Raw genomic sequence first — 72,089 nt, forward strand, 5'->3', positions numbered from 1 at the left:
CCCTGGAAAGAGAAGTTGGAATCCATTTGGCCGTGTACATTTTTTTGTTAATATAGACCTTCAAGCAACCTGATAGAGAGAATGACTCATAAGGTTACAGAAATAAAGGAGAGAATATCTAACTCCATTATGTTTCTCATCATAAATGTTTTTATTATAATCACCAGCTATATTTTGAAGTGAACCTTCAAGGTCACTAGTCAGGTAGGGAAATGGAATTAATCCCTGAACCTGAATTGCTTTGATACTTGTTTGCAAAGCAATGAGCTTGAGTGTCTGCCTCTTCTGGGCCCTCTCTGCCTTTGTCTCCCTTAATGGATGCTCTGCATGTTCTCTCTATGAGATTTGTATAGGGAGACCCTGGGTCCAATTAAAAGAGCAGATGGATCTTATACCCTGCATGTTTTTGTACGAATTGGCCCAGGAAGACAATTTCAAGAGGAGCCAGCTGTTTGAAGACTACTAATTTCAATGTGGACATTACCTGGGAAAGATTTTCTAAGCCTGATATAGGTTTTACACAACAGAACTTCAGATCACACACCATTAGCTGGGTAGGCAGAGTTTGGGCTTCTAGCGTTCTTGTTCTTTTTATTAGAACCAATCAACGCAAGAGGACAACGTGTTGAATAGGAAGAGAAAATAACCACAGAATTGAGGAATAGGGTGCCTCATGCTTAGCCCAGGAATTGGTTCTCAGAATCAGAATTAATTCACAGTTCTGTTACATGAAAATACACTGCTGATTCATCCCCCCCCCATCTCAACACCCTACTTTTGAAAGGGTGGGTTGATGTTGTTGTTGACAACTGGGATTCAGAAACTGACTGACAGAAAATTGCCTCAAGATTCTGTTGGTCCACTCCTACCTGACCAGAAGTTTTGAACCCTTGGACTACAGCTATCAGAATCTCCCAGCCAGCAAGGCCAATGGCCAAATTGTAATTAGGGTGGATGATCTATTGGACCAGGTGTATTGGGCTAAGTTGCCCACTGGCAAAACAGAACTGTCCATGGTGCTGTATTGCTCAAATTGATAGAAACTTTAAGTGAGATATGACATAAATCCTTCCCCCACACTATCTTGCAAAATTATTGGACTTTTTTAAAGATAACGTCAGCCAGTATTGTGGTAACATAATCTAAAATGAAGTCATTCCTACATGACATTTACTCCCTTCCATTTCCTTGCAAGCTTCTTTCTGGTGTTTCTTCTTCTGTGCTATTATTAACTAGCTTTATATGTTAGGATTGTATATATCATGCACAAGGTTTGATTGCTGGTATCACTCTGGATAGCATCTTAACACTCAGTTTATGCTTCTTAGTGAATAGCCATTGCAACAGTGGATGAGCCAAATTGGTCTGGGTATGAAAGGTCGACAATATCCCCAGATTTCACTTAATCATGACTAGGTGATAAGTTCCAGTGTCCAAGATGGCATATAGATTGCTGCACAAACATTTCAGTAGGTTTAGCTGGAAATGGTAGGTGACAGGTGGTGTTCCATTTTTGTGTATCCTGTAGATGTTTGCTTCTATCGTGTTTTCCTGAAAAGAAGACAGGGTCTTATATAAATTTTTGCTCCAAAAATGCTTTATGGCTTATTTTCAGGGAATTTTTATTTTCATGTTCAGCAATCTACATTTATTCAAATACAATCATGTCATCTTCTTCTGGTTGCTGCACAATGGTGGACAGTGGGGTTTCACTTAACTGGGGCTTATTTTGGGGGTATGGATTATATTACAAGCATCCTGAAAAATCATACTGGGGCTTATTTTCATTTTAGGTCTTATTTTCAGGGATCTGATTTTTTTTTTTACTTTGTTAAATGGGTAATATAGTCTGACAAATTCCTAATGTAAACCCTCAAATCTGGAGTGATACCAGAATCTCTGCCTGATTGGTGCATGCCCATGCCATTGTATCATATGTTTTGGATTTAAAAATTGCATTTTTACTATGTCATGTGAGCTGGAATTTCATAAATTAGGGAAATAAATCTTCATTTATGTCAATCACATGCATCTTATCTTATTCTCATGCATAACAATGAGGATTTTTTTTAGTGTCCTTGAGTTTTTTTAAATTTTTTTGTACAAATAATGCAAATTGCACAAACTGTTCAGAACTACAACAGCTGGTGCCTTGTTCCATCGACTTTTAAAAATTAGAAGCACTGGATGGTTTGTTTGCATATTTTTAATTAATAATCTTCTCTGTCAGTTGTGGGCACTGTGCTTCATAAAAGGAAATGGGTTCCTTGTCTTATTCTTGCTATGGAAGCAAGACATCTGGGGGAGGTCTGTAATTTCTCAACAAGCCATTTTTGCATGTTGAGATAATCTCTTTCATCACTAATGAATAATTTTGTGAGAAATCTTCATATCACTAAAGTAAATTTGTGTAGCTCTCTGTAGAGTCCCAGTAAGTTGGTGCTTTATGCCCATTAGATACTCATATGTGTTTTGTCTGTTAGATACTCAAATGAGCCCTATGGCACAGAAGTTTAACTGCAATATTGTAGTCAAGACTCTGCTCATGAATTCATCATGACAGGTTCAGGTAGCTGGCTTAAGGTTGACTCAATCTTCCCTCCTTCCAAGGTCAGTAAAATGAGTACCCAGCTCACTGGGGGACAACAAAAGTTGAAACAATAACAAACAACATAGAGTGAGCCTGTTCTTAAAACGCTCCTGGGTCACATTAATGATAGATGAAACATACAGTATATCACAGAACTGAGTACACCCCCTCATAAATATTTTAGTACGGTATGTCTTTTCACGTGACAACACTGAAGCAATGACACTTGGCTACAATGTAAAGCAGTGAGTATACAGCTTGTATAATAGTGTAAATGTGCTGTCCCCTCAAAATAACACAACACACAGCGATTAACGTCTAAACTGCTGGCGACAAAAGTGGGCACACCCCAAGTGACAATGTCCAAATTGGGCCCAAGTAGCCGTTTTCCCTCCCTGGTGTCATGAGACCCATTAGTATCTCATGCATAACAATGAGGATTTTTTTTAGTGTCCTTGAATTTTAATTTTTTTTTGTACAAATAATGCAAATTGCACAAACTGTTCAAAACTACAACAGCTGGTGCCTTGTCCCATCAACTTTTAAAAATTAGAAGCACTTGATAGTTTGTTTGCATATTTTAATTAATAATCCAGTTCTTGTGGTTGTTCTTGGTTTTTCGGGCTCTTTGGCCATGTTCTGAAGGTTGTTCTTCCTGATGTTTCACCAGTCTCTGTACAGGCTGCTGTCCTCTGAAGATGCCGGCCACAGAGACTGGCGAAACATCAGGAAGAACAACCTTCAGAACACGGCCAAAGACCGAAAAAAACCAGAACAACCATTAGATCCCGGCCGTGAAAGCCTTCGCGAATATAATCCAGTTCTTCTCTGTCAGTTGCGGGCACTGTGCTTCATAAAAGGAAATGGGTTCCTTGTCTCATTCTTGATATGGAAGGTGTAAAGGGGAAGCAGGTATTATTGCTCTCATTCTCTCAGAATGGTCACTGGAAGTTCCACATGGCACCTCATGGTAATGAACAATAGGTATCTGAGGATCTAAAAAATGAATTGTTGCTCTACATAAAGATGGCCTAGGCTATAAGAAGATTTCCCAAACCCTGAAACTGAGCTGCAGTACGGTGGCCAAAACCATACAGTGGTTTAACAGGACAGGTTCCACTCACCATGGTCGACCAGAGAAGTTGAGTGCCCATGCTCAGCGTCATATCCAGAGGTTGGCTTTGGGAAATAGATGTATGAGTGCTGCCAGCATTGCTGCAGAGGATGAAGTGGTGGTGGTGGGTCAGCCTGTCAGTGCTCAGACCATACGCATCAAATTGGTCTCCAGGGCTGTTGTCCCAGAAGGAAGCCTCTTCTAAAGATGGTGCACAAGAAAACCTGCAAACAGTTTGCTGCAGACAAGCAGACTAAGGACATGCATTTCTGGAACCATCTTCTGTGGTCCAATGAGACCACAATAAAGTTATATGGTTCAGATGGTGTCAAGCGTGTGTGGAGGCAACCAGGTGAGGAGTACAAGGACAAGTGTGTTGTGCCTACAGTCAAGCATGGCGGTGGAAGTGTCATGGTCTGGGGCTGCATGAGTACTGCCAGCACTGGGGAGCTACAGTTCATTGAGGGAACCATGATGCCAAAATGTACTGTGACATACTGAAGCAGAGCATGACCCCCTCCTTTTAGAGACTGGGCCGCAGGGCAGTATTCCAACATGATAATAACCCCAAATGCATCTCCAAAACAACCACTGCCTTGCTAAAGAAGCTGAGGGTAAAGGTGATGAACTGGCCAAGCATGTCTCCAGACCTAAACCCTACTGAGCATCTGTGCGGCATCCTGAAATGGAAGGTGGAGGTGCGCAAGATCTCTAACATCCACCAGCTCTGTGAAGTCATCATGGAAGAGGACTCCAGTGGCAACCTGTGAAGCTCTGGTGAACTCTATGCCCAAGAGGGTTAAGGCAGTGCTGGAAAATAATGGTGGCCACACAAAATACAGTATTGACAGTTTGTGCTCAATTTGGACATTGTCACTTAGAGGTGTACTCACTTTTGTTGCCAGTGGTTTAGATATTAATGGCTGTGTGTTGTGTTATTTTGAGGGGACAGCACATTTACACTGTTATCCAAATTGTATACTCACTGCTTTAAATTTTAGCCACGTATCATTTCTTCAGTGTTGTCATATGAAAAGATATACTAAAATATTTATGAAATGTGAGGGGGTGTACTCACTTCTGTGATATACTATATTTATTTATTTTATTATTTATTTTGTTAGATTTACACCCCGTCCATCTAGGCCAAAGGTCTACTCTGTATATGAATCTCATATCTTTTCTTGCCTTTCTCTCTATTTCTGTTTCTAAATTAAAATATGAGCTCTTCAACCTTTTTCCATAATAATAATAATAAAACAATGTTCATATAAAGAAGAACTTAGTATAGAATAGTGAATGCAAAGAACATTAATATATATCAGCATTTTATTCCTCAATAGGCAATTCTGAGAATTCTAGCTTATGTTCAACACATGGAAATATTTTCTCTCAAAAATGTTGATATTGGCCAATCTGCCATCAACAGTGCAAAACTCTTTAATCAGCTCTGAATAGCACTGATAAAAAGTAGGAATGCTTATCTATTTTCCTCACTGTCAGAGGAATTGAGCAATTATCTTGTGAAGACATTGATCTGGAAGTTCCAGTCCCAAACTCATCTGGGAACCATGTTTTTTTCAGCAGAGTGCCTTCAGGGTTCGATGGTATGGTGGGAGTCATTTCAGCAGTGTTCCTTCCTACCAGAGCTCTCTACATTGTGGAGCTATTCCTGCCCTTGGTTTTAAATTCAGCCAATCAGAAATGGGAGCATTTCCTCAGGTGAACTGGATGTGTTGGGGATGTCATATCTGGCCACCAGGGGAATTTAAAATGGTTGCCAGCCACACTGAACTCTCTTTCTTTCCTGTAGCTTCTCCCTCCCACCCAACCTGGGTTGGTTGGTTTGGTTGGTTCGTTGGATGAATGGATGGATGGGTGAATAGCACAATATTGCCTAGATATATGTGGTAGTAATGGAGAGGTGGAGTATGTCCTTCAGGTTCACATCACAGCTTTGTTTGAGTCATTTTGGAAGCATGGGGACAGATCCAGGTGGTGGTGATATAGAACCGCAGGTGTAGGATGCCCTCCACGAATGAACCCTTTTATGGGGTGGGGGTTATGAGGTCATGTGTATGCCCAGCACAGGGGCTGTTGTACATCCCCAGTCTCTGGGGAACAGAAGGGCCATGTAGTGGCTTATGTCCATGTGGTTGACCCTGTGTCTTTTTTCCCCCTCTTCTGCATCAGACATCAGGTGTGGTGGCTAATGAGAATCCATCCCCTGTACTAGAGCCAGGGGCTATGTCAGTTGTCACCAATAAAACTGTTGCCAAATTTTCCCCAAATAGCTTGTTTGTGTGTGGCTATTTGAGGTCTGGCCTCGAGGGCTGTCATCAAGCTAGCTGACAAGGTAGTCTTGTGATCAAGGTAGAGCTTCTTCAATGCTACAAATCCCACTAGTGTTAAAAACAAACTACTAATTATTCCTTTGTAAGGGCAAGGCTGGCATCACTGTGGCTTTTTCCTGCAAATAAGGAGAGCAGCTTTTTGTCTCCAGAGCTGCCAGTCTGGTAGCTTCTTGCTGGGATTAAAGTCAGCTAAAAGAAGGTTTTTAAGCCAAACTATGAGGATGAGACGCACTTGCATAATGAAAGGCTGTCTGTTCCTTTCATCAGTCTTGAGTCACTTTGTATTCTTCCCTGATGAGAGCTATTGTCAGCCCTGCAACTCATTGGCCTCTTTGTGCAGAAGCAGATATAAGCTTGACACTTTTGGCCTTTTCTGGTGGCTGGCAGATATATATGCTGCTAGTAATTTCTTTTCTTGATAAGTCTGCGGTCCTATTTGAGAAGCTTTTCCTCCCATATTTGCTGGGTTAGAGAGCGACTTCTGGTGCAGCAAATTCACAATTCAGCAAGGTGGTAGGTGAGCAAGTTTCCTCCCCCCCCCCGTTAATACGAAAAACAATGAAAAAATGGCCTTCATATTAATGTTTAATAAGTTCAGTTCCCATAGAATAATTTAATTAAGGCCTCCCAGGACCATTATACACTTGAAACAAATATAAACCCAGGTATTTCCCTTTGATTGTATGCCCAAAGCAAGGAATTGCATGCAATCCTAGCACTCTGATACAAATGCCTGTATTAGATTTTGTCTTTTCATAGACCCGGTTCTCAAATTTCTAAGTTCATTGCTAAAATATGATAGTTAAATATGACAATTGGGTGTGGATGTGTGAGAATACAAAATGTAAGTTGCATGTATGTAGGCTTTCATCTGCACCTATATACCTAGACTGACCCAACTGAGGTCTATTGGGAAGAAAACGTCCTGCTGTGGTCATGACCTTGCTTGAGCAAAATTTCATGGCTTTTCCATCATCCTGCCTTGTTGAAAGTGAGATTAGCAGAGGCAGTTGCAACTGAGGAAATTAGTGGAATTCAACCCCCTGAATTACAAGAATGGTTAACAGAGCACAATCCAGTCTTGGAAAGCAATCACATCCAGATCTATTTGTTAGGAGAATAAGAAAGCTAGTGTTTATTATAGAAACACAGTCAGGTAAGAAACTTGACAGAAATGTTTGCTATTGCTCATTAAAGTAGAGAGGCAGGGAGCTGAAGTTGCCCCATCTCATAGCAACACAGCTAATATGTCTTCTCTTCAAGGCAAGAGAAAGAGAGGAGGTGAGTGTGGGGGCGGAATTGCATCACCAACCATAAGAAATATAATTTTGGGTAGAAGGATTCATTCATTCATTCATTCATTCATTCATTCATTCATTTCTATATCACCCATCCAACTGATGGTTACTCTGGGTTGTTTGCAACAGTGGTTAAAAGGTAGGTGATGAAATCTGATGAGAACCACCATTTTGGTATCTATTCTGTTCATGAGAACACATGCATCTTGAGGGAGGTAAAAGATTTGCTCTGTTTCAAATCCCACGAGAAGGAGTAGAGATGATGACGATGACAATGACAATATTTATTTATTTATTTATTTATTTATTTATTTATTTATTTATTTATTTATTTATTTATTTATTTATTTATTTATTTATTTATTGATTTGATTTGATTTGATTTGATTTGATTTGATTTGATTTGATTTGATTTGATTTGATTTGATTTGATTTTTACCCCACCCTCCTAGACAGCGTCTACTTGGGGCAACTTGTATTGATGCACTCACTGGTTGATTGAATGATTAACAAACCGATTGATTTTCATTAAATATTATATTTTGCCTAAAGCTAAAGGTAAATGTTCCCCTTGACAGTTTTTGTCCAGTCGTGTTCGACTCTAGGGGGTGGTGCTCATCCCCGTTTCCAAGCCATAGAGCTAGTGTTTTGTCTGAAGACAATCTTCCGTGGTCACATGGCCAGTGCGACTTAGAGACGGAACGCTGTTACCTTCCCACCAAGGTGGGCCCTATTAATCTACTCGCATTTGCATGCTTTCGAACTGCTAGGTTGGCGGGAGCTGGGACAAGTGACGGGCGCTCACTCCGTCATGTGGATTCGCTCTTACGACTGCTTGGTCTTCTGACCCTGCAGCACAGGCTTCTGCGGTTTAGCTCACAGCGCCACCATGTCCCTTCAATATTTTGCCTACCTAAGTATCAAAGAGGGGAATAAATTTTGGATTACAATTTCCAGAATAGTGGCTGTGCTTTTCCCATTTCTGTTCTGTACATAACCAACACATATCAACTCTTGTTCAGAGGATTGCTTTGAATTCTTGAGCTTTTGAGAAGGCCAGGATATGCTTCAGTTGGAACGTGATGTGAAAGGCATTTACCTTGGAGACCCCATGTTATAAAATTTATACTCTCCTTGGTCTGCAGTCCTAGACAGCCATATGTACAGACACAGGACATACACACATTGGTAGAGTTGTTTTACAAGCTGTTCTGTTTTGTAATTAATCAATCATCAGAGTTGCTTTTCCATGTAACACTTGATTGCCTATTTAGTTGGGGAATGGACTACAGTAAATCTTCCAAAACATCCCTAGTTAAGCTATGGAATTCATGACCACAAGATGTGGCTACTCACACAGATGGCTTTAAAAGGAGATTGGGCAATTTTATGAGGTTTATCTATACCTTCTCATTGTGCTGACTATATGCCATGTGTGTGTTTAGTCGTTTAGTCATGTCCGACTCTTCGTGACCCCATGGACCAGAGCACGCCAGGCCCTCCTGTCTTCTACTGCCTCCCGGAGTTGTGTCAGGTTCATGTTGGTTGCTTCGCAGACACTGTCCAGCCATCTCATCCTTGGTCGTCCCCTTCTCCTCTTGCCATCACACCTTCCTAACATCAAGGTTTTTTCCAAGGACTCTTTTCTTCTCATGAGATGGCCAAAGTACTGGAGCCTCAGCTTCAGGATCTGTCCTTCAAGTGAGCATTCAGGGTTGATTTCCTTTAGAACTGATAGGTTTGTTCTCCTTGCAGTCCAGGGGATTCTCAAGAGCCTCCTCCAGCACCACAATTCAAAGGCATCAATTCTTTGGCGGTCTGCTTTCTTTATGGTCCAGCTCTCACTTCCATACATCACGACAGGAAAAACCATAGCTTTGACTATTCGGACTTTTGTTGGCAAGGTGATGTCTCTGCTTTTCAAGATGCTGTCAAGATTTGTCATCGCTTTCCTCCCAAGAAGAAGGCGCCTTTTAATTTCAGGGCTGCTGTCTCCATCTGAAGTAATCATGGAGCCCAGGAAGATAAAATTTGACACTGCCTCCATATCTTCCCCTTCTATTTCCCAGGAGGTGATGGGACCAGTGGCCATGATCTTAGTTTTTTTGATGTTGAGTTTCAGACCGTTTTTTGCACTCTCCTCTTTCACTCTCATTACAAGGTTCTTTAATTCCTCCTCACTTTCTGCCATCAGAGTGGTATCATCTGCATATCGGAGGTTGTTGATATTTCTTCCGGCAATCTTAATTCCGGCTTGGGTTTCTTCCAGTCCAGCCTTCCGCATGATGTATTCTGCATATAAGTTAAATAAGCTGGGGGACAATATACAGCCTTGCCGTACTCCTTTCCCAATTTTGAACCACTCAGTTGTTCCATGACCAGTTCTAACTGTTGCTTCCTGTCCCACATATAGGTTTCTCAGGAGACAGATAAAGTGGTCAGGCACTCCCATTTCTTTAAGAACTTGCCATAGTTTGCTGTGGTCCACACAGTCAAAGGCTTTCGCATAGTCAATGAAGCAGAAGTAGATATTTTTCTGGAACTCTCTGGCTTTCTCCATAATCCAGCGCAAGTTAGCAATTTGGTCTTGAGTTCCTCTGCCTCTTCGGAATCCAGCTTGTACTTCTGGGAGTTCTCAGTCCACATACTGCTGAAGCCTACCTTGTAGGATTTTGAGCATAACCTTGCTAGCGTGCGAAATGAGTGCAATTGTACGGTAGTTGGAGCATTCTTTGGCACTGCCTTTCTTTGGGATTGGGATGTAGACTGATCTTTTCCAATCCTCTGGCCACTGTTGAGTTTTCCAAACTTGCTGGCATATTGAATGTAGCACCTTAACAGCATCATCTTTCAAGATTTTAAATAGTTCAACTGGAATGCCATCACCTCCACTGGCCTTGTTGTTAGCCAGGCTTTCTAAGGCCCACTTGACTTCGCTCTCCAGGATGTCTGGCTCAAGGTCAGCAACTACATTGTCTGGGTTGTCCAGGATATCCAAATCTTTCTGATATAATTCCTCTGTGTATTCTTGCCACCTCTTCTTGACGTCTTCTGCTTCTGTTAGGTCCCTCCCATTTTTGTCTTTTATCATGTTCATCTTTGCGCAAAATGTTCCTCTACTATGTCCAATTTTCCTGAACAGATCTCTGGTCTTTCCTTTTCTGTTATCTTCCTCTATTTCTTTGCATTGTTCATTTAAGAAGGCCCTCTTGTCTCTCCTTGCTATTCTTTGGAAGTCTGAATTCAAGTTTCTGTAACTTTCCCTATCTCCCTTGCATTTTGCTTCCCTTCTCCTCTCTGCTATTTCTAAGGCCTCAATGGACAGCCACTTTGCTTTCTTGCATTTCCTTTTCTTTGGGATGGTTTTCGTTGCTGCCTCCTGGACAATGTTACGAGCCTCTATCCAAAGTTCTTCAGGCACTCTGTCCACCAAATCTAGTTCCTTAAATCTGTTCTTTACTTCCACTGTGTATTCATAAGGGATTTGGTTTAGATTATACCTGAGTGGCCCAGTGGTTTTTCCTAATCTCTTCAGTCTAAGCTTGAATTTTGCTATGAGAAGCTGATGATCAGAACCGCAGTCAGCTCCAGGTCTTGTTTTTGCTGACTGTATAGAGCTTCTCCATCTTTGGCTGCAGAGAATATAATCAATCTGATTTCGATATTGCCCATCTGGTGATTTCCATGTATAGAGTCGCCTCTTGTGTTGTTGGAAAAGAGTGTTTGTGATGACCAGCTTATTCTCTTGACAAAACTCTATTAGCCTTTGTCCTGCTTCGTTCTGAACTCCAAGGCCAAACTTCCCTGTTGTTCCTTTTATCTCTTGGCTCCCTACTTTAGCATTCCAGTCCCCTAGAATGAGAAGAACATCTTTCTTTGGTGTCAGTTCTAGAAGGTGTTGTAAATCTTCATAGAATTGTTCAATTTCAGTCTCCTCAGCAATGCTGGTTGGTGCATAAACTTGGATTATTGTGATGTTGAATGGTCTGCCTTGGATTCGTATTGACATCATTCTATCATTTTTGAGATTGTATCCCATTACAGCTTTTCCCACTCTTTTGTTGACTATGAGGGCTACTCCATTCCTTCTACGGGATTCTTGCCCACAATAGTAGATATGATAATCATCTGAGCTGAATTCGCCCATTCCTGTCCATTTTAGTTCACTGATGCCCAGGATGTCGATGTTTATTCTTGCCATCTCCTGTTTGACCACCTCCAGCTTCCCAAGGTTCATAGATCTTACATTCCAGGTTCCTATGCAGTATTTTTCTTTGCAGCATTGGATTTTCCTTTCACTTCCAGGCACGTCCACAGCTGAGCGTCCTTTCGGCTTTGGCCCAGCCACTTCATTAGCTCTGGAGCTACTTGTACTTGTCCTCCGCTCTTCCTCAGTAGCATGTTGGACACCTTCTGACCTGAGGGGCCCATCTTCCAGCGTCATATCTTTTAGCCTTTTGTTTCTGATCATGGGGCGTTCTTGGCAAAGATACTGGAGTGGCTTGCCATTTCCTACTCCAGGTGGATTGCGTTTAGTCGGAACTCTCCACTATGTCCTGTCCGTCTTGGGTGTCCCTGCACGGCATAGCCCATAGTTTCTCTGAGTTACTCAAGCCCCTTCGCCACGACAAGGCAGCAATCCATGAAGGCCATGCCATGTAGGCAGCTCATAACCAAAGCTGCTCCACAAAAAAGAAAAAAAAGTTTTATCTATGAGTCAACTTGCCTATGTACATGATTTACTGGTATAAGGAAAAATTAAAAACATAAGTCAGGAATCTCATTTTCACAGGAAGGGAGAAACATCACTGGTGCAGAGAGATGTCTCCATAAGGAGTCCCAGTTAGAGATGGGCATGAAATAAACTATGAAGGAAAAACGCCCACAAATCTGGCTGTTTCATGGTACATTTTGGGGTGGTTCATGGAAATATGCCTAGCCAGAATGAAACAAAATGCTGAACTATTATCAGCATTGGTGATTCATACATCACCAACCTTGGGCTAACTCTTGGGCTGACTCTTCTCCTAAAGCCCTCCAAGTTTGGCAAAGAACAGAATTGGGAATATCGAGTAGTTGCTGTCGGGGTGTGTGTGTAAAAATCCAATAAATAAATAAATAAATAAATAAATAAATAAATAAATAAATAATCCCAAATAATTGCCAAGTTTGGCAAAGAATGGAGCACTTTCAGGAGGGGGGCTGATTTGGGGGGGGCATCATTCAGACATCCCAAATCCAATATTCACCAAATTTGGAGGGTGGAAGAGAGTCAGCTGAAGACCCTCTCTGTGTTTGGCATCTCTAACTAATGCAGGGGCAGTTTTACAGCTCCTGGAAATCCGAAATCACATGGACCACGAAACAGTTCTGTTTGTTGGAAAGTTTGTGAAAGTTCATGTTTCTGATCCCAGTCTGATGACACTTGGAAGACTGCTAATATATACAGGCCACATATATATATATGTTCACAGAAAAATTATAAATGAGAGTCCCCAAAAAATTCATGATAGGTGTTTGTGCCTGGTCTACTTCTTCAAATGCTGGTTGCAAATGGCCTTTTGGAGGTGTGGTTTCAAGCTTCAGTGCCATTTGGTTGGGCTTTTCCACCCAGCTCAAGAACAAGCAATTTTTCTCAGTACTGTTCATACCCATGTTGTAATCCTATTATCAGTTAGGTCAGTGTTATTATCCCAATCTTAATGGTAGGAAGCTGAGTCAGTAGATTGCCTATGGCCACTAGGAAGTTCATAGTAAAAGCAAGATTTGCATCAGGGACTTTAATTCATAGTGAAGTGTGAAACACTATACAATATTACACTTCATTACATTGCATTTTAGCCATTACACTACACCCACCATTTGCACAATAGATTCCTTTCAGTTTTGTGTAAGCTGTCCAAATTTCTTCAAAAAAATAAGCCGTTAATCACAGGGTTTGAAAATTTGCCCTTTTTGTACAGTTAAAAAACAAACAACCTATTTTTGAGATTACTGGCAGTTCCCAGCCCCTGTGTTACATTGCTGTATTCAATTTCTAGTCCTTATCACATGATTCTGAAAACAATAGCCACTAAAACCACCACAGTTAAAATCTCAGTAAGCTTGAAAGGCTTTTGATTACTGTTTCCAGCACTGATTGTTATTGATAAAAAAGGCCGTTGAATACAATATCAAGTATTAAGATGTTGAACGCTGAAATGGTAGATAAGCCTTCACTGTCAAGCTGGAGTGTAGACAACAGAGCCAGGAATATTGATAACTCAGTGGTTGAAGTATCTGGCTGTGGAGCCAGCGGTTGGGAGTTTGATTCCCTACTGTGCATCCTAGAACAGCCAGCCTGTGTGACCTTGGGCAAGCTGTGCAGTCCCAGAACATCTTAGTCTGGTGTCTTAGCTTTGACTTCTGCCTCAGCTGACCCTGCTAGGAGTCCAGGCTCGCAATGAAATCTGGCATCCGGACAGCATTGCTCTCTGTTTCACTGACACCCTCAAACCTCTTCACCTTGTCAAGGGCATCTGAGAAGGGGAGATCAACAGTACCAAAACAAAAACAAGGGAAGTCCAAGAGGCACAATCAAGCAGTCCAAATGTCATACACAGCAAGGAAAGATCAGGCCTCAAAGGAGGCAGGGTATGGAGCAGCAAGCTAAGATTTATCCAGTGAAATCCCAATCCCAGACTCAGGTTTCTGTTAGAGGTGGGCACAAATTAAGTCATACCATTTTGTATGAATATCTCTGCATGCCACCACAGGTGCTGCATGTTCCCTTCCCCCTCCCCAGCTGGCTGGCCTGCTCATACTCAATTGAAAACCACCGGAATCCTCCTTTTGCAGTGGTGGGCCAGTGTGGACAGGAGCTTGGCCTGCCCTTCCCCGCCTCCCCTGGCAGTTAACCACTAAATGGCTGTGCAGGGTGAATTGCTGTCCTACCTCCTCATTGGAGTGATTGGCGCCCCAGCAGCATGCAACAGAGTTTGAGTGGGTCAGTCAGCTGAAGGAGTGTGGGGAGGGAACACGTGGCACCTTTGGTGCCATGTGGAGGTATTCATATGAAATGGCATGATTTAATTCATGCTCATCTCTCTATAGTTGAGCTGCTGAAGTCATGTTGACGGCATAATTTCAGGTACTTGGCCAGCTAGGGAGGGAAATGGCCTGCAGCATTTGGCCCACTGGAAGAGCTTTCTCTTAAGAAGACCCCTTACTATTGAGGAAGACTTTGCTCTCAAGGGCTGTTTCTCCACATCGTCATGGGGGCTTCCAGCTGGGCTTGAGCCTTTATCCAATGGCAACTCACATATGCTGGGAGGCAGCACAGAGCAGTCTTGTTCTGAGGGTTCAGCTTCCTAGACTCCAGAGGATCCAGGACCTGCAGGATCCAACAGCTCCTTCCTTTGGTCAGCTCCTACCCTTTGGAAGACTCATCCAGTAGGACCCTGATGACATATATTAGAGGCTGAGAGCTAGTCTCTGAGCACAGAGGGCCAAAATGCAAAATGCAAGCGGAATTGTGTTTCCCTGCAAAAGTGCTGCATAAAACTGCCATCTATGAACAGTTCCATGTTTTATAGGGCAACACGGAACTGTATTTCCTGTCAGAACAGACATTTCTAAATGCACTTTCTTACAAAAAGGCAGTTTTAAACACATTTTGAAATGGTTATATAGGCATAACTGATGTTGCAAAGTCCAGAGAGGTATAAAAGCCAACAGACTGGATTTCTGCATTCAGATCAGCATATTAGCCCACAAAATACAAATCAGGTCAGTTCATATTGAAATTCTCAAAGATGAAATTTCTCAAGCCTTTCTGTGGGAAATGCTGATGTTCTAGCAGGTTTTTCTGCTATATTTGATATGCTGGTAGTCAGAAACATTTGAGTAGCCACATAAAAAATGTTTGGTCACAAACATACAGCTGTTCTAATTGAGGAATTATTAGAACTTTTTGAAGAAAAGGTATATGCTATTATTATTACATTGTACTTTTTATCTCTCTGCATGGCTGCCTGGTGCATGTAGATGAAGCAAAGGGTCAAGCCTAAACATTAGAAGCGAAGTCCTAAAAATTTGCAGATGGAATGACATGTCTGCAAAATCACTGATTTTTGAATATCAGGAAACAAGCCATACATTCTTTCACTGTGAGATTTTCATTCATGTAGGTTGGTTCTCACTTGATTGTTGCAGTACTGTTAGTTCTTTATCATTTTCTACTACAGTATTGTCTAATGAAGTGGAACTATGCTCCCCATAGTTTCAAAGCTGGAGTATTTGACCTATATGGGCAAGTAGTCAAACCTGAGGTCAGGTAGCCTTGCCCGCCCATGCTGTGTGGCAAATAAAGATGCTTTACACACATCTTTGGATGGTATTGCTAGTATTTTGACCAGAGGACTCAGGTTTTCCTATTTAAATTATCAAGATCACTGTATATCCATTCTACCATTCCAAAATAAGTTGCTGTTGCTGTTGTCATTGTTTACTATTTGCAATACAACAAGCAGACATACTCCAAAGATTAAAGAATCTATGCAAGATAGTTATAATTCATGTTTAAAAAAAGTCAGATGAGGGAACAATAGGATTTACACTTAGCTCTTCCTAAGCACAAATAAATTTACAGAGAGGCAACGATCTGCAACAGCCTCCTTGCTGTGCAACTGGCCAGTGTTTACTTATGCATGTACTCTTTAATCAAGGAAAGTCAGAAGAACACTCCCAAATGTTTTGTAGGAAAGGATATCTGCTGGAAAAAAATTATAGTACCTGTTGCCATAGCTACATGCATACTTTAAAGGCATAAACAGGGATAATAGAAATGCACTGAAGAAAGGAAAGCATCTCACTCCTGCATTTTGTTGCTTTTAGAAGCATTAGGTTTTGGCCTGCTTTTGAGTGCTTTGGCTCCTTGATCTGAACTGACTGTAGATATCACAGGGAGGGAGGCATCTGTCAAAGTGGGTTGACATCATTCATTCATCACTCAGTCATCAATTCATCATTTCTCTGAGATATTCCATCCTTTTGTCTCTAGAGAATTATACAAAGTAGCTTATCATTCTCCAAAAGACATTTTAGTTTTGTGTAGTTGTTGCACAATTTCACGCAGCAGATGCTTGTTTGGGAATGGCGTGGGTGGCGGTGTAAATGTCCTGTCCAAATCCCATATATGATATTCAACATCCTTAGTGTCTCTATAAATAGTTGTTTCTTGTCCAGATCTTATGGCCAGGAAGAGAGAATGTATACTGAGCCTCATGGCACAGTGGTTAAACTGCAGTGGTGCAGCCAAAACTCTGCTCAAAACTCAGGTTCAATCCAGGCAGCTGGTTTGAGTTTCACTCGGCCTTCCATCCTTTTGAAGTTGGTAAATTGAGTGCCCAGCTTGCTGAGGGGCCAATGAATAGCCTGCATAATTAAATTGTAAATTGCCCAGAGAGTGCTTTAACCATTATGGGGCGGTATATAAGCAGCATGCTTTGCTTCTGCTTTACTGACAATGTAAGAAAAAATGCTTGGGCTGCAAAAAAATTTTTTCAGTTGATTCAACACTCAGTCCATCATGCAATGTTAGTCAAAGGTGCTTCCACTAGCAAATTGATTCCCCCCCCTAAAACAAGTGGTGTGTTTTCTTTCTCCTCCGCACTTCAAGAAATGTGGTCATGACTAATCCTATATAGTAAAAGTAAAAAAGTAAAGTGTGCTGTTTATATAGCACCCCATAGCACTTAAAGCATATTCTGCATGGTCTATAATTTAATTATGCAGACTACACATCCCCACCTACACAGGAGCTGGGCATTCAATTTAATCACTTTGGAAGGATGGACAGTTGAGCTAACCTCAAAGTATTGACAGCAGTATTGCAGTTTAACCACTGTGTCGTTATATCAATGATGGGAATGATTTTTCTTTTCTGTCCTGAGAAGCATCATTTCATTCAAGTTCAACACTGGCTGGGCTATGTCTGTCCAATAGTGTGACATCCCACAGCACTGCTATAATATGTAGTCTACCAATGTACATAGCCTAGTATCTTCCCCCTCCTTCTGGGTTTCGATACAAAGGCTGCCTCACCTTGCTATCCATGGACACAGGGTGCTATTGCTGGGTTTCCTGGTAGAATTATCACTTTGGAATGTGAAAGTCTCTGGAATTTGAAGAGGTGAGATCCATTATACACGTACACATGTCCATACTTAAACAACTTCTCTTTGCTTCCCTGAACATTTCCAGTAATTCTTAGGCTATAGCCAGGGCAGGCAATGGGAAAGAGTGTGCCATTTGGTGGGCTGGTCCTTGCAATTGGCTTGTGTCTTCTCATCTCTGTTCTCCATTTACCATAATTGCTGCCACTATATCCCCGTCACACTCTTTGTAGAACTATTCTATGTGCAAAAGCCAATTTGTGTTGGATATCAACAAAGTTTGGTGGCTTAGTGCAGTGGTTCTTAGCCTTTGTTACTCGGATGTTTTTGAACTGCAACTCCCAGAAACCCCAGCCAGCACAGTTGGTGGTGAAGGCTTCTGGGAGTTGCAGTCCAAAACTCCTGAGTAACCCAAAGTTAAGAACCAGTGGCTTAGTGGAATCGCCTGGCATATTCACAAGACACCTGTTATTTCATTGGACGACCATTAACTTCTCAATTAGTAAGAGAATATTCTGTATAGTCCAGCCTGTTTTTCAATACTCTTAGAGAGGAGGCATGCTTGCCATAGCTGGTGAAGGAAAATAGAACAGAGCCTTCTTAGTTGTGGCACCCCATTTATGGAATGATCTCGCCATTCAGCTAAAGTAGTGTCCCAGTTTGGAACACTTTCACCACCAACTAAACATTCATAGGCCTACCCAGGTGTTTGCCTGCTCACTAACCTGGCATTTATCCTTATTGTTTTGAATGAGATATTTTATTGTTGTGTTGCTTTTATTATTATTTTTCTATTGGCATCCACTTTTGTTTTTAAAATTGAAGACAATATTCAATTATTTTATTTTATTTATGAATAAAATAAATTTATTTATGAATACAAGATTCATAAATAAAATAAAAATGATTATACCATATTCGCTTTAACAACTCTGTTTATTTCTGACATATCTTTGGAGTGCTGATATCAGTGAAAAATGTCATGGATACGGAAAGCACCACCCATTTCTCTCTGTCTGTTCTATGGAAGAAGAACACCACAAAGAGGAGCAAAGATCCCTATTAGAAGAAGTAGCTTGAGGTGAGGATGTATTATCAAAATAATCACACGTAATATGTCAAGACAGAGTTGCATAGTTTACTTGATATTGGTGAGGGCAACTGAGTAATGGAGAAAAATGGTGACATTGAGACCTGCTGCTGCCTATTTTTACTGCAGACTAAATAAGTAGAACAAGGTTAATTAATGGGTGGATTGACCTGTTGCTTTCCATGAGACTCCACACTATGTTTTATTAAACAACCATTAATCATTTATTGACTCATTATGAACTATTTCCAAATGACAGTTTAATAAGATATGCATATAATTAATTGATGGTGTTCGTTACTAGACGGGGGCCACTATTACATATAACTTAAGACAAGAAAGGGAAGGCAAAGTGATTAGATATATTCATGGAAAAGACACTGATCAACAGCTATTACTAGTATTAACTAAATGCAACCAGTTCAAGTGCAAATACACCTAAGGGATTAGATAGTGTTGATCTGGGATATGAAGGAGACACAAGTCCCTATTGAGCCATGAGGCATAGTGGATGATCCTTGGCCCAGCCCCCTTCTCTCAGTGTGACCTACCTTGCAGGATTGGTGTGAGGATAAAATTGCAAAGAAGGAGAGAGATGTGTGTCATCCTGAACCCACTGGAGGAAAGGTGAGATATCAATGTAACATGCATGGTGCATTCAGTAGGAAAATGATGTTAATTTGCTTGAGACTTTTCAAGATGATCCTCTCCTTGGGGGAAATATTCATTCATTCATTCATTCATTCCAATCACTCAATTTCTTCCAATAACAAGACCCAAGGTGGCTATTCCAGATACTGCTTATATTTACTGCTCTACCCCTATGCAGTTCAGGATCCCTACTATACTGTATCATTCTAGATTAACTTTGTTTTATCTATTTCTTTTATATTTAGTTAAGCAAAGGGCAAAGGTAGCCATACAGGAATGCCAATGTAAGCCTATTTGTCCTTCATGCTTTATTTAAAAAATTGTTACCTAATCAATAATGCAGAGTTTGAATATTTTCTTCTCATTTTTCTTTCAATGAATACAGAAAAAATATTTAAGGCGCATAACAACCCTATGAGGTAGGGTACATTGAGATATAGCCATTTACCCAAAGCCACATAATGAGCTTCCAGGCCCTGTAGGGATTAGAACACATATATTCAGTTATTCTGAATAACAGAGATGTGACAGCCCAGGCTAGTTCTGCCTTTGTTTTTCATTTCATTTTTACCTGCTCCACAGGTGGCATGTATGGAAAACACCCTAAGTAAAGCTGCAAATGATATATAAGAACCGGATGTGCACCGTACAGTTGTACTGTAGTCCCAAAGGAATTTCTTGCTCTTTTGGTTGCAGACCAAGGTGGAAGTTACAGAAAATCATAACTAAATGAGTGTGCTGGGGGGGGGGAGAATGGACAAATAAAAACTCATAAATGTCCACACAGAGCACTCCCTGTCCTGCAACCTGATATAAATGAAAGATGGGAAGAAAATGCAATGGGAATTTGCAGAGTATAATGAAACTGAAGCCAAAGCCCTATTCAGGCTTCACACACCTGATGTGTGAAGGGACTGCAGACAAAATGGGCACTCCATATGTGGAAGTCTCTCAGTCTTAACAGACTGAGCATGAGTATCTCAAATGCACTTACATGGTTCCTGGCAGATTTTTGTCTTTAGCATTTGAATCAGACTTCCAGGTATTGAGAGAGTTCAGCAAGCAGAGCCTATGTGCGTAGCCCCATCCTTACTATGAATCTAGTCCTATATGTGAGTAGGTAAATATCTGTTTAGGAGGAGAGAGAGAGAGAGAGAGAGAGAGAGAGAGAGAGAGAGAGAGAGAGAGAGAGAGAGCCCTTGCTAGTCAGGTAGCTAAAATGCAGCTACAAATTTCTGTTTCTCTTCCCATCTTGGTCCAGATAGAGTCCAATATCACCCTTTTCTTCAACCCCCAGCCAGCCAGAAGAATTGTGACAAAGAATTTTTCTCTCCTGAAGAGGACACCAGCCAATCAAAGAACAGTTCAAAGCTTTCAGATTTCAAGCAATAGAAATGCCTAGGGAGAAGGTCAGGTTATATAGCCAAAGTGCAGACTTGCAACACTGCTACGTGTCTAATGGTTTCAGATATAAAAATATAAATAAAGGGAGAATTGGTGGCTCTTACCGCTGCTGAAGCACAGGGAGGAAAGGTTTTCAATTGCTAATATTTTGAATGGACTTCACCTGAGACACTTGGAATACCATAAGCCACGGCAGATTTCTATGAACTGATGATGCTGTGCTCTAAACCCGTTGCCCTTAACCTTTGGTCCTCCAGATGCTTTGTAATCCATCTGCGGGAATCCTTGACCTGCCTGCACTGGTTCTGGCTTCCAGAAGCTGATGTGAAAGACATCTCAAGGAGTTTGAGACTTACACCCTGTTTGCATTAATCAATGTAGGAACTGCTTTGAAAATAGGTTTGGCATCCCTACAGTGAATGCCTCATATTCTGGTAATGTTACAAAGCTGAACTAAAACAAAGGTATTGGGTCAAGACACATGGACTTTCCATTCCAATGGCAGCTATCATGTAGTGGAGCCAGGACTCACAGGACTGATGGACCAGGGCTTTCTGAGTTGGAGGGACAATGGCATTATCCACCCCCTCCCCAGCCTCTACTGTTTCCTCTAAGCTTTGCTGTAATCCTCACAGTAGCTGGGAGGGAAATGGATTTTCCAAGGACAGGATGCTCTTTCATGCTATTCTTCATGTAACTCTATTGTAAGTGTTCAAGGACAGTTTGACATTGAAAGGGCAATGAAAAGCCATTTGCTTTGCAATGGTTTGTTATGTACAGATCTAGCTGCCTGTACTTTTAGACTCTCTGGGCCATGAGGGCTGGCTGTGGAGACTGTCAAGCACCTGCCCTTCCAGTTTTACCATTCTGCTGCTGAACGCCAGCCATCCGCACATGTGGATCCCATCCAGTGACTTTTGCTCCCTGATCAACTCAAACGATGGGGGGCTGACCGCAGGGATGCTAATCTATGTGGTACAACACTGAAACTGTTACTTCTGTCTTGAATAGACAAGTCAGTCTGTTTCTGCTTTCTGCCACTTTCCAGTGTCTTAAGATCTTTCTGCCCCATTTCCACACAAATCTACATTTTTTTTAAAAAAATCACATAAAAAGTTACATTTAAATATGTATTTAAATACACATTTTAAAATGCACATGTATTTATTTATTTATTTATTTATTACTGGAACATTTACTAAATGTAAAAACTTGTAGATGATGATGCTCTGATCTACATATTATTTTGGGAGGTGCAGATCAGGGCAGCATGTATCAGAGGTTCCAACAACTGGGTTATTCAAGCATCACTGGCTTTATGTAGCTTCTCTAGTCTTAGGGGTATAGGAAGGAGGACATTATTTTGTTGGTGACTGAAGGAGTAGGGAGCAAAATCTGCATTCTTACTTTGCTTTAGCTCTCTTTCTGGGTTGTGTTCATATTTCTGGGCATTTGGCCAATCTCTTTTTGAAATTTCCCAGGCGCCTAACTAGTCTCATTGTCCGCCAAGGATGAATCATTTCCAAGCCTGGGAAATCAAACCATCTGAAAGCTCATTAAAGTAACCCAATATTCTTAGTAAGAGGCTGTATGAGGAGTCTAGTGTGCCTTTGTAGGTCCACCTTAGGTTTATTTTCTCTGTGCAATGAGATCTTCCCAGTAAAACTGTCTTCCAGGTGGAAAACCCAAAGGTAGTAAACATAACAGCAATTTTTAAAGAAGGGATTTGGGAGAAGCCAGGAAATTATACCCCAGTCTAACATTTGTCACGGAGAAGCTACACATTCTGGTGGAAGTTATTGTTCTGCATCACAGCTCCCAGAATCTCCCATGCAGCATGGCAGTGTTAATCCTGGCTGGATGATTCTGGGAGCTGTGGTGTTTTCTTCTTTGGTCTGATCTAGAATGGTTACATATATGTAGAAATAAACAATGCTTGCTAAGCATAGCCATGGTTTCCTCTAAGCGAAAACCTTGGAATTTGAGAATTCTTTAGAAGTGTCAAAGAAGGTGTAGGCAGACGTCAACACTCCACCCTAACCCTAAGCTAGCTGCCAGAATCTTACTGGTATTTCCATAAGGTTTGTGTAATTTGCTGAATTTATTGCAGTTGATTGACAAGATGCTACAACATGTCTTTTATCTATTACTAGAAAATAGATCTCTGGAATGGGAATGAACTTAAAGCTTCATCCATAGACATATTTTTCCAGCTGGTCCAGCAAACCTGGTTAGGAGTTCGACTTTGCACTGGGACTATACATCTTGCCAAGAGCGCACAGGTTTCAGGATATGTGGTCACAGCTACAACAAGCATGCTCTGGATGATCTCTGCCAGCTTCTCTCCCAAGAGGAGAAGTAGGGTTTTTAATTCTCAGCCTACAGCTTTGCAGCCAGGCCCTCCAACCCACTGAGCTTTACAATCACTGTTGGAATTACTATATCCTTGTATGTTGTCTTTCAAGAGGTTTTGGCTGGGAGGAACCTTTCTAGACCGGGTGAATGTTGATCAATCCAGTAGCAGCCGATTATTCATTCTCTGCCTCCGAATTTTGAAGACAGACACACCTCTCTACGAAGTCTTCTTACACTGTGTTGTTGTTTTGGTCAGGCAGTATGTTAGAGTCAGAAGACAGTTAAGAGTCTAGTCATGTAGTGAGTAAGGGCTGTTCATGCAACCAGTTCATATTTTTCTATTTGAATTCTATTTGATTGGAATCTATGAAGAACTGTAAGTAAAATGGAAATCTTTTTATTCTTTTCTCTTACTGGTTTATCTAACTGAGTTATCAGCTAGCCAAAGGGATGGTCTACTAAGGAGATACTTGAATGAAATTCTGCTCTGGAGGTCCCTGAACTGCATAGATAGGTTTTTAAGATACAAACTTTTCATGCTCTGCCTATAATTACTACTTTTGATTTCAGGTCCTTCTAAATAGCCTTCATAACCTCTGAATGGAGCAAAAGGGGAACCAACACCAAAGGACCTATCAACTGAGAGCTATAAAGGTGTTCAGCAGGTGGTTAGGCCTTCCTGATAAGAATATCTTATTTGGTTCAACTCCTGTCTGTGGCTCTTCTGTGACTATGGATGCTCCCAGCAACTCCCTGCATATCCTCTTTGGGTCAGAAGGGCAATTGTGGAAGCATTTCCCTGCTCTAGCAGACTTTCTGTTTTATGGCCCATCATGTTGCAAAATTTGCAAGCAGTCCAGTAATAAGCATGCAAGGGGGAAGTGTTTACACAATTGCCCTTCAGCACCCATCTAATGCAGTGGTTCCCAATCATGGGTAACCCAGGTTTCTGGGAATTCTGAAACTGCCAGAAACCCTGGCTAGCACAGCTAGTGGTTAAGGTTTCTGGAAGCCCACGGACACCTGGAAGCCACTGATCTAATGCAGCATTTTGTAACAAAAATGTGTTATGCATTCTTGTAAATCTTTCCAAAAGAGCTTGGTTTTACCACCCTTTCACCAGACAGAAAAAAGTCTCTTATCTGTGCTATGGTTATATTCAGTGTTAGTGCCAGAACCTAATCTTGAATTAACCAGAAAAACAATTTTTGAAGCCATTGGAATTTCATGGCCTGTGGTTTCTAAAATCAGTTCATGTGCTCCTCTACAGTCACTCCTGGAATGAATACATTACATTTTTTTTAAAAAAAAATTGATAAAAACTTCATCTAGGTTAATTTTTAATAAGAATTTTCCAAAATCCACAATATTTTTAATGTTTAGGATAGAAAGAAATTGTGAGGAATATAAAGGTGGAAGAAACTGAAACTGACCAGTTCATGTATCCATGTTCAGAGCTTGCAATGCTTAGCTTAAATTCACTGGGTTTAAATTCATTTGCACTAACTGTATTACTGCTGAACTAGGATTGACACCTGGTTTCCCACCACCACCAGACTGGCTCCCCATCTTCCTTGCTTCAAGGGAGGTAAGTATAACACAGTGCCTGCATACAGTGCCTGAATCATGCCTGTAGAACTCTATGAAATTTGGCCAGGTAGATGGGCAAGAATTTCATTTCATTTCAGTTTGGCTCCTATAAAAATGTACCAAAATTCTCCACATTCTTCACATCTGGAAAAATGTGAGGTTCTCTTTTTTTGCATTAAAAATATGCATGTGTAAGAAAGAGAAGTGGACAGATTCATCCAACCTTAATTTAAAGTGGCAGTGCAATATCGGTCTTTTTGTTCTCTGAGAGTATTTTCTTCCACTGTTTCAAGAAAGAAGGCTAGTCTTCATATTAAAAAAGCTCAAGTACTGCCTCACAAATATGCATACTCTTGGGTACCGTGAAGACAACCCCCTCCGAACATGGCCAGAGTTAATGCAGAAGGATGTCGTATAAACAATTTCCCCAGCACTGCTGAAATCAATGAGGGGCACTAAAAATGATCATTTTTGTAGACAGCATGTTTCCAAAGTGTCTATAATTGGAACACAAGCTGGCATGATTGAAAAGCTGGTGAAAAGCTGGTGCTGTGAAGTTTCCAGCTTAATTTTTCAGATTTAATGAGTGTGAATAAGTACCCAGGCCTCTAAGCTTATTGGCAACTTGTTGTTGTTTTTTGGTGGAATTTTGTTTGTTTGTTTGTTTGTTTTGGTTCACTTTGAAAAATGAAAAACAGTACTGGGGAGAGCTAGGTATTCCTAAGGAATGGATCGATTCCGGTCCTCTGAGAATAATAAAAAATTGAGCTCCTTAAAGTTGTTAAGAAAAGGAACAATAAAGAAAAAGTCTTCACTTATACCTTCCTCCTGTTTTAACACGGACATCAGGGCATCAGTTAGATCACTGATTCCAACATGGATTCTGTGGCAAGTACTATCATGGCTGGAGATGATGTGACTTATAATCCATCAATATCTGGAGGAAAAAAGAACATTGGGAAAGACTTAGTATCAGCTTTGCCTCATTTCAATCAGCTGCCATTTTGGCCAGATCCAGGATGGGAAACAAAAATCAGCTGAGGGCTTCCATGATTTTCCCCTCTAGGAGTTGGATTTGATCAGGGGACATAGTCAGACTGTGAACATCGTTGGGCTGAAGCCACAAGGCTTTCTCTGCCATTTTCCACATATTGGAATAGGTATGAAGAAGGTAATTGTCTTGAATTATTGCTTCCATATGCTCCTGGAGGTGCCAGCTGAGGAGGTGCTCCCCAGCCTAGACCACAACTGCCTCTAAAGCTTAGTCGGATTCAGAACACTTGAAGGATGCAACTCTTAATGCTGAAACTGAATGAAATCTCCTTTCACTAAAGACAACCAAGAATTGGGACTCAGACCAGAGGAGCATAGATCCTTGATGCCTTGAAAAATACATTGGTAAATGGTCAGAATGAAGTGAACTTTTCTTATCCTCCCTTCCCTAAAAAATATGCTGGTAAATAAGATTTTGCCTTGTTCAGGGCACTTCTATTACTATAGCAATAGCTATGTTAATATATTCTAGCCTGCATCTATACTATATTGGTTTGTCATGCACACTGGCCCCAATATGTAGTTAGCCGAAGATGATTACTGAAACACCCGTGTTTTTTTGAAGCCTTGTCTCAAATGCTTCTTTCGCTCCGATATCTGAATTCTGCATAGGCAGTGAAGCAGAACAAATCGCCTGCCCATCCTTAAGCAATTATAAAAGGATCTTAAACAGGTGACTGTTGGGCTTTTTGGCTCACCTGTGATGCAGGCAGCAACAGAAGAGATGGTGATGTGAAGACTTTTAATAATCTTTATTTTATTTAGTGCTTATTTATTCTATCTAGATACCAGCTTTCCCCATTGCAAGACGCAAGGCGTAGATTTTAAAAACAGACACAGCTAAAAATCAAGAGCACACCACAACAAACTACTATATTATTATAATGATATTAAAAACATATCACCTTGAAGTTCACACCAAATCAAGAGTTTAAAAATAGTAATAAACAAGAGAGAAGCACACTTCAAAGACCCTCTCTCATTTGTTAAGGAGTAGCCAAAAAAAAACAAAAAAAAAAAACCCTGCCTAAATGAAAATGTAATTCCCTGTCAGTAAAAAAGAGAACAGGAAGAGGCTGTGCCTGGTCTATGCAGGAAACGTGTTCCATGACCTGAGCGTAGCCATGTGACCAGCCCTAACATAGCTAATCACCCTTTAAACTGCATTTTACTTTCACTGGACTTGCCTTAAACCCAAATCATAAGAACCCAAGCGGTTTTATAAATTGTAACATAAAAATAAGAATAGGATCTTTTTTTGAAAGATCGCAATGGTTCAAGTGTACAGACTTAAGCATGAGGTTACATGAATCACGTGTCAACTTTCCCACACCAGAACTAGCTCTCCCTGATACAAAGTAAATTATCTTACACTGCCCACTCTAAAACCGAAACTCTGTGTTTTTGTGTGTGTGTGTTCTCCTGTTCCTGGCCAAATAGGAACTTCTTGTTTCAAAGGAAGGGCACATGGGAAATTTACCAGAAGGTATATGCATAATACCTGAGCTGCTGCGTTTGAAGAAGTAGGGTATATCAATCAATAGCTTCCTCAGATGTAACTTTAAAACCAAACTTCCAGTGCAGGCTGCATCTTCCCTTTCTTACATATAAATTCCATCTGCCATGATGTTTGGGGACTCTGAAATTCTTGACACTAACAAGAAGACACAGGTGCAAGCCTGATGAAATGGGCTTTGATCCACAAAAGCTACCAGACTGTATGATTTCTTTAGAGATCATTGTATTTATTGCCTACTTCTGCATTTGTTTTGTGGAATAACCATTGTGGTGTTTGCTCTCCTTTATTTCAATGAGACTATTTTGCTTTTTTAATTTCACAGTCATCATTATAAACCATGAAATGGTTTGGAAAGCAGAGGAAATGCTGCATGTCAAATGCAGAATCTAGCAGATAGATCTTTTACAATGTATAGGTCTAAGAAACGTGAAAATGGTCACTTTGAACATATCTTTACATCAGACCATTTGGAGTTAAGTCTTTGGTAAACTCACTCACGCTGGTGACAGATGGGTAAACTGCATGATTCTTAGTGTGGCCTCTAAAGTCTGGGACTGTAAAATCACTTGTCAGAACCCTATTGGCATTTGTGTCTATTTCCTCCCCAGTCCTTCTATTTTCTTGCTCATGGTGGTTTGCTATTTTCTAATTTTCCTCTCACAATTAGTGGAGGATTTTGTTGGTGTTTTTTTTAAAAAAATGACTCAGATTATTTAACTCCCAGTCCTATCAAGCTGAGACAATTTAAATGGATAAAATGTACAAACCCTGGTGAATGAGATTGTGTACATCTCCCTGAAACACATCACCAAATCCAATTGAAAGCAGTAGGTAGATGAGTATTTTCTCCTTTTCTGTAGCAATTATTTTGCTGAGTGGAAACACATTATCTCTTAAAATATTTTGCAATCTATCTTTAATTAAAAGTCTCCAAGGCTTCTCTTAGATGCAGCAGCAGCAGAAGAGTGGATGTTGTTCATTTGAGGGACTAATAATAATTCACAAATATTGAGACTGCAGTTTCCCATATTCTGCCATGAAAGGCTAAATTCAGCAATTGAAATGAATGAATTCTAAAACGGGAACAGTTACCAGCCAACTGCATTCACCTGCATTTCTGTTTTATTCTGGTTACATTTGTTACATGGATGTAAAAATCTAGAGACCTAATGGAGCAGGGAAAGTACAAAACCCATCAAGGGTCTCATTTCACCTATTAAATTAATGTGCAGTTTAGAGCTACTTCAGACCAGCCGGTGGGTACAGTCACATGAAACTCTCTTGTATGCACCATCAATTGATATGGAAGTAAAGCAAGGCTAATGGTGGGTTCCCATGTGTGGAACACCGTTTCAAAACAAATAGCCCTTTGACCCTTCCATAGCTTTCTTCTATAAAGACTCTGGAGGCACATTTTTATTGCACTCTTCTGTTGGACTGGTGTTATTTTTACTAAATGCTGTTAGAGCATTTATTTATTTATTTATTTTCACGAAGGCTTTCACGGCTGGGATCTAATAGTTGTTGTGGGTTTTTCAGGATCTTTGGCCATGTTCTGAAGGTTGTTCTTCTTAATGTTTCACCTGTCTCTGTGCTGGCACTCCCAAAGCCAACTACATCAGAGCACAGAGGCTGGCAAAACGTTAGGAAGAACAACCCACAACAACTATTTATTTATTTATTTGCCGCCCATTAGTACAATGCATTATACATTAAATATCACAAAGCCCGAAAGATAGAGGTCTATCTGTTTACATTTTGTAGTAGAGATGGGCATGAACAAGAAAAAATGTGAAAGGGAAGCTGGGAAGGGGGAATGCATCTGTTTTGCCAAAACAAAATGAAGTACTGAGGGTGAAAATAAGTTTGGTGCTTCATTTTGTTTTGGCAAAACTGGTTCCCCAAACTGGGTTGCAAACTGAACCAGAAACCAGCCCAATTCATGGTTCAGTTTGTGCCCATCTATAGTTTGCACAACTTGTATCAATGCCTGGGGGCGGGGTGGGGGAAGAGCTGCAACATGCACACAATACACACAATTGTTTGGGGGCTATGTAGTACAAGCTTCCTCACAGGCACAGGTTAATGAGATTAGTGTTGGAGGCCCTTCTCTGAATACCTCTTACAGGAGAGCCTGGGAGGGTGGTGGCAACGAAAAGGTCCTATCTGTTTGCAACTTCTAGGCTATATCACACATCCCTCTGCTTGGCTCTTCAGACTCTGATGTCACTGTCTTTTCAGTCCCAGGTTAAGACATCACTCCTAATTATTTGCCCAGGAATGATTGTCCAACATTGTACCAGCTGAGGATCCCTATGATTTGTTTCGGGATGGAGCTATAGCTGCCTTTTAGATGTATGGCTTTTCATTTGCCATTATTGTTTTTATTTTTTGCACCCCATACCACAACATAATAAGAGATTCTTTTACGGGAAAAATATTTCTTTGAAAAAAATATATTTCTTTCTTAGATGATGGTGATGATGTAGTGAAAACTTGAAAAGATGTGTTGGATTAATGTCTGGAGATTCATAATCAGTACAGTGGAAATAACCCCAAATTTCCTCCCCATTTATTCAATGAACATATGAAATGGGCTCCTCTCTTTGGCTCTGTTTTTAGACTGTAAACAAACCCCAATTTCCCATTTGCATATAAAAGCACATGCACACATAAAAGATGGAAAAATACATTTTTGGACTACAGCTTTAGATTACTGTGACCACTCTGGCTGAGGGATTCTGAGAATTTTACTGCCAAGAACTTAACTACTGGATAGCTTGGTGGTTTAGGTATCTGGCTGCAGAACCAGAGGTTCAGAGTTTAATTCCCCACTGACAGGGTTGGATTCGATGATCCACAGGGTCCCTTCCAGCTCTGCTATTCTAAAACTCTAATGAACATTTCTAGTGCTTCACCCACTTGCAAGGGTGTGCCACGGAAACAACATCTTGTAACTCTGCCCTACTTTAAGCTGCCTGAATCAAGTGGTCCTTAGGAGCTCTTACAGTACCTCTTTGGCACGTATCAGCCCTTATTAATGAGATACATTTTGCTTCCCCCCACTGTCAAGCAACTAATTATGTTGCAGAGTTCAAACAAAGATGTTCTGACTAACCCTTGCACATGCAGAGTGGGAACATTAGTCTGCTTTTTGATCTGTTCTTTTCAATTGCACTTACAAAGTGCATTTTGTGTTAAGGAGCACTAGGGTGTAGGGTCAGAGTCTTTTCCCCACAGGTGCGTTGTCAGCTTTCTCTATATTATTTTGCCTCCTCTGCATGGTGGCCCTATAGTGCCCATTTCCACACTCCCAACGGGACACATTCTATTATCCAGCAGTATAATCACTGCTGTATTCTCTAATGGTATGTGGGTACTACAGGGTAGCTACAAAGGTAAAGTCTTTGCTGATTTTGATGATTCAGCTTCACTTTTGTGTGCAATAAAGGTGTCAAACATGTTATCCTTTATTTAAAGGCTTGGAACCCCTTCTTTATTGTGCTCAGCTTTAAACTTCAGGTGAAGCAGTTCTTATGTTTGGGCTGGCCTTTCATTATTAGTAGCTTTGTAGTCACAACTCCACTATTTCTTGCTGCTGGACTTTAACAGGTAGGGAAACCTCCTCCATTTTATATTGCTTTGGAAGCACCCCCTTCCAAGAGTAGCTTTTAACTTGATGCAGAGGAGATGTTGTCTAGAGGGGCGGGGTAAAAATCGAATAAATAAATAAAAAATAAAAAAAGAGGAGGCATAAGATCAGATCACTTGTCTACGTAGCCTAAGATTCTTCAATATGATCAGAATCTGGAAAAAATACCATTTCATTTGGATTACACAATTCTCACAACTCTCCACCTCCATAGCAAGTGATGGAGTCGAGCCAGTGCCTGCAAAGTGAAGCATCAACATTTTTTTTAGTACTACAGACTATGGCATCATCTGCCACCACCTTGCTCTCCCTATTCCCTCTGAGATAGGCTGCCATCTTCATAGGAGCGTGGAGGAAAATCATTTTCTCAAGAACAGTATATTGTTGCAATGTATTTCTGCCCTAACACAAAGTATGTGAGGGTGATTTAGTCTTGAATGGAAAATTAAGAACCATTAACTTTTCAAAGACCTGATCCTTATTCACTGATATGGATCAATTCCTGTGCCTATATTTTTGGACTCAACTGAAGGTGGTTGAGGACTAGCTATAAGGAATGTACTTTCATTCCTTCCTTTCTTTAAATCCAAATTCTGGGAGTTGCAGCCTACAACAAACACCTGCAGACACCTTCATTTCACTCACCCAGAAAAAGGCCAGGGGCACTTCTAGGTCATATTTCCTGCCCCAATGCTTCCTAGGGCAACCTCTAGGAATATCCCATTGCCCTTTATGGTCTATAGAGGGGCACCTCCTGAAGAACCAGTACCCTTAGGAAGCATTGCAGCAGGAAATAAGGCCCAGAAGAGGCCTCAGCCTTTCTCTGGGTGAGTAAAATGAACATGCATGCAGGTGGGTGTCTGTGGGCTTCAAATCGCAGAATTCTGCCAGAGGAATTCTCGGGTGAATTCTTAGATTTGGAATTTTCAAAAAGGCATTATTTACAACCAAACCATTGAGAATAATGGATGTCCATCCTAGATAGCCATTGATTCTTCCTTAAGCGTGAATTGTGATTGACAGCATCCTGCAAATCTCTCAGGAGGGAACAGTCTCTAACATCATTGAGTGAGTGAGTGAGTGAGTGAGTGAGTGAGTGAGTGAGTGAGTGAGTGAGTGAGTGAGTGAGTGAGTGAGTGAGGTAGTTAATCAAAGTAATTTACACCCTGCCTTTCTGCTAAAACAAGGATGACAGATACTTAGGTGAGCTGACAGTAATACATTCAAATAAAACAGATCCAAACAAATATGGAAACACTGGGATTTCTCTCTTATGGAGGAAAGGGTAGACACAAAACACACCAGGAGAAGTCATGGGCATATTGACTTAGAAAATGGCTGCTGCATGGACTGTAATTTCTACTTCTTCCCAAACTAGGTTGCAAATTTTGTCCTAACAACACAGCAGGGGTGCTGCAATGAAACCCATAAATATTCATATCAAGATAGAAGAGATGTAGCAAAACAATTATTTGATCTTCACATAGTCAGCTAGGTTGACCCTTTCAAACTAAGATATGTCTGCAGCATTGGCAACAGACCACTTGTGGCAATGAAGTGCCATCTCTCGGGGTTATTTGACCCCTTCAGGTGATATTTGAATAAGACAGCAACTTGAAAACAATTTTCTTAAAACTTGTATATCATGTTCCCTGCAACTAAAGCTGCTAAAAATGAAAATCTTTTATCTATAAGGTTCACAGTGAAGAAAATTACCCATTATATGCGACAGATTGCAGAGATCTACCATTCTACTTAATATATTAAGTAGGATATACCTTGTCTCTGTAATGAATTCAGAGTCCATACTCAAATTTCCGTAATTTGCTTTCACTATTTCTATCTTTATCTTTATCCTATAATCATATTTAAGCTGAAGACCTCCATTGCAAAATTTGGGAATATGTGAACATTACTGTTTAATTCAGTTTTCTTTCATATTTTGATTTTGTAACTCTAAAGGGCACATCCCTAGTGGAAACATTACTCTTCTGGAGTACAACTTCCAGAATTCTCCACACAACTGGCCTTGTTGATTCTGAGAATTACATTTCTGAGCTCTGGGAAAGATATGGAGAAATTCTGAGGAAAATTCAAGAATTTTAATTACAATTAGTAATACTGATTGAGAAGCCTGGAAAAAGAACAAAATGGAAGACCAGGCTAAGCATTCATGAAATGCAAGATATACTGTGTATTTTAAAGGCTTTTGCTTAAATCATTTTGGAAAACAGGTCAAATTGTAGCGAGTAGTTTCACATGATTTCAAAGGTGGATTTTTTTTTATTTTTGGTGGTAAGATGCTTGCGCTTGATATGGCTGCCCAAAATTCTGCACCTTATCTGCTGACAGATAACTAGAAAAGAAGATTTCATCAAATTTCTCCAGGAGCAGGATATATTTTCTGAAGGTCTCTAAAGCAGTGTTTCCCAATCTGGAATATGTGACCACCAAGGGGGTTGCAGAGTTTTTTCTGAAGGGGTCACAGGTTGTTTCATATATGTTGCAGCCCTAATAATTTCTGCCTTGACCTTTCAAAGCAGGATCTTGAAGTTTGCATGTATGTGTATGTATGAGAAGCAGGCCCTTTGGGGGAGAAAGAAGCCTCTACTTTCTGAGAAGAGATGAGTTTACCCCATTAAAATGCCTTTTTATGCAAGTGTGTGTGTGTGTGTGTGTGTGTGTGTGAGAGAGAGAGAGAGAGAGAGAGAGAGAGAGAGCTATTGTAAAACTTGGCTATTGTAAAAGGGGGTTGCGACTCAAATAAGGCTGGGAACCACTGCTCTAGAGGGTGGGGCTCAAAAAAATAGCAGGGGCAGTAATGTTGCTTTAATTAATTAATTAATTAGTTAATTTGATTTATACCCCGCCCAAAGATAATAATATTAATTAATTGTTTTCCATAAGGGTTGTGTTTTGTTTTACTGTGTTGAAAACAACAGCACCTATGTTTCTGGCTTATGTAAATGGTATGAACTGGAGCAGTATGACAATGGAGTCAATTACCTCAGGAGCTGATGAGTGCTCCAATTCTGGAGGCATTGAAGAAAAGATTGGACAACCATCTGTCAGATCTGCTTTGATTTGGATTCCTGTATTGAGCAGGAGGTTGGCCTTATATGCGTCTTGCAACTCAGCTATTCTATGATTCCTAGTCCAGGGACGTGGTGGCGGTGTGGGTTAAACCTCAGAAGCCTCTGTGCTGCAAGGTCTGAAGACCTGCAGTCGTAAGATCGAATCCATGCGACAGAGTGAGCCCCTGTTGCTTGTTCCAGCTCCCACCAACCTAGCGGTTCGAAAGCATGCAAAATGCAAAATGCAAAAATGCGAGTAGATAAATGGGTACCACCTCAGTTGGAAGGTAAATGGCGTTCCGTGTCTAGTCACATGCGACCACGGAGGATTGTCTGCGGACAAACGCTAGCTCTATGGGTTGGAAACAGAGATAAACGCCGCCGCCTAGAGTTGGACAAATTGTTAAGGTGACCCTTTACCTTTATTGAGCAGGAGGTTGGCCTTATATGCCTCTTCCAACTCAGTTATTCTATAATTCCTAGTTTCCTTATACATTAAGCTTTTCCTAACTTTATTGCCTCCTATTACAGTTATAAAGAGAGTTAAGTACATACAACTGTTCCCGTTGGTAGCTACTTATAATTAATATATAGCATATATAGAGATGCACACATTGAAACGAAAAGTATATACAGGATCACTATATCATATTATAGTTGTAATGGAAGGGTGGGTGATTTCTAATACTTTTGTGGTACAACTATAATTTTAATAAGATTTATGATTGCAGAATGTGACTTCACTATATGGTGGAGGAGTCCTATCTAATGGTTTGTGGAGCTTCTGCTGTGGTTCATGCCTCTGCTGCTTCATGCACTCTTATGTCTGTTCAAGGCACAAGAAGACTTACAGAGGTGCTTTCCAACACAGGCTCCTGCATAGAAGCACTGAAAGCTATCCTCTCCCCCCCCCCCCCAAATCACTCTGAAGTGACTATTTTGGCCACTTTCTCCTTTTTTATGTTTTTCTTGCAAAGTAATTGTTTCCTTTTTTTAAAAAAAACAGCATCAATAACTATTTTAGAATACCTCTGTGGTAATTAATATTGAGGGGCCCTTGCAACTGTAATAGCAACTACCATAATTACTTTTAACATGTAACTTGCTCAGCTCTGCCTTGAAAGAAAGAAAGGAAAAGGAAAAAGAAAGGAAAATAAGAAAAGCTGGAATACATACAAAGAAAATTCTTCAAAGTGCACTTGCTACTTTGAATCTCCAAAATGCTCTCAGAAAACCATCTTGTGAGACATCACAGTGGTGCAAGGAGGTTGCTCCAGGTATCCTTTTCTTGTAGAGGAAAGTATTTCACATTCTGGTGACCTTGTGCATTGCCTTGTAACCTCATGCTTCCATCTGGATCTGATGTTTTTGTTCCCTTCATCTTGTCTCTACGTTTGCCTGTCTGGAAAAGAAAAAGGGAGGGGTAATAAGCCTTATATTCATTGGAGCAGGTATGTGTGGTGGGACATGCTGTTAGAAATGCTTGAAAGCCAAGAGAGAGCTTTTTTGACTGGCAGGGGAAGTCAATTCCTACCTTACATCTATTTTTTTAAGAGCGCTCAAATGAAAAAAAAAGTAAGCCTTTGGATTTCTTTGGAGAAATTTTCCATCTTGCCTCTTTTAAAACATCACACAGCTTGCTCTGTTGGCTAAATTGTCTAACTTGCACTCCAGGTTTAATGTATTTTTTGGTATGAGATTCAGAATGGATCACTTCCTTTCTAATCTCCTGGCATGGCTATAGGTAACAGAACATCAGAGTCATGCCAGCAGTAACAGCTTTGAAAAAGAATTATAAGGAATTACAAATCCTACTTTCACTTCACATCTCCCTTTGTTAGTGTGGCATGGGAGACCTACTTTACCTACATATTTCACACAGCTCAGAGGTTTGGAGGGTTCTATTCACACACACACACACACACACACACACACACACACAGAGAGAGAGAGAGAGAGAGAGAGAGAGAGAGAGAGAGAGAGAGAGAGAGAGAGAGAGAGAGGCACTCCACCTTTGCACTATCTTTCAGAAAGGAGTGCCTGTCTGTTGTATAGGAACAGAGGAGGAAATCTTGGACAGGCTTGGACTGAGATGGGCAGAAAGGGACTGACAAAAGACTGTAGGAGTGGAACATTGAAGCAAATCCAGGATCAGGATAGTCTGATGTCATTTCCAACATCCTTGGGTTTGGAATCAGCATAGCCTCAGATGGCTTTAGTGTCATCTCAACCAGCTCTCAGCCATCGTGCCCCAGTAAGGATTTCATCCTAATTCAGGGAAAAACATGAAACAAAAAACTAGAGAACCAGCTGGACCATTGAATGAGAACAGAGTTAAGTCAGTATTAAAGAAGATTTTACAGAAGCCAAGGTTGACCAGGGTGGCAGACGTGGAAGTGAAGTTCTGCAATAACTCCTGAACAAGTACTCAGAGATAACTCATCTTGGGATGAAACAATTTGCCAGTTTCAGCTTTTCTCATTTTTTAAACTTCTTTCTATTACAAAAGAGGAAGAAATTTGCCAATTTTGGTCAGTTCCTCAAAAACGAAGTGAAAGAACATATTCCTTTGCTTGCACCGGTCAAATTCACTTGGTACATCTGTTCCCAGCATGTGAAGGGCTATGTTATGTCTGCCTACGACACAGCTGTTAAAGGTGAAGACTTAAAATAAGAGGTGGAAATCCTAAATCAGGTAACATCACTGAATATATAGGGATTCAAACCCAGGTATTAAAACTCAGTTGAAAGTTCTGGGTCTGAATAGATGAATGTCTCACATTCAGTTTTCATATGATTTTTAAAGAATTCAATGGTTTTTTTCATTGCAAACATGCAAACATTTTTGAGTTTTAATATATTGTTAGCAAAAACAAAATGAAAGGAAACTCATACCCATCTAGACTCATCATGGAGACAAAACACAGGTTCTAAAAAATTAAAATAAGCAGACAGCTAGTTGCTAGCCACTGGGAACAATCTAAATGACAATTTGCAATTCTCAGAATTCATGAACATTCATTTTGGGTTCTCTCAGCATGCCAGGTGATTAGACATGGAAGTTTTTATTCTTATCCCAGGGAGTATGAACATGAAGCTTGGCACCAGTTTCCCAGAATCAGCCCAGTCAACTTACCAGGCTTCTTGCAGTGCACACATCTGATGGTGGCAACATTGCACCAGTTGCAGAAGATATATCCTTAGTGCTGCCCCACCTCTCCCCTCAGCCAACCACTCAGCATCTGCGCAGGGAGATTTGTCTTCCTGCCACCTCGGGAAGATGGAGAGGCGGAGGATGGGACAAGAATGGACCACTGTGGCATTTGTGGGGCTGAACTTCATACTTGTATCCTCTGAGATACGAACATGAAGCACCGATGTCTACACATGCTCATTTCCTTCTCTCCTTTGCTCATGAATGTGTTCTCTTTATTTTGTGTTGGAGAAAGATTGACTCCTAAAAGAAAAAAAAATTCTTTGAACCAACAAAGGGTAAATTCCATGATATTTATACACATGCAGAGACATAGTCTAGTTATGGGGAATGATAGAATTCACCCTAATTTCTATAGGCCAGTGTTAATGATATAACACAGGGACTCAGGAGGAGGAGGGTGTGGCTGAGGGCGGATGTGCAATCAGCTATGTTTCACATATTCTTTTCCTTTCTAGCACTTCAGAAAATTTTTACTATATATGTTCACTTTTATTGGAGGGATCAGACTGGCCATTTTCTCAGATAATAATAATCTTAGAGCTGCAGGGCTAGAAGGGACCCTATGGATTATGAAGTCCAGGCCCTGTCAGGAAGGTCCAGTAGGGAACAAAACTCCCAAACTCTGGCTCCACAGCCAGATGCCTAAAACACTTGAGCTATCTAGCATGTTCAAGGCCTACCTTGTTTTTCTTTGGAATTAGGTGGAACAAAATATTTGCCCTAAAGTGTTTAGCATTTTCCCATCCCCCCCCCCACACATGCAAAACATAAAAATTAGATTTTAATACAGTAGGATTATGGTACCTGCAGGGGATCAGTTCCAACCCCCCATCATGGATTCAGGAAATCCTGGATATAGTGGACCCATTATATAATATAGTCTCTGGTTCCCTCTAGTCACCAGTTCTGGTGATACATCTTGGAATCACATCTTTCTGGTTTTTTTTAATTTAATATTTTCAGACAGTGAAAAAGTGAAACATGACAACTGAACCCACAGATACAGTGGTCCTACTATGTACCAAATCCAGAGACAGAATTTCATAGGAGGAGTTCTCAGAAAGGAGAGAAATTATTTTGCTCTCAATTGAGAACACTCATCCCTCCTAGTTGCCATGCTGTAGTGTAGGTGTGGCCTGGGGGTGGGTTCATTGTCACCCAAGCACCTGCTGTGAGGGAAAATGGCAAAAATGCCCCAAAGTGATACAAAACCAAAAGCAGAGCGGTCCATTTTTGATTTTTGCAAGGCTGCAGTTTCAGGAATGGGAGCACAACCTGTTTTATGTCAGAATCGCATCTAGAAATGGGAAAGCCAAGTTTTGTTTTGTTTTTAATCATGGGGTATTAGGTGAAGGCAGAGAAAACAGGCTTGGAGGATACATGCGGCCCATGGGCCACACTTTTGGATGACACATTATTGTTATAATTATTATATTGCATATCCTGGATTATATGAATGGGCAAGCCTGTGCAAGGAGGAAACTCCTGTATGTACATCCTCCCCATTTGCAGCGTGTTGCTAGAGATGGCTGTCTCCTAAACCCTTTCCTTGTATTCCTAAGAAATGATAGGTAGTCTTGATGAGGCCAGGGCATGGCTCCTTCTTTTTCCCTGGTGACTGTCATGAATATTAAACATTTTGTGCAGGACAACTGTGGCAAAATAAATCAGGAATTGATGGTATCACAGCAAATTGAGGTCAACGTGTTTGTGATCTGCATTTATCAAAAGGCAAGGCAAGGCTGTGCAACTCACAACAAATTTTGTTGCAAAATGTACTGAAGTAGATTGCTCTAGATGATACAACACAGAGTGATAGGTATGGTGATGAAGCATCCAGATAGTATATTAAATTGTTGCAAATCAGTTGTAGAATGAATGATCATGAAACATTCCACCATATAGCAATGCATATACGCCAGGTCTCTTTTCTTGCTTTGGCACTGTAAATCTTTATGACCCAAAGTAATTAAGAACCTGTCACAACTGGCTGTCTTGAGTGTGGAGTGCTTCAGGATACAAGGGGCCTGTTGAGGTTGTGGGGGAAAGCCATGTACCATTTGATATGATCCTCACCTCCCAACAGCAAATGAACCCTTGTAGCCTGATCAGCTATCAATTAAGTGCTTTCCCTGACTGTCTGCAGAGGGTTAGGGAAAGCAAAATTACTTTTTTACATCACTCTTCTCTACCTCTGACCCTGCCATTCCATTTTTTCTCAAACATAATGTCAGTTGCAAATTGTTGGGACATGACTCCTAATGTTTTGGCTTGATGCTTTGATCCAGCCTCAAGCAACAGCAATGCTAAGAAAGAAGTATAGTAGTAATAATAATGCAGTCTGAAAAGTAACTTTTCTAAACAAGTCTTTGGTTCAGTTTAGCAGGACTAGACTCATCTGGTTTATTTAGTTTGAATATTTGCCTTCTCTTGCCTTCAGGGCTTCTTGTCGAGCCCCCCCCCCTTTTAAAGATAATTTGGGGGAGAATGTAACTCCACCAATTATTACACTAATACGCTTTTATAGAGCACAAAGTAGTAAATGTTTCAATCATTCAGTCTCTGGGAACATGGTTACTCCTGTTTCATGACAGAGAGCTTAGACAGTAAGCCTGTGATACCCTGTGGGATGAATAAAAGGTGAGGAAGGATGACGGATGAGGATTTTCATGACATTACTGACACTCTTCCCTGATTGTAGCTGCCACTGAAGCTCTATTATGGACTACCTTGTCAGTCCCTTGGTTCTCACTTGTCATCTTCATCAGTTCCCTTCTTTTAAATTAGAGCTTCCTCCTTTGCTAGGTTTTTAATGCCATCCTTTGGATTGGTCATCAAATGGTGACACTCAATGTCTTAGAATTGAGGGGCTATGGTCTTGCGACTGTAACACACCTGACAAGCAGTTGATGAACAAATTGGCCTGCATTTCCTGCTTCTTAGGCTCAACCTAATACATTGTTATCACTTGCCATGGCTTGATATTGTGATGCCTCACTAGAGTCTAAAAGTTAGTTTCAAAAGATTGTTTCTTAATGACTCGGAATGTTTCCTGAAGGGAAATTCACCTTTTACAATGGAGCAGAGGCTGTTTTAGAAGAGAAAAGTGGGGCAGAAGATCAACTGGTTACAGAAAATGCATAAAAGGTAAAGGTAAAAGTTCCCCTTGACAATTTTTGTCCAGTCGTGTTTGACTCTAGGGGGCAGCGCTCATCCCGCTCTTCAAGCCATAGAGCCAGCGTTTGTCCGAAGACAATATTTCCGTGGTCACATGGCCAGTGTGATTTAGACACGGAACGCTGCATAATTATATTTAATTTGCCCTTTATAAAAAAGTTATATTTTTTGTAAACAGACATGTAGAATGTTGGATGGAAGCCTGAGTGAACCTCAAACCGGCTACATGGGATTGAACCTGAGTTGTGAGCAGAATTTTGGCAGCAGTACTGCAGTTTAACCACCATATCACAGGGCTCCATAAGTGACCATCAGTAATATCTTGGTGAGCCAAAGCTACAGCCCACTTTCTTCCAAAGGTATGTTGCCAATAGCCACTGACCAGAAAGAATGAGAAGGAAGAAAGGAAGCTGTGAAACAGAGATGCTGGACTGAGGGAGAGAGTTAAAGAAAAGTGTCTGGCATTGTGCTTTCTTGAGCCTCAGCATCACACACTTTTACCCCTCTTCCATCTTTACCACTAGCTACCCTGTCAATCCAGTAAATCTTTCTGGAATTAATTAATAGCAACAGAAATTTGTCAAATCTGATAAGATGATGAGAGAGAGTTATGGGGAAGGAGAAAGAAGAGGGAAGCCACATTAGTCTGTTTGAACAAATACGTTTTTTGCCTTTGGAAACTTTTTTTCTCTAAAAAATATCAAAATTCCACATGCACGTCCTTTTGCCTGCAGGCTTTTAAAAACTGACTTTGCCATGATCTTCCATTTGAGTGGTCAGCCTCATTACGTAGATGTCTGATGACCTGATTGAACCTATACAGTGGTGCCTCGCTCAATGAGCGCCCCGTTTAATGATGAATCCGTATAGCGATTGAGTTTTTGCGATCGTAAAAGCGATCACATTGCGATCTTTTTAATGGGGGAACATCGCTTTGCGATGATCGTGGGGAAGCGCTTCCCCATGATCATCCCAAAGGTCCCTGTGATCAGCTATGTTGTGAGGGGTGGAGAGAGAGAGCCCCGAAGCACAGCTCATCGGCAGGGGTTTGCGAAGATCGCAAGATCTCCGGGAAGCCAGCTTCCCCAAACCCCGCCGATCAGCTGTGCTTTGGTGAGCTCTCTCTCTCTCCCCCCCTCCAGCCTAAGCAGGGAGACTGAGGCACCGCGCAGCCACCCTGGCCGTGCAGAGGTGATTTCTCCTGTCCCCCAGTTTAACTGCCCCCCAAGTGAAAGCAGGCAAGTGAAAGCAAAGACCTCTAGGAGCGAAGCGGGGACAGAGGGCCGAGGAGAGCAACCCCCGCCGCAGTCTGAATTCTTGCGGTGCTGGTGTGGCGGCGGCGGCAGGGGCGGGGCGACGCATTCCCCTTGCATTGTTGAGGCGAGAGGTGCAAGGGAGGTTGCCGTAGTGTTGGCGGGCCAGTTTATCGAGGGGAGAGAGAGCCCAGGCTTCCTTGCGATCTATGCAAACTCCCACCGATGAGCTGTGCTTCGGCGCTGGCTCTTTCTCCCCTTGCAGCTTCAGCCTGGGCTGCCAAGGCTGGAGCTGCCGGGGAGAGAGAGCCAGCACTGAAGCACAGCTGATAAGCGGAGCCTTTGGGATGATCATGGGGAAGCGGTCCCGGGGATCATCCCAAAGGCCCCATTTTGCCTTGCTTATCGGGCAGGGAAAATGGCACCCGGATGGAGGATTTTCGCTTAAAGGTGCGTTTTTTCCCGATAGGAACGCATTAAACATGTTTTAATGCATTCCTATGGGTTTTTTTGCCCCGCATAGCGAGGAATCTGGATAGCGACATTTTTTCCGGAATGGATTAATGTCGCTATGCGGGGCACCACTGTATTCTGGTGTCAGAATAGATGGCATTGAAGGCTATAGAATCATCATAGAACCATAGAACAAAAGAGTTGGAAGGAGCTTATAAGGTCAACAAGTCCAACCCTTTGGTCAATGCTGGAATCCAAATCAAAGTAGATTTGGCTGTCTAGTTTTCTCTTGAATGGCTCCTCTTCAGCTTGTCCTCTAAAACAATTCTCTCTTGTAGTATTACTGAGTCAAATATCCTCCATCTTCTAACAGTGTGTGTGTTTTTTCCTCTAGGTATAGAACTTTGTTCTCAATTCTATTAAATTTTATTCTGTTGTCTTCAGCCCTGTGCTTGAGCCTGTCAAGATATTTTTGAATTTTGTTTCTGTCTTCCAGGTAATAACTATTCCACTTGATGTGTCATTCACAAATCTGATAAGCATTCCCTGCACCCCTCATCCAATTCATTAATAAAAATGTTGAAGAGCATCTGGCCCAGGACCTGAGCCTTGTGGTACACCGCTAGTTACCTCCTCTCAGTTTGATAAGGAGCCATTGATAAGCATTATCTGATTATGATTTTTGTAACCAATTGTATATCCACCTGACAGTTTCTCTATCCAGCCCACACCTAATTAGCTTACTAATCAGAATATCATTATGGACCACTTTGTCAAAAGCTTTGCTCATGTCTAGATACAGTGGTGCATTGACTTATGACCATAATCCGTTCCAGAAGATGGATGTACAGTGGTACCCCACTTAACAATGTTAATTCATTCCAGCAAAATTACTGTAGAGCAAAAATGTCATAAAGTGAAATAAAAAAGCCCATTGAAATGCATTGAAAACCATTCAATGCGTTCCAATGGGCTGAAAACTCACCGTCCAGCGAAGATCCTCCATAGGGGCGGCCATTTTTGGGTGCCTGTAAAGCGAAAAATGGCTCATAAACACAGCGGGGAGCCGTTTTGTACACCCGGTGGCCATTTTGAAACTCGACGATCAGCTGTTTTTGATCGTCATGAAAAGAAAAAGAAAAGCAATCAAGTATATAAGACCCATTGTAAATGCACAGAGAACAAACGGAGCAGATAGGAAATGCACAGAGAACAAAGGGGGCAGATCGGAAATGCAAAGAAAAGAAAGGGAAAAGCAAGGGAAACATGCAGGACCCATCGGAAATGGGGGAAAAACCCAAAAGCAACCAAACCCACAAGACCCATCGGAAATGGGGGGAAACCCAAAAGCAACCAACCCCCCAAGACTCATTGGGAATGGGGGGGAACCAAAAAACAAACAAACCCTCCAAGACCCATCACAGCACAGAAACATAACCCCTCCAGCTCAAACCCACGCTGTAAAAACACCCAGAACATTTTTTCAAAAGCAGAAAACAGCACCTTACCTTACCAGGAAGCCTGAAGCCTCCCTACACACACACACACACACTCACTCAGAAGCAGAAGGAGGCAGTCCCAAGCCTCCTCTCATGCACACTCTCTAACTGCTGGGGCAAAAGAACTACAAAGAAGCAACCTCATTGCCACCTACAGTTAGAAATTTGAATTTCCCGCCTTTTTCCCTGCCTTTTTCTGTTCCTAAGTGGAAGCTCCGGTCGCAAGTAGAAGCAAAATTTTGCAGCCCGAGGTGGTCGTAACTCGAAATGATTGCTCAGTAGGGACGTTCGTAAGTCGAGGCACCACTGTATATCTATAGCATTTCTACCATCAACCAAGGAAGTTGCGCAATCAAAAATGAGATAAGATTACTCTGGCAGGATTTGTTCTTGACAAATCCATGTTGGCTTCTAGTTATTACTGCATTGTTTTCAAGGTGTTACCAGAGAGACCGCTTTATAATCTGATTTTGCCTGGCATTTATGTCTGTCTGACTGATATGTAGTTTCAAGGTTCCTCTTTTTTGACCTTTTTGTAGATAGGGACAACATTAGCCCTCTTCCAAACATCTGACACTTCACCCATCCTCCATGATTTCCAGAAAATAATAGAAAGTGGTTCTGAGAGTTCTTCAGCCAGCTCCTTTAATATTCTTGGATGTAACTCGTCTGGTCCTGGAGATCTGAACTCATTCAAAGCAATAAGGTATTCCTTGACTACTTCTTTATTGATTTCAAGCTACAATCCTGTCCCTTTGTACTTCAGTTTTGTCTGGAGGGTCATGGGTAGGAATTAAGCACTTATGCTTTCTCTTTGCTATCTCTTATCACTTTTTTCCATTCCCATTGAGTAGCTTTGCCTCCACTTATTTTTCTATCTTTTCCTGTGCACATTCCTGAAGAATGCTTTTTGTTGCTTTTAGCATCTCTTGCTAACTTCAGCTCATTCCCAGCTTTTGCATTCCTAATTCCATCCCTGAGATTCTTTGTTTATTTTCTGTGTTTATTTTGTGGCCTGGCATTCCTTTCATTTGTGTCCGTTTTTCTTTTCACGTCCTCTGTGAGCTTTTTGTGAAGCCACATTGCTCTCTCTCTCTCTCTCTCTCTCTCTCTCTCTCTCTCTCTCTCTCTTTCTTCTTTTTCTTTTCTGTCTTTTGGTGGAGGGGGTTGGAAGTGTTTGCAGTTGTGCCTGTAGAATAACCTTTTTAAGAAACTCCAATCTATCCTGCACATCTTTCCTTGTTAGGATCTCCTGCCATGGGGGCTTTACATATCATTGTCCCGAGTTTATTAAATTGGACTTTCCCAAAATCCAGTGTACAGGTGCGGCTACACTCTGCTTTTGGTTCCACTGAAATCAGGAACTCCAGTATAACATGGTTCCTTTCCTTGAGAGCTCCCCTTAGTGCCACCTCATCCACCCAGTTGTCTCTATTGGTTAGAATCAGGTCAAGGATAGCTAATCCTCTAGTTTCTTCCTCCACTTTTTGTAGGAAAAAATTATCAGCCACACAAGCCAGGAATTTATTGTAACAGCTATATTTGGCAGAACTTGTCTCCCATGAGATATCAGGATAATTGAAATCTACCATTACTAATATACAGTGTTTCTTTGAAATTCTTGCAATTTGTTTTCAAAGGTTTCCTCTCCATCTTCTTCTTGATTGGGTTGTCGGTAGTAGAGTCCAAGTACCACATTCCTTTTGGTTTTTTAACCCAATTATATTAATCCAAATGCTCTCAACAGGACAACCAAGCACATCCTCCTGTACTTCTGCACAGGACTATGTAATTTTAATATATACTGCAAATCCACCACGCTTTCTATTCTTTATGTTCTTTTTGAACAATTTATATCCTTCAATTGCTGTAATCCAATAATGAGAATCATCCCACTAAGTTTCACTTATCCCCTTCAAGTCAAATTTACCTTCCTGCACTAAGATTTCCAGTTTTTCTTGTTTGTTTTCCATACTCCTGGCATTTATATATAGATACCAGACATTGCATGATTTGTGGCCTACTTTACTCTGTACATATGTGTGAAGATTATTATCAGGGCCCATTAGAGCTGCTCAGTCTGTTTCTGTTATTGTGCGCAAGGCTTCATTTGTCTTTACCTCTGAATTCACATTTCCCTCTTCCTTCCAATTCCATTTAAAGCCCTTCAGTAAAGGTAAAAGGTAAAGGTTCCCCTTGACAATTTTTGTCCAGTCGTGTTCGACTCTAGGGGGCGGTGCTCATCCCCGTTTCCAAGCCATAGAGCCAGCGTTTTGTCCGAAGACAATCTTCCGTGGTCACATGGCCAGTGCGACTTAGACACGGAACGCTGTTACCTTCCCACTGAGGTGGTCCCTATTTATCTACTTGCATTTGCATGCTTTCGAACCGCTAGGTTGGCGGGAGCTGGGACAAGCGATGGGAGCTCACTCCATCGCGTGGATTCGATCTTACGACTGCTTGGTCTTCTGACCCTGCAGCACAGGCTTCGGCGGTTTAGCCCGCAGCGCCACCACGTCCCTAAAGCCCTTCAGATGAAATGATAAATTGAGTGGTATCTGTGAATCAAATTCATATCATTCAGAAAATCTGCAGTCATGAGAAATCAGAGCTAAGACATTCCTCTGAGTAAATGATTGATTCAGAAAATCAATTGTGTTCTGTCAGGATATTATGACCCACAACAGACAATTACTCTTAGTACATGAATCAAAGTTTGTTAATAGGCACCATCTTAAAACAGGTGTGCACAGAGTCAGCACATGAAGCTGATGCAATTCATGAAATGTGTATTGGACATGAGGGAGAAGACATCAGGTGATGTGCCCAGTGATTGGCTGTTCAAACAATATAAGTGCTGCACACTATGGTGCTGTGTGGAGTGTTACGCTGGAGAGTTGCTGCACAAAGTGTTGTCCGTTTATTTACTGTAAGTGTATTATTAAGTCTGTTGACTGATGTATGTAAATCCATTGTACATAGTCTGTAAATGCACTGCTGGTGAAGGAACCTACTGTCTCTGTAAGTCTCTTGGCTGTCAACCTGGAAGACTGACTTCTCTTGGAACCATCTCCCACACCCCAAATCTTGACATAGTCTTATTACTTTCTGCTGAGTTAGGGAAATTTCAGAACAAATCAGGGAGTACCTACCTATATATAGGCATGAGTACCAACCCTAAGAGTTGTGTTGGATCTTGATTTGGCAAAATGGTAAGCATCCATCTTCAGCTGCAGATTGGTTGGAGACAGCCTAGTTTAGTTTTGGTTCCATTTTGAATGTTGATTTGGAAGTCCTGTGTTATTTTTTTAAATTACTAACAGAATTGGAAGACATTTGCAGGGTCTGTAGCTGCTTCTGAGGAAATAAGGCCTGCTAAAGAGTAGAAGAATACATGCAAAAGATTGAGTGAAAGAGCAGACAATGAAGTCAGGTAACTTCTAAAAAGAGATATACTTATTCCCTTGAGTAGCAAATTATTAGGAAAATGCTAAAATAGAAATGGGACTTGTGAAAAAATGTATTGGTGCAGTATTTGGGGGCCAAAAAAAAGAGAAAGAGAGAATTCAGGGAAACCTTCCCTTATCACTCCCACATGATTTTTTTTTGCCATTTTATTATGAAAATGTCATATACCATGTAGGTGTCCCTTGAGAAGAATTTCAGCAGGAAGCAAACAGGACTAGACATCTGAATAAACACATAAATTTTCTGCCCAGTTGGCAAAAAGGCTACAGAAATTTGCAATTCGCTACAAGTAGATGATCCATGTGGGATATTTATTGGCAGTCAGAAATACTTGAACGTCAAGAATTTTCCAAGCAAGCACCCATTTGTTTACCCTCTGCATCCCAGACACACAAAAAAGTGTGAATCACAGTTTTCTACTTTTTTGAACCTTTGCATTTTTAAAATCTCTACATATGTTTAATTAAATATACAATATTTCTGGCTTTCAGTAATTTCTTATTAAAACAAAGCAAGCAACATTCTCCACTGTAGTTATTATTTATTTATTTAATTTCTATCCCGCCCATCTAGACCAAAGTCTACTCTGTGCGGCTAAACCTAAGAAACACAGTTGTTTCCAGCATTGAAAGGATTGTGTTGCCCCTGCCCTCCACACAGCTGTTAAAGTGGAAAGCCTTTTTTGGGGGAAAAAACCACATGATGGACTTAGTAAAGAATGACAGATATGGGTTGTAAGAGCTATGTGCCCACATTCCTCTGCTTGAATGGGAAAAATCTGTCAGTTTTTCAATCTTCCAAATTTGATGATTAGAATCCTGTTGGGATAGTGCTCTGGTGTAAATGCAGTCACATAAATGGTGGCAGGAAATTGCAGATAACCAACAAAGTGCTGCTTGGATGTCTGTTCACATGCTAGTCACTGTACTGGGCCTGCCACCAGGCATGTGGCTGGTGGCTTATTAATTCGCTGCAATTAGCCATGATTTTACTTATTGTGATTCGAACACTTGATTTCTGGCTCTGCAGCCAGACAGTGAAACCACTGAGCTATCCAGCCAGCTTTACAGGGGCTACAGATAGATAAAAAGAGGAGTTTTTATGTAGGTGAGCTGCCTTCTGCTCATAGAAAGACTCTGTGCAACCTTACTGTTTCAATTGCTTTGTTTGTTACATTATCCACGCAGAGGTATTTTAAATTTAATACTTATGTCAATTCCTGGTGGAATATCTCAGCTTGCCAAATGATGACATCATCAATGCAACACAAGCAACAAGAGATAGGTGTGGAGGTAAATACTTGTCTAATCCACTTTAAAAATGCAAGTGTAAGATGTATAGATAACCTTCTCTCAGTCATCTTGAGACAGGATATTGTACATGGAGTGGTCTAAGATTACTTTCCCCTTAAGGGAAAAGATTACTACAATGTTTAAGAAGAATGAATATCATACTCAATACTCCAATGTGAATAAAGGACACTTAACAATCCTCTGTTTCCTTTGAAACAGGAGGAATAAACATGCAGCTGATGTGAGTTGAATTTCATCATGCGATAGTCTTCCCATCATATCCAGGTCATGTAGCTCAGTATTGACACATGGATGAATCTCCAAAGACTCTATGTTCTATTCTCTCATGCAAGATCAACAGCATGGTTAAAGGAAAGAGGCAATCCCCGTCTCCTTCCCCCCAATCTGTTGCTTTGCTTACATGAGCAATGATAAGTATATGGAGAAGTATGTGCTTTTGTGTAAGCTGTACCCATAAGCAAAAACTCTGGAAAAAATCAGTGAAAATCAATAGACAGGTCACCAGGACTTCTGTTTAACACCCCTTGATAACCATTAAAAAAAATAGGAGGGAGAATATAGTAATTTCTGCTTCCTTTCCTCCTCCTCTTCCTTTTCTTTGCATTTTTTTGGTCTTTTTAGGTAGTAGAAGAGCCTCATGGCACAGTGGTTAAACTGCTGTATTGCAGCCAAAACTGTGCTCACGACTCAGAGTTCTATCCCAGGTAGCCGGCTCAAGGTTCACTTAGCCTTCTATCCTTCCGAGGTCAGTAAAATGGTTATCCAGCTCACTGTGGTGGTGGTGGTGGTGGTAAAGTGTAGCCTGCATAATTAACTTGTAAACCACCTAGAGAGTGCTTTAAGAGCTATGGGGTGGTATATAAGCAGCACACTTTGCTTTTTTTTTTTTTTTTTTTAAGCTTCTGGGGGGTTCTGGAGGCAAAAAGCAGATCCATTATCAACTAAAGTTGCCCAACCCTGTTTTAAATCAAAGTTATGGATGAACCCATACCCACAAAAGTTAGGGGATTCTAACTACAGATCAACTTACTCCCTCAGTTAAAACACGGACACATTTTGCACTGCCCTTGTACCTTAACTTCTACCCCTGGTAAACACAAAAGAGGAATCCATTATTTGAGTTCACAAACAGAGAAAAACTCACTGCCAACTTAGGACTAAGGCTGTTATGAACAATGAAACTTCCTTTCCCCAAATATAGATCATTTAAATTGGACTAATGAAGACTGTGTAACTGTGGGTGAGAGTGTTCTACAGATCTGCTGTTTGTAAGTGATGGCATAGTTAAAGCCTATGTTTCATGTCAGCTTTTCCACACCACTAGAGATGTGCCATACAGGTACTGAAGTGGTTAGGTGGATTATGGTATAGTTTTTATTTGGAGTGGATGTTAAAATATAAATAGGATGGACCAATGTACCCATGTTTCAAACAAACAAACAAACAAACAAACAAACAAACAAACAAACAAACAAACAAACAAACAAACAAACAAACATAAATAAATAAATAAATAAATAAATAAATAAATAAATAAATAAATAAATAAATAAATAAATAAATAAATAAATAAAGGGTTGCAGGCTACAGCGGCGCCGCAGTCACACCAACGTGCTTAGGCGCAAATGTTTACCTTTGCCTTTTGTTTGTCTCATTTCTTAATATGTTTAGGGAATAATTATAAATTTGAGGGGGTAATTCAAGCAACAAGGATATTGGGGAGTGAGTGAGCAAGACCGGGTGTTTCAGGAGATACTCAGCCGTAGTCCAGAGCAAACCCCCCTTCCATTTATCTGTTTGGTTGTGGCACAGCATGGCTGAGCATGGCAACCGTGCCCCACTACTGATAAAAACCATCCACCCCCATCCTTCCCTTGGTTCTCCTGCCCGTGGGTAGCTTTACATTAAATATGGGTAGGGCCTATCAGAATTAGGGTACTGACTAGGCATTTATAATTTGGGTTTTAATTTGATTTTTTAAAAAATAATAGAATAAATAATAATAATAATAATTTAATATTGACATTAATTGGAAATTAATTAAATTAAAATAGGATAAAGTGGAGTAATAATTAATAGAGTTAATGTTAATATCTAATTAATAGATAGATAAGTAATTGTGTTATAAGCTGTCAAAATCGGGTTCAATGCATTTCAATGGGGGGAAAAATTCACCAAAAATTAACAAAGAGTCAGAACAAAGCCAAATTAAGTTTGCACACATTTTAGAAGGTGCACTAACGATTCCAAGCATTTAAAACCATTTTTGAACCTTTTAAGACACACTTAAAATTGCAAAAACGGAACATCGCTAAGCAAAACAGGGGACCTAAAACTGTCATCGCTAAGCGAGGCTGGGTCCTGTACATCGCTATGAGAATTTTCCCCATAGGGAACATTGTTAAACGGAGTGCAAAATCGCTCCAGAAACCTCATCGCTAAGCAAATACATTGTTAAATGAGACAATTGCTAAGCAAGGCACCACTGTACTTTAAAAATGTTAAACAGAATATGGAAATAATATGGTAACAGAGTTTGTCTACATGTGGCATATGGAGGAGGCTGGTCTGGGCTAAATAGGTAATCAAGAGACCCTGTTTGGTCTGCAGTAGCTTGTTGGAAGAAGCTTTCTATTCTTCTAAAAAGTGGTTTGGCTCATATTGCCTGCCGTAATACACATTTCAGGTCCCCCCCCCTTCTTCTTCACTTTCTTGATTCCTCCAAAGAGTTGAGTAAATTATTAATTTTTCAATGTTCTAAAGTGATTCTTTTATCAAGCCACTTCATGATGTTGGCAAATTAGAGGAAGGCTTCCTTTAGCTTGTTTCTTGTGATCTCATATGCAGGAAACAGGCCAAACCAGAGTGATCCTGCCCATATCAAAGTAGAAGCCCCTGGCAGGCCAGAAAGGTGTGTGAAGGAACACTCTGGAGATGATTTGGGTCACTACCGCAATTACACCACTTAATTGCTGTCAAAAAGATGAACCAACCCATTTCCACAGCAGACCAAACAGCAGGCTAACTGCCTGTCTGATCACCCCCTGAAGCAAAAAAAAAAAGAGCAAAATAGTAAAACATAAGCTGTAGAGTGAAGATGGGTTGCAGGACTTGTCATGGTAATAGGGAACTGAGAATTAGGAAAAAAACAAATAAATATATACATAATACTCATAGAGTAAAAATGGAAAATAATACATGCACTTTGTCAACAGAAAGAGATGGATTTTAGAAAAATGCAGCAATCTAAGTCAGAAAAGAAATATCAGGTAGATAGAAAAGAAACATTTTTGAAAATAGCATCCTATCTTACAAGCAGGAAGGAAGGACCTTTATTACATTATTAGCACTGCCAATGGAAATAGAAGAAAGAATGCATCAAAATAGAGTTACGTGTAAAAAAATGGCCATGCGAAATAAGCAGAAACAGTTAATAAAAATAATAAAATTTGGGGTGGGGTGGAAAGAAATGGAAAGAACAGCAATGAAAATGTCTTTCAGTTTTACTGTTGCTATATCACTAGATCCATTTAAATCAGAGATGGGCAGCTTCAAGAGGTCTGAAGGACATTTCTGACTATTAACCCAGGGCCCTACCCAGCTCTCTGTGTCTGAGTATATTTAGAAAGTTTTCTAATGGAAAAGCCACATCCTCACACTCTCTAGCAATTTAAAAAAATCGGAGGGCAGGTGTGCTTGCCTCCCTCAACATGACAAAATTTATTCCCATGTCCCCTAGCAAGCACAAGGAAATTTTGAGTCCTTAAAAAAATAATAAACTGAGGCCTCAAGGCCTCTGGAGACCAGTGGAAAACTAGAAGTACCACATGCAGCTTTGCCCACCCTTAATTTAAATGGACTGAGCATGATTCTTGCATTGCTAGAACAACAAACACATGGCAAAATACCTGGAAGGGTCACCATTGCCTCTTGGAGTTTAAATAACGTGCAAAGAAACTCAGTCTTTTTAAATGAAGCATTGGTGCCTTCTTAAAACGGCTTAATTGGTTTACCACAATCCTGTATCTGCTTCATACTCGACCGGTGGTTCTCCACCTTTGGCGCTCCGGATGTTGTGGCTTTCAACTTCCAGAAGCTCTAGCCATTGGCTATGCTGGCTTGGAGCTTCTGAGAGCTGAAGGACCAAAAATCTGGAAGCCCAAAGGTTGAGAACCATTGGAGCAAGCATTCTGCTAGTGTGACTTGTAACAAAATGTTGCATCATGGTGTGGAAAGCTCCTTCTCAGGGTTCCATCCAGACCCTGAGCTATGCTGTTTTCTAGGATTCTTGGTCACATCTCCCCCTCCTTTTCTGCCCCCACCAACCCAACACACACATTCTTCAGCATAGTGTAATTATTATTTATTTATTTATTTATTTAACTTATATGCCGCCCACACTACCCGAAAGTCTCTGGGCGGCTTACAGCATTTAAAATACAATAAAAAAGCAAAATAAAAGGGCAAAATAATTAAAATGCAATTAAAATATATATTCTAAAAATTGCCATCAGACCTACAGCTGATATTATTTCAGTTAAAAAGCCATTTGGAACAGGAAGGTTTTGACCTGGCGCCAAAATGTCATCAGCGTTGGGGCCAGACGAATCTCAGTCGGGAGGGCATTCCATAGTCTGGGGGCCCGTCCTCGTTTGAGCTGTCTGGGGGGAATGATGCTTTTTGAAGAAATCTTGTGTGTTTAGTCGTTTAGTCGTGTCCGACTCTTCGTGACCCCATGGACCAGAGCACGCCAGGCCCTCCTATCTTCTACTGCCTCCCGGAGTTGTGTCAGGTTCATGTTGGTTGCTTCGCAGACACTGTCCAGCCATCTCATCCTCGGTCGTCCCCTTCTCCTCTTGCCATCACACCTTCCTAACATCAAGGTTTTTTCCAAGGACTCTTTTCTTCTCATGAGATGGCCAAAGTACTGGAGCCTCAGCTTCAGGATCTGTCCTTCCAGTGAGCACTCAGGGTTGATTTCCTTTAGAATTGATAGGTTTGTTCTCTTTGCAGTCCAGGGGATTCTCAAGAGCCTCCTCCAGCACCACAATTCAAAGGCATCAATTCTTCGGCGGTCTGCTTTCTTTATGGTCCAGCTCTCACTTCCATACATCACGACAGGAAAAACCATAGCTTTGACTATTCGGACTTTTGTTGGCAAGGTGATGTCTCTGCTTTTCAAGATGCTGTCAAGATTTGTCATCGCTTTCCTCCCAAGAAGAAGGCGTCTTTTAATTTCAGGGCTGCTGTCTCCATCTGCAGTGATCATGGAGCCCAGGAAGATAAAATTTGACACTGCCTCCATATCTTCCCCTTCTATTTCCCAGGAGGTGATGGGACCAGTGGCCATGATCTTAGTTTTTTTGATGTTGAGTTTCAGACCGTTTTTTGCACTCTCCTCTTTCACTCTCATTACAAGGTTCTTTAATTCCTCCTCACTTTCTGCCATCAGAGTGGTATCATCTGCATATCGGAGGTTGTTGATATTTCTTCCGGCAATCTTAATTCCGGCTTGGGTTTCTTCCAGTCCAGCCTTCCGCATGATGTATTCTGCATATAAGTTAAATAAGCTGGGGGACAATATACAGCCTTGCCGTACTCCTTTCCCAATTTTGAACCACTCAGTTGTTCCATGACCAGTTCTAACTGTTGCTTCCTGTCCCACATATAGGTTTCTCAGGAGACAGATAAAGTGGTCAGGCACTCCCATTTCTTTAAGAACTTGCCATAGTTTGTTGTGGTCCACACAGTCAAAGGCTTTCGCATAGTCAATGAAGCAGAAGTAGATATTTTTCTGGAACTCTCTGGCTTTCTCCATAATCCAGCGCAAGTTAGCAATTTGGTCTCGAGTTCCTCTGCCTCTTCGGAATCCAGCTTGTACTTCTGGGAGTTCTCGGTCCACATACTGCTGAAGCCTACCTTGCAGGATTTTGAGCATAACCTTGCTAGCGTGCGAAATGAGTGCAATTGTTCGGTAGTTGGAGCATTCTTTGGCACTGCCTTTCTTTGGGATTGGGATGTAGACTGATCTTTTCCAATCCTCTGGCCACTGTTGGGTTTTCCAAACTTGCTGGCATATTGAATGTAGCACCTTAACAGCATCATCTTTCAAGATTTTAAATAGTTCAACTGGGATGCCATCACCTCCACTGGCCTTGTTGTTAGCCAGGCTTTCTAAGGCCCACTTGACTTCGCTCTCCAGGATGTCTGGCTCAAGGTCAGCAACTACATTGTCTGGGTTGTCCGGGATATCCAAATCTTTCTGATATAATTCCTCTGTGTATTCTTGCCACCTCTTCTTGACGTCTTCTGCTTCTGTTAGGTCCCTCCCATTTTTGTCTTTTATCATGTTCATCTTTGCGCAAAATGTTCTTCTAATATCTCCAATTTTCCTGAAGAGCTCTCTGGTCTTTCCTTTTCTGTTATCTTCCTCTATTTCTTTGCATTGTTCATTTAAGAAGGCCCTCTTGTCTCTCCTTGCTATTCTTTGGAAGTCTGCATTCAATTTTCTGTAACTTTCCCTATCTCCCTTGCATTTTGTTTCCCTTCTCCTCTCTGCTATTTCTAAGGCCTCGTTGGACAGCCACTTTGCTTTCTTGCATTTCCTTTTCTTTGGGATGGTTTTCGTTGCTGCCTCCTGGACAATGTTACGAGCCTCTATCCAAAGTTCTTCAGGCACTCTGTCCACCAAATCTAGTTCCTTAAATCTGTTCTTTACTTCCACTGTGTATTCATAAGGGATTTGGTTTAGATTATACCTGAGTGGCCCAGTGGTTTTTCCTACTCTCTTCAGTCTAAGCTTGAATTTTGCTATGAGAAGCTGATGATCAGAACCGCAGTCAGCTCCAGGTCTTGTTTTTGCTGACTGTATAGAGCTTCTCCATCTTTGGCTGCAGAGAATATAATCAATCTGATTTCGATATTGCCCATCTGGTGATTTCCATGTATAGAGTCGCCTCTTGTGTTGTTGGAAAAGGGTGTTTGTGATGACCAGCTTATTCTCTTGACAAAACTCTATTAGCCTTTGTCCTGCTTCGTTCTGAACTCCAAGGCCAAACTTCCCTGTTGTTCCTTTTATCTCTTGGCTCCCTACTTTAGCATTCCAGTCCCCTAGAATGAGAAGAACATCTTTCTTTGGTGTCAGTTCTAGAAGGTGTTGTAAATCTTCATAGAATTGTTCAATTTCAGTCTCCTCAGCAATGCTGGTTGGTGCATAAACTTGGATTATTGTGATGTTGAATGGTCTGCCTTGGATTCGTATTGACATCATTCTATCATTTTTGAGATTGTATCCCATTACAGCTTTTCCCACTCTTTTGTTGACTATGAGGGCTACTCCATTCCTTCTACGGGATTCTTGCCCACAGTAGTAGATATGATAATCATCTGAGCTGAATTCGCCCATTCCTGTCCATTTTAGTTCACTGATGCCCAGGATGTCGATGTTTATTCTTGCCATCTCCTGTTTGACCACCTCCAGCTTCCCAACGTTCATAGATCTTACATTCCAGGTCCCTATGCAGTATTTTTCTTTACAGCATTGGACTTTCCTTTCACTTCCAGGCACGTCCACAGCTGAGCGTCCTTTCGGCTTTGGCCCAACCACTTCATTAGCTCTGGAGCTACTTGTACTTGTCCTCCACTCTTCCTCAGTAGCATGTTGGACGCCTTCCGACCTGAGGGGCCCATCTTCCAGCGTCATATCTTTTAGCCTTTTGTTTCTGATCATGGGGTGTTCTTGGCAAAGATACTGGAGTGGCTTGCCATTTCCTACTCCAGGTGGATTGCGTTTAGTCGGAACTCTCCACTATGTCCTGTCCGTCTTGGGTGTCCCTGCACGGCATAGCCCATAGCTTCTCTGAGTTACTCAAGCCCCTTCGCCACGACAAGGCAGCAATCCATGAAGGGGGAAGAAATCTTATTCCTCCAAAAAGTGGTTCTCCCCCCCCCACCCGCTTGCTACTTCTGGTAACCTTTGTTGCTCCTTTTTGGCCCCAATCCTATTTGTATTCATTACCTGGCTTTGATATTAGCTGAAACGGTCTGTAAAAATTAAAGCATTGAGTGCCTTAATTCCATTATCTCAGTGTCTTGGTGCGCATGATGATTGATTTGCTTAAAGAACATGCCAGAGCCACAGGCTTTCATACATTGCTGATAAAACAGCTGTTATTCACAACACTTCTCTCTCTGGCTATCAGTGAATGTGAGTGCAAATCAAATCTTCTCCTCTTGTACAGGATCCTATTATTTCCAGAACATTTTGAGATTTAGTCTAGAATAGAGACCTATTTCTTGTCTATGGCATAATTAAAACACTCTTCACTTGTTGGGATGGGTCCAGAGGAAGTAGAGCTTGGGCAAGTTATTTTTTAAAATATTACATATTAGCTTTAAAATAGTTCTAAAGAGAGTTTGTAAATATTGCTTTTTGGGACTCCAAGTCACAGAATCTCCAGGTGATGACCATGTTCCCTTGTATTTTCAAGCTCTCTTTGGAGATATTTACTGGACGTTTTCATCATTTGATAAGTCAAAGACAACTAAGACTTGGGGAGATAAAAGACTTGCCTGAAAGCAGCCTTTGGTCTTTGAAATAAGCACAGTAACTTAATTTATACCTGTATTAGGCTGCATTTTGTTTTTAATTTTAATGCTGCCCTGAGGCAGATATTTATTTTACAGATATTTATCTGTTTCTAAACAGAACAACTCCTGGCTTGCATGAAGCCTTTAACACTTGCAAATATTAATTTATTTCAACATGATGTATCACAGAATAAATAGCTGAGTAAAAGGTATTGTACGAGTAGACATGGTCTAGAGGGGCGGGGTAAAAATCAAATAAATAAATAAATAAATAAATAAATGTACAAATTGCAGATATGAATGCAGACACAGAGAGAGGGCTGATTCCTCCTTCTCGCTCCCTTTCTGCATCTCAACCTGACTGTGGTTGCTACTAGGAAACAGCCTCTTCTTGCTAATTTATATCAAGATGGACGTCAACACACAAACGTAGAATAGCAAGTAAAAATGTGCATGAAAGAAACCATAAAACAACATCCACTCCACAAACTGGGCTGGTTTGTGGTTCGCTTCGTGGGCGATTTGGGGGAATTGTGCTTTCATAAAGTGAAATGAAACACCAACCTTTTTCATTGTTGGCATTTAACTTTGCTTCTTCCCCCCACACCCCCACCCCAACCCCTCATGAGTCCCAGCACCTAGCTTATTCAGTCTGGGCCTTCTTTTCCCCTCCACCATTGCTGTCCAGCTGAACAGGTTGTCTGAGATCTACGTCCAGCTCCAGTGCTTCTTGGGAAGCTTAGGGTATTGTGAGACATGTAGTTTTGCTAGCCATTGGGATATAATAGGGGACCCACAAAGAAATGCACTTCCTACAATGCCCTAAATCAGTGGTTCTTAGCCTTTTTGAAAGAAATGCCCCCTTGAGCCATTGAGGAAGTTATCATTGCCCCCCTCCCCACGGTGATATTCATTCATTCATTCATTCATTCATTCATTCATTCATTCATTCATTCATTCATTCATTCATTCATTCATTCATTCATTCATTCATTCATTCATTCATTCATTCATTCGAGAAAGACACTTAAATCCAATGATTTAATGATTTAGGAGGAAGAGAAATGTACATTTACCACTGTACATAAACGGTGAGGAAGTGGAGAGAGTTGGTAGTTTTAAATTTCTGGGTACTTATATCTCAGAGGACCTCTCATGGACTATAAATGCTAACATGCTAATGAAGAAGGCACAGAAGAGGCTGTATTTCCTGAGAATGCTTGGCAAGTTAAATTTATCTCAGCAGTTACTTCTGTCATACTATCGTAGCACCATTGAGAGTGTCCTAACCTATGGCATTCTGGCATGGTTTGGGAGTAGCTCTGTAGCGGACAAAAAAGCTCTACAGAGAACCATTAAAATTGCCCAGAATATCGTCGGGCTCCAGCTACCAACCCTGGATGACATCTTCACATCCCGCTGTCTAAGGAAATCACATAGCATCCTGAGAGACTCTTCCCATCCTGCTTATAACTTTTTTGAACTGTTACCATCTGGCAGAAGATATAGAACAATTAAGACTTGGACCACACGTTTTCTCAATAGTTTTTATCCCAGAGCTATAATTGCAATTAATAATGAGCTTAAAGACCACCAGTAGTGAATAATTAGTTGGACTGTGTTGCTTGGCCTGCGGTGTAGACGTTTGTATTTTTAGTGGGGGATTTTTAGTGAGTGGGGAGTGTTTGGGGAATTTTATGTGTGTGCATGTGTCTGGTCTCTGGGTGTCTGTGAATTTCGTTGTATGTGTATATACTTACAATGACAATAAATTATTATTATTATTATTATTATTATTATTATTATTATTATTATTATTATTATTATTATTATTATTATTATTATTAAATCCAATGACCCCTGAAAATACAATTCAATTGCAAGAAAATGAAATGCCAGAAAAAAAACAGTAACATTTAATGATTTAATTACAAGTGAAATTTAAGATGCCAAAAGAAATATAAAAAGGGCATAAAAACAAACCACAATGGAAGAAATAAAATTTCAAGACAAGATTCGAGGAAAATATATATTAATGCACACTATAAAGAGGGTTAAAAAGACACAAAGAAAAATTTTACAGGAAAAATCAGAACAACAAAAAATATATATCTAAATGAAAAGTTTGCACGAAGAGCACAAAAACAATTGAAACCATAAAACCAAGAAACCAAAATATAATATCGAACTGGAGTTCACATCAAAAAAGTACAATACTAAGAGACACACAAAATGTTTTACAGAGCACAAAAAGAATTCAAAAACGAAGCAAACATCATCACACTGTATAAGAACAAAGGAGACAGGGGCGACTGCAATAACTACCCTGGCACCTCTCTGCTCAGCATTGTAGATCAGCTGCTTGCCTGTGTTGTGCTGGAGAGGCTCCAGGTCCTGGCAATTTAAACCAGTTTTGGCATCTACAGTGCTGAAATTGACTCGTTTCCTTTCTGTTTTAGAAACACACTGTTCTTAAAGCTTTTGATTTTATTTTTGTTCAAAGAAAAAGTGATACATTGCTAAATTGATTGTCTAGGAGGTGCCACCTGGTGTCATAATGGTCACTTGAAACCATGGAGGAAACACCAGAGAGATGACTAGCCAATTAATGATGAAAAAATGAAAAGGGGGGGGAAGGCTCCCAGCTGCTTTGCGGGATAATGCTTCTGGCACACAGACCGTCCTTCATGTCCAGGAATACCTGCTGTGTGCCCACTAGTCTTCTGCTGCTCCACCAGCTCCTTCATAGGCCAAATGGCACAATGGGATAGGTGGTTGTAATGCTGAATGTACTGATGAATTGATGCAGTGATAAATATTTTAAGAAATATTTTTAAAAAAATTAAAGGAAAAGCAGCAGTGTCCCACCACCAAAAATCTACATAGGCACAAATTGAAATGACAGCACTGAATTTAGAAGCAAGGTATTTTAAAAAGCCCTTGCCAGCCAGCTGAAAAAAAAAACCTAGCTCTGTAGCCCATGTAAATCAATTCACCCTTGTGTCATGTCAACAATAAAATCTAAATTGATTTAAATGAGGCTTAATTGTGGCTCTTTTGCCAGTGTGATCACAGTCTAAGTTACCATTTTGCTACAGTTCTTAGACTTCCCCATGGGAGTCTAGAGGATTCTCAACTGTAGTCTATAAAGAGCTTTTGAAGCCCTTCTGCATATTACTTTTAGTGGCTCAAATAACCTGTACCTGCTATGTGTAATTCAATGGACACCTTCTCCTGTATGTTCTCAAAATCTACAATTGTAGCAAGATGTGATTCCCTTGGTTGAATCTTCTCCCTTTGGTTATATACTTGCACTCATCTCCTTTTATTTTTCCTATCTGTAAAATAGCCTTTTCTCCTAGTCACTGCCAGTAGCCTTTTCAAATTTAAGTTGCTTATCAATCTTTGAAAAGCAAGGCATCCCCATAGTACTGTCTTCTGAGAGATGGAAAGATAAAAATATATAGTGTGTCAAATCATATATTTTAACTGTCATGCAAATGGTATCATTTGGTAATAGCCTTTGATACTTTATAATATTATTGTGCCTTTAGAGTGTCTGCCATATATTTCAGATGCCTGCTGTCTGCCATGCGGTGCGCCAGATGGCCTCACTCCTCAAGAAGGGGGCTGGCTGGTTATTATTGTTTGCTCTACAGTAGCATTAATGAAGCCCCTAAATTGCTCTGTCAAACTAGCCCACTTCTTCAGATGTATGAATACAGCCTTAGTAGACAAGCATTTATACAAGCAAGGAGAGAAGGAAATGTGAAATGTAATGGGAACATGAAAACAATGTTTGAGATATTACAGATGAATAGTAAATGGCTCTTTACAAACATCATTGAGATGTCTGTCTACAAATCCCATCCCACCTTCAATAGTTTTAGTGTGCAATCAGGCATTTGTCCTGCAGTTCGGTACAGTTTTGGGATGGACTGGTTTCCTTTTTTTTCCAGTGCCAATTTGATGTACATACCCACCCTGTCTTGTTAGTGTGGATAGGATCGCTCCTTTTTCGTTTGGTTCTAGCATGTGTGATAGCTGGGATCAAGCCAAAGTGGCTGGATTAACCTGCCCCTGTGCTGAAGCCACTTAATGAGCTTGAGAAATGGGAAGCTTCCTGACTGCTCATCTTCATGGAAGGGAAAGGGTGTTTTGCATTTCTTTTTAATGGTTGCTAATAGGTCAACAATGCTTTCAAAGAGCTTTCTTTTAAAAGCCCTTCCAATGTGTTGCTGTGGGTTCTTTTGGTTAGTAACAGCTTTTTAAAAATTGGGAAACTTCCCCTCCAAAGGTGAGGAGCAAGGAAGATTTTTGTGTCTGTTTCTCAAGTTCGTTAAGCAGCTTCAATAAAAGGCCAACCAGCCAGCCAGCCACTTAACAATCTTGAGAAATGGATTTTCTCATATAAAAAACCCTCTCAAAGCATTGCTGATGGTACCATTAATGGTAATCTTGTAGAACTGAGATTACATAACATATTATGCTCATTTCTAAAGCCAGTTTTAAAATTTTGCTGCATAAGATGCTCTTCACTTTAAGAAAACTGCTCTTGACCATCTCCATTCTGATGTCTCCCACATGGTTATGCTCTCACTATCCCTTCAGTCTAATTCCAAGATCACTACAATGACACATTATCATCTAAATCCTGCAAAATGTTTTCAGAAATTTCTCCTCTTCAGCCACAAATTGCACCCTTGAAAAGGGAAACGGGGAAAAAAGCTGGTCCGAAAGGTTTACTTCAGCTCTCTATTAAACCTTTTCAGATACGTCATGCAGATATGACTTCTTTTGTCATTTCCCCTTTTCTAAACACTGCGCAAAATCATTTTTATCTCCCTTCAGATAGCAGTTCTTCAGCAGATGCATGGCTACTATTCAAGTGTTGAGTCCATGTTTATGCTATTATTAAGGCATCTGAAAAAGGAGAATCCAAACTAGAAGCATTTAAACACAAACCCGGGAGGCAGTTCTTTACTCAATGAAATCTGCCTGGAGGGAAACTAGCTATTCAGGAGTGCCAGTATGGCTTCTGTGGGCAGTGAACTGTGTTAGATGGGAAAGCACGGGATCTAATTCTTGTTTACATTTTATCATAACTAGAGCAACCAGTGGAATCATATTTTTTTGCTCTGAAAGTAAATACAGCAGAGCTTAAAATAACACATGCTAAGTAATTGTGGGAAACAGATGCATCTGCATATACAGTCATGTAATTTAGCTCTATCACAATCCTCTTGGACATAAAGAAATTAAAGATGCAAATATTATAGCAGAGATTGCTGTTTATCATTGCTAATTCTCAATGCACCCAGATTACATGTACCCAATGTGCAAGCAATGTGGTGAAGGCTTTGCTGTTTGCATTGTGGACAACTCTTTGGTAAGGACTGAGAGTTTAGCAGAGGCTTTGACCCAAACACAGAGATTGAGGAGATACGTAGTGGTAGAAACTATGGATGTGCCGTTTCTTCTTCTTCTTCTTCTTCTTCTTCTTCTTCTTCTTCTTCTTCTTCTTCTTCTTCTTCTTCTTCTTCTTCTTCTTCTTCTTCTTCTTCTTCTTCTTCTTCTTCTTCTTCTTCTTCTTCTTCTTCTTCTTCTTCTTCTTCTTCTTCTTCTTCTTCTTCTTCTTCTTCTTCTTCTTCTTCTTCTTCTACTCCAGATCCCAGAATTCTTCATTCCAGGTGTTCAGTTCTCACCTATATTGTGCTCACCTATATTGGTCTAGAAGTCTTCATGGCCTAGGATAGGCCAACCTTCAGCCTATCTGCCTGTTAGAAAAAGAAGTTGCCTCTTCCATAAACTTTACAAAAGATCTGCTCCTCATTGGTTGGTGTGAACTGCCTCTATTTTTGAACTCTCTTTCTGCAAGGATGGGGCTGGCTATGGATGCTGTCAAACTTCCCAATCTGAATTTCTCCCACGTGTTGCAAATCCTGATGCTTAGTAAACTCTTATTACCTGCCGGAGCAGAGCATCTTTCCCTGGGACTGTTGATCTGTTGACTTACAAGGTAACTCTCATATAGAGCAAACATTCAGTGGTGTGGGACTATGGTTGATATACTTTTATCCATCAAAAAGTGCATTTGTTCACCTGGAAGACTAAATGACAGAATATTATAATCCTGAACTGCTCTTGTAGTTCTGGATTAACTAATAATCTTACTGGTTTTCCCCTGGTATATATAGGGATGAACATACAACACCTGCTTTTGTCTTTGCTTCCCACATTCCAGGGGATTTAGTGCAGGAGTATGGTGGGAATGGGGACTGAAGGCCTTATAAACCTGCCCTGCTCTGATGTTGGCTTCATTAGACTGTGTTTCACTTGTCCATGCTGTGGGTCCAGTGGAAGTTTTAACTGGTTGCTGTGGGGCTGGATAACGATTTTTGGTCTCATTCAGCTGGTTGCTGTATTGAACAAAAGGTGGTCAGGGCTTTTTTGCAGGGAGGGGTTTGTTCTGTGCTGATTGTTCACAGAAGATTTGAGGTGAATCTGACAATGGAGCTGTTTTCAAAAGGTCACACTAAAGGTAGAGTGTGGAGATAGTTGGGGGGCAGCAGTGAGCTCCCTGGTGCACATTTAAATGGTAAGAGTTCAAAAGGTGGGCACCTGGGATCATGAGACTTAGGAGCTGATCTGGGAAGCACCCTTTGAGGACAACACAACTCATGACTAGAGATGGGCATGAAATGAACTACGAACCAAAAAACCCAACATGGTTTTTTTCTTGCTCAGTATAGGGTCCCATTTTACTAAAGCAGAACCAAATGGCAAACTGTTTTCTCTTTGGCTTTTTGTTTGCTTCATCAAAAGGGGATACCCACCCAGCCCCTTCCCATTGCTCCCATTGCCTCCTGCCACCATTGCTGCCACCAGCATTGGTGCCATCTGTAAGGAAATGGAAGGAAACTGGGAATTGTAGTTATACTAAAATGGAGTCTGTTAGGTTCTGTGGAAGATGAATTTAAAAGAGATGTTTTTCAGGAGCTTGTTGTGCAGAGTTGCTTGTCTAATTCACAAGGTCGAACAGTCCAGAGAGAAGAGATGTAACAAAAACCACTTACTTGGAGAAGATACCTGGAGCCTGGATCATGAGAACTTTGGGCAGTGATTGGAGTGTTCTGAATTATGCCTACTTGGACTTAACTGATTGACAGCTTGAAAGAGTAATTAGGAAGGAGGTCCTAAAGATATGTAAAATAAGAGGGTTTGTGTATGTGAAAGAAAGGTTCGGTGAATGCTGTGGAATGTGAGACACAGAGGCTTGTTTTTCTTTTCAAGAAGAAGGGGGTGGGGGATAGCCCAGCTTCTAGATGCCAAAATGTAGGGATGTAGAGTAAAGAGGATTACTTAGCTGTTTTTATTTTAATTAGAAATTGTAAGTTTATTTAAACATTGTTACGGATGGATATGCTCAATGCTTATGCTTTAAAGCTACAACTGTATGCTAATGAATCTACTTTATTTTCTTAATAAAACAAATATAATTCTTCAACAGAGGACTAGTCTCTTGATACAGCAGGACTATAACTAAATCCAGTGTGGATGAAATAAGGTTAATAGTGGCTACTGTAATAGAAGTCCTACTGTCCTGCTTTACAAGGTATTCTAAGGAAAGACAAAGCCTATGTCTCATTGTTTGGGAAGCAAGGCAACTTTTAAGGTTCAGGCTTCTCTATGTGGCTTACTACGCACTTCTGAGGCCTAGAGGAACTACCTCAGGAAATAAAGGTGGTAGTTTTGCACCCAGGGAGACAACATCGTTGCACGATCCTCAGAGGCAGTGCGGCCAGCTTCCATGTCAGGAGCCAGGCAATGCTTCTGCATATGTGCCCACTGCCCAGCTGATAGATAGGTGCATGTGCAGAGGCTGTGGGCCTGGCTTCCCTTCCATGAGTCAGCCACTGCTTCTGAGCATGCGTCCATAGTGGTGGCAGAAGTGAAGCCAGAGGTAGCAGGAACAGGTAGAGGTCCCCCAGGCATGAACCGGAAAAACAAACTGTGAACTGGTTCATTTTTCTGGTGGTTTGTGGTTCATGGTGTTACATACAGCACTGATGTTACCTGTCTGTCATGGGTTTGGAGGGAAAGTTCCATCCTATGGGGAGTGGAAGGCGGGACATCAGGAGGAGGGGCTGTACTGTATATATATGTGGAGTTTGTGTGGAGAAGTTTAGAAGCTGGAGAAGAGCTGAGAGAAGAAGCTTGAGTGGGAGTCTGTGTGTCAGACAGGGTACTACTGTGTGTCAGTCAGTACCAACCTGATAGGTTCAGGTGTCTGTAGGGTTAGCCAGAACTGATAGGTTCAGGGTCTGTGCTTTAGTTAAATGCATTCTGTGTGAACCAAACTAGTGTATGTATGATTGAGACTAAGCCACGTTACTGTATCTTATTCATTTGATCATTTTATTTTCCCTGTGGGTTATGTAAATAAACCTTGTTCTTTTATTTGTTAAAAATCCATCCCTGGTCTGTGTGACTTCTTATAGGGAATGGTTGGTGGCAGCTTAGTGAGACTGTGGCATCCTCCAGTAGGTCTGGGGTTGTCACATTGATTGGTGGCAGCGGTGGGATACGACTGGTCCAGTTGTCCAGTGGTCCAGCAAAGCCTTGGCAAGTGTGCCCAGAGCAAGGGGGGTCTAGTCAGGGACAATCTGAGAGCGCGTAGGTAATCTTCTAGGCGTACCTCATGGGGAGGTGCGCTAGTGGAAGAACGTGCCAACTGGGGACTAGATTAGGGAGCTCTGAGGCAACATGTTTTGGCGGGAAAAAAGCTGAGGCAAAACTGTGTAAAGTAGCAGTGATCTAGCTTGTCTGCTGAGAGGCCTAGCAGAGGGGGGTTGGACTCTGGCTGGCAACAGTTGCAAGTTAGTGCTGAAGAACAGCAGCAATCTATAGAAAGCTGGTTGTGAGGCAAAAGAAAAAAAAAGTGGTCGCTTTATTTTGAGGCTTGACTTTTGAAAGCAGCCTGTTCTCGGGGGGGATTATGCCCTTGACTCGAAGCCAAATGGCAGAGATGGGTGAAGTGAAAGACCCCCAAGTAGACCAAGGTTCTGAGGATGAATTTGGCTCAGTGCAGGGTGAGAGCACGGGAGAACAGAACCCAGAACTCAAAAAAATGCTCATAGCCCAACAGCATGAACTGAGGATGAGGCAATTTGAAGTGGAGGAAAGGGAAAGGGAAAGGCAAAGACAATTTGAATTGGAATTGCAGAGAGAGAAAATGGCGTTTGAGTTAAGAAAATTGGAGTTGATGAATCAGAACAATAATAACAATAGAGATTCTGAGGTGGGCCAATTGTCTAAAACTGACCTGAAGAAATTCCCTGTATACCACAAGGGAGATTGCCCTGAGGTGTTCTTTTCCCTCGTGGAAAGAGCGTTTGTGGACTTCTCAGTAAGGGAAACTGAGAAGATGACCATCATGCGATCTTTAATCAGTGGCAGCCTGGCAGAAGTCTATGCAGAGATGCCAGAGGAGCTGTTAAAAGATTTTGCAGAGTTTAAAAAACTGGTGTTTGCCAGACATGGGATAAATGCGGAACAGCTGAGGCAGAGATTCAGGTCACTCACCAAGAAACCAGAGCAGACTTTTACCCAAGTGGGGGCCCAACTGGTGAGGCTGCTAGAGAAATGGCTATCTCAGGAGGGGACAGAGACCTTCCAGCAGCTCAAAGACTTGATAGCGCTGGAACAGTTCTATTCAGTCCTGCATGGGGAACTGAAGTTCCAGGTGAGGGAAAGGAAACCAAAATCTGTGGCCGAAGCAGCCGAGATCGCAGATTTTATTTATCAAATAAGAAAACCCTTAGTTGCTGAGTGGAAATCTGTAGATAAACCCAAAGAAACCTACAGCAAGTACTCTCAGGGACCAGGGAAAAACCAGCAAGTGGGAGGGACCCATGGTGAAGGGAAGCCCTCAGACATGAAACCAAGACCTCAGATTTTGGAGGGAAAACCAAAACAAGATGAGAAAGACTCAAAATACACCAGAAAATGTTATTTCTGTCAAGGAAAGGGCCATCTAATCTCAGAGTGTGAGAAATTAAAGCAGTTAAAAGGAAATGTGCCTCATGATTCGAGTGGAACCAAGCCAAAAGCTGTGTTCTGTGTCCAGAAAGAGCAAAGCTCCTTGTCACTGAGGGAGCCTGTTGCCATGGCTACTCAATCTGGAACAGTTACATCTGCTGATCAGGCTGAGGAAAATGGTCCTCTTGTGGAGGTCAGGCGCTGCTTACTTGTGAGAACAGATTCACAGTTGTTTGAAACAGCAGGGGTGGACGTAGGAATACTTGACCATCAGTATAGGGGGTTAAGGGATACTTGTTCCCAGGTGACCCTGTGCCATCCAGATATTATTCCTAGGGAGTATGTAATCCCAAATGAGAGCATAAAGGTGGCAGGGATTGAGGGACAGGTGATCTCACTGCCAGTAGCGGAGGTACCTGTGAACTTTCAAGGCTGGAGGGGGGTTTGGCGGCTAGCGATTTCATCGACTCTGCCAGCAGCCGTGCTCGTGGGAAATGACCTGGCTGAACATGTGAAACGGGTGCTAGTGATTACACGTTCACAAGCCACCAAGGGGACAGTTCAGGGGGGTACCGATGAGCCCGAGACGGAAGCAGAGGGGAGTTCCGAAGCTGTGGTGGAAACCTTAACCACAGACAGCAGATTTGGCCAAGAGCAAAAGGCAGACGCCACTCTCCAAAAGTGTTTTGAACAGGTGACAGACGCCCAGCTAACACCTGAAACCCCAGTGAGATTTCTAGAGAAAAAGGGGATTTTATATAGAGAGACCCTGAGGAATATCTCAAAAGGGGGAGATGGGATCAGAAGTCAGCTAGTGGTACCTGAAAAGTATCGCCCCATGATCTTACAAAGGGGGCACTCTGACATGTTTGCTGCGCACTTAGGGGTGAACAAGACACAGCAGAGAATCACACAGAATTTTTACTGGCCTGACATAGGGAAGCAGATCAGGGAGTTCTGTAAAAAATGTGATGTGTGTCAGCGGCAGGGGAATAATCGTGACAGGACCAAAGCAAAGTTGTGCCCTTTGCCTGTGATTGACACTCCGTTCAAATGCATAGGGGTGGATATTGTGGGACCTTTGCCCAAGGCCACAAAGAGGGGGAACAGGTTCATTCTCACCATTGTGGACCATGCCACAAGGTACCCTGAAGCCATACCCTTGACTAACATTGAAACTAACACAGTGGCAGATGCCTTGGTGGGGTGTATGTCCAGGATGGGATTTGCCTCAGAAATAATCACAGATTTGGGCGCATCGTTCACATCGAAGCTCATGAAACGCTTATGGCAACTCTGTGGAATTAAGCACAAGGAAACCACTGCCTATCACCCTGAAAGTAATGGGTTAACTGAGAAGTTCAATGGGACTTTAATGCGCATGATTAGGGCTTACTTGGCAGAGAATCCAAACAATTGGGACCAGAAGCTGCAATCCCTTTTGTTTGCTTATCGATCAGTGCCACAAGCCAGTACCGGGTTCAGTCCGTTTGAACTTTTATTTGGGAGAAGGGTGAAAGGGCCCCTTGATTTGATCAAACAAAATTGGGAGCAGATCACCCAGGATGACCCACAAGACGTTGTGACCTACATAGACACCTTGATGAATGACCTAAAGAGAAACCTAGAGCTAGCAGCAGAAAACCTGCAAGCTCAGAAGGTCAGACAGAAAACATGGTATGACCACAAAGCTAGAGAGAGGCACTTTGACCCAGGGGAGGAAGTGCTTTGGCTTAGGCCCTGCAGAGAGAACAAACTGCAGCTCAAATGGGCAGGACCATATAGGGTCATTTCCAAGATGTCAGACCTGAACTACCTTATAGAGCAGGAGGAGAACCAAGCAAGGAGGGTGGTACATGTAAATGCCCTAAAACCCTACTACAGAGGGGAACAGAGGGTTTTATTTGCGATAAAAGCGGCTGAGAGTGAGGAAGCTGAATTACCCTTCTGGGAGGGTAGAGGGGAAGTAAAATACAACCCAGATGAGGTAAAGATCAGTCCTGCACTCACCCAAGACCAGCAGCAAGAGCTAAAAATGCTGCTCATCAAATATAAAAAGGTGTTTTCCAATAAGCCGGGGATAGTGAAGGGAGTGATGCATCGGATCCACACAGGGGATGCACCCCCGCAAGCAGTATCCCCATACCGAGTGACGGGACCCTATAGGGACAAGGTGCGGAAGGAGCTGGACGAGATGCTTAGGGAGAACATAATCGTCCCCTCTTCTAGTCCTTGGTCCTCTCCGATAGTCCTAGTGGACAAGCCTGATGGGAGCATTAGGTTTTGTGTCGATTACAGGAAATTAAACCGCGTAACCACTCCTGATGCCTACCCAATGCCCAGGCTAGACAACCTGATTGAAACCATAGGGGGTTGTCGGTTCATTTCCTCATTGGACCTGGTAAAGGGATATTGGCAATTAAGAATTGATCCCAGGGATCAAGAAAAGACCGCCTTTTGCAGCCCTTTTGGTCTCTATGAGTTTAGAGTCCTGAGCTTTGGTCTCAGAAATGCACCAGCCACATTCCAAAGGCTGATGGACCAGACCTTAGCAGGGCTCAGTGACTTTACTGTGGCCTACATTGACGACATAGGGATCTTCAGCAATACCTGGGAAGATCACCTGAAACACCTGGAGTTAGTGCTGCAGAGGTTAAGTGCAGCAGGGCTAATAGTAAAGGCGAGCAAGTGTCAGCTGGGTAGCCCAGAAATAAAATATTTGGGTCACATGGTAGGGGGAGGAGTGATAAAACCCCTGGAGGCCAAGATAGAAGCAGTTCGTGATTGGCCTAGACCCAACACCAAGAAAAAAGTCAAATCATTTCTTGGGTTGGTGGGCTACTACAGAAAGTTCATCCCGAGGTTTAGCGAGATTGCGGCTCCGCTGACCGATCTGACGAGGAAGAAGACTGATGACCGCATCCCGTGGACCAGCGACTGTGAGGAGGCGTTCCAGAGGTTGAAGGAGGCCCTCATCAACTATCCAGTGCTGCGTGCTCCAGACTTCGACCGGGAGTTCATCATCTACACCGATGCGTCTAACAGCGGGGTAGGAGCAGTTCTTTGCCAGGAGGATGAGAATGGTGACCAGCATCCAGTGTCCTACCTGAGTAGGAAACTCCAGAAAGGTGAGAGACATTTGGCAACCGTGGAAAAGGAGTGCCTGGCCATAGTCTACGCGATCCAGAAGGCCAAGCCTTACATCTGGGGAAGACATTTTATTCTGTGCACTGACCATTCACCGCTGCAATGGTTAAAGACAATGAAAACCCACAATAGCAAACTTATGAGGTGGGCTTTAAACCTGCAAGACTATGACTTTGAAGTGAAGGTGGTCAGAGGGTCAGTGAACTGTGTTGCTGACGCCTTGTCAAGAAGACCTGAAGAATGAAGACGGCGAAAGAAACATGGACTATGTATATATTTTGATGACAAAAAGTCAAATGTGTCTGTTTATTAAACATGTTGGTTTGTATGAATAAAGGTAACTTGATGTATTGTAAATGGTAAATGTTTAACTTAGAGTGTAAGTATAAGTAAGTATGATATTGGAAGTATAACTGTTTTTGTGTGTTTTAACCAGGTTGTTTTTTTGGAGAAAAGCACCTTAGCTTTCCCCCTACAAAACAACTTATAAAGAGGGGAGGTGTTACATACAGCACTGATGTTACCTGTCTGTCATGGGTTTGGAGGGAAAGTTCCATCCTATGGGGAGTGGAAGGCGGGACATCAGGAGGAGGGGCTGTACTGTATATATATGTGGAGTTTGTGTGGAGAAGTTTAGAAGCTGGAGAAGAGCTGAGAGAAGAAGCTTGAGTGGGAGTCTGTGTGTCAGACAGGGTACTACTGTGTGTCAGTCAGTACCAACCTGATAGGTTCAGGTGTCTGTAGGGTTAGCCAGAACTGATAGGTTCAGGGTCTGTGCTTTAGTTAAATGCGTTCTGTGTGAACCAAACTAGTGTATGTATGATTGAGACTAAGCCACGTTACTGTATCTTATTCATTTGATCATTTTATTTTCCCTGTGGGTTATGTAAATAAACCTTGTTCTTTTATTTGTTAAAAATCCATCCCTGGTCTGTGTGACTTCTTATAGGGAATGGTTGGTGGCAGCTTAGTGAGACTGTGGCATCCTCCAGTAGGCCTGGGGTTGTCACACATGGGTCATCACTTTTTCAGTTCAAGTCCATCTCTTGTCATGATGTACTTAAAGTCTTGGGACTTGAGTAGGAAATAAGCCTGGGAAAATCTCCTGAAATTGAACTGGCTGGTGTCATAACATAAACAGATACAAAGCCCCTGGGGCTGGGTGATCATCCTTAAAGGAAAGGAGAGGTCAGTGGGAACCCTTCTCCTTAGGGGGAGTTAATTTAGTTACCTAAATAAAATTGTGGCCTTGTGTGTTCCAGTTTCACTTCTTTATCCCTAGTGGGAAGGGGGGAGAAAATTATTTTCAGTCAGCTTCAGGCTGGGAAGAGTGAGGTGATTGCCCACCAGAAGCACCAGATTTTGAGTGTCATGAAAGGGCAGAGCATCTTTAGTCTCTTAATTTGTCAGCGTTGTATTTTTACTGAGGTGCTTATGGTATCTCCTGCTCCAGGTGTCACAGATGCACTTTGGCTGAAGTGGGGAGTGCCATTTGGTATCCTGCTTCAAGCACCAAACTGTTTTGGGCCAGCCTTTCTTTGCTTGATCTCCTCCACCCCACCCCTACCTATTTGGAAACTGCAGTTCACCTCAGCAGTATATTCATAGGAGCTTAGCTCGGAGATGAGCCAGGAAATCACCCTACAGGCTTCATTTTCTCAAAGCGATCACTGTGGAGAAAGTGTGTACGCATGAAAATGTATGAAGTGCCCAATGCCGAAAGGACTACAGAAGTAAACTTCCAACCGGTTTCTTGAAGTCAGAAATCAGAGCAGGATTTGAGATCTTGTGAATTACAATGCAAGCAAAGACACCCTCACCCACCCCTGGGAACCAAGACTACACTGCTTTTACAGCTCTCCAAGTTCTTTTCATCTGCATATTAAAATCTTCCCTGAATGCTCTTGCCTGCCTTGTAATACACTGTAAAACCATCCCTGGGTACAAAAAAATATTCAACATGACATTCTGGCATTGTCGTAACCACAGTACTGTAGTTTTTAAATATCTAACAGGAGAATTTGAAGACTTTCT

This window comes from Pogona vitticeps, chromosome 1 (genome assembly GCF_051106095.1).
Source record: "Pogona vitticeps strain Pit_001003342236 chromosome 1, PviZW2.1, whole genome shotgun sequence".
Classification (NCBI taxonomy): Eukaryota; Metazoa; Chordata; class Lepidosauria; order Squamata; family Agamidae; genus Pogona; species Pogona vitticeps.